Here is a 72,089-nt window from a genome sequence, read left to right as displayed (position 1 = left end):
TACAATGTGATAGCCACGGTACCAAAACAGAGGAGAGGTTTAACCATATAATCACTACAGTAGTGGTTACAATGTGATAGCCACAGTACCAAAACAGAGGAGTGGTCTGACCATATACTCACTACAGTAGTGGTTACAATGTGATAGCCACGGTACCAAAACAGAGGAGAGGTTTAACCATATAATCACTACAGTAGTGGTTACAATGTGATAGCCACAGTACCAAAACAGAGGAGTGGTCTGACCATATACTCACTACAGTAGTGGTTACAATGTGATAGCCACAGTACCAAAACAGAGGAGTGGTCTGACCATATACTCACTACAGTAGTGGTTACAATGTGATAGCCACGGTACCAAAACAGAGGAGAGGTTTGACCTCGTACTTCAATGCTCTTAGTTGTTGCAAAAATGTACTGACTATGCTTTTTACTTTGTGTATCTACGTCATATCACTGAGTCCACCTTAAAAAATATAATATTTGACATTAGTAGTAGCTAGTAGCAAGCCACATCAATGGTCACCTTTGGTAATACATTCGTATCAATATCACTCCACATAAATTAGCTTTATTAAAGAGACTCCTGTGATTACTTTCTTAACAGAATGATGAAACTGTAGGCAAAAACAGCCATCCCAACCAGAAAATAGGCCAGGGGGAGGCGATAGCCGGCACTGCCGAGCTTCCTCACCGGGCCATAGTACCCATAGAACAACACCGAGTACTGGAGGTAGCCCTGTGGATGAAAACATCACAAAGACAAGAATTGTGAATAAACTGGGAGCCAAAACAAGTTGTGACTTGGGTCTTTAAAACACGGTAAAACTTAAAGCATGCAACAAACAAATCCAAAACACTGTTGGGGCACTATTGAGACACTTTCAAGACACTATTGAAACACTATTGAGACACTTTTGAGATGGTATCGAGGCGCTATTGAGACGGTATTGAGGCACTATTGAGACACTTTTGAGATGGTATCGAGGCGCTATTGAGACGGTATTGAGGCGCTATTGAGACACTATTGAACCACTTTAAAAACACTATTGAAACACTATTGAGGCGCTATTGAAGTGCTATTGAGACACTTTTAACACATTACTGAGGGACTACTGAGGGACTGTTGAGCCACTACTGAGGCACTACAAATCCTGATCCAATTCACACATTGTAAGGATTATTATGTGGTTATTATGTGGTATTATGTGGTATTATGTGTTATTACGAGGATATTATGTGTTATTACGTGGTATTATGCCGTTATTATGTGTTATTATGTGGTTGTTGTGTGGTTATTATGTGTTATTATGTGGTACTATGCGGTATTATGTGTTATTATGCGATTATTATGTGGTTTTTACGTGTTATTTTGTGTTATTATGTCGTTATTATGTGGTTATTATGTGGTATTATGTGTTATTATGAGGATAGTATGTGTTATTATGTGGTATTGTGCCGTTATTATGTGTTATTATGTGGTTATTGTGTGTTATTATGTGTTATTATGCAGTTATTATGTGTTACTATGTGGTTATTATGTGGTTATTATGTCTTATTATGTGGTACTATGCGGTATTATGTGTTATTATGCGATTATTATGTGGTTTTTACGTGGTATTTTGTGTTATTATGTGGTTATTATGTGTTATTATGTGTTATTTTGTGTTATTATGTGGTTATTATGTGGTTATTATGTATTATTATGCGGTTGTTGTGTGGTTATTATGTGTTATTATGTGGTACTATGCGGTATTATGTGTTATTATGCGATTATTATGTGGTTTTTACGTGTTATTTTGTGTTATTATGTCGTTATTATGTGGTTATTATGTGGTATTATGTGGTATTATGTGTTATTATGAGGATAGTATGTGTTATTATGTGGTATTGTGCCGTTATTATGTGTTATTATGTGGTTATTGTGTGTTATTATGTGTTATTATGCAGTTATTATGTGTTATTATGTGGTTATTATGTGGTTATTATGTCTTATTATGTGGTACTATGCGGTATTATGTGTTATTATGCGATTATTATGTGGTTTTTACGTGTTATTTTGTGTTATTATGTGGTTATTATGTGTTATTATGTGTTATTTTGTGTTATTATGTGGTTATTATGTGGTTATTATGTATTATTATGCGGTTGTTGTGTGGTTATTATGTGTTATTATGTGGTACTATGCGGTATTATGTGTTATTATGCGATTATTATGTGTTTTTTACGTGTTATTTTGTGTTATTATGTCGTTATTATGTGGTTATTATGTGGTATTATGTGGTATTATGTGTTATTATGAGGATAGTATGTGTTATTATGTGGTATTGTGCCGTTATTATGTGTTATTATGTGGTTATTGTGTGTTATTATGTGTTATTATGCAGTTATTATGTGTTATTATGTGGTTATTATGTGGTTATTATGTCTTATTATGTGGTACTATGCGGTATTATGTGTTATTATGCGATTATTATGTGGTTTATACGTGTTATTTTGTGTTATTATGTGGTTATTATGTGTTATTATGTGTTATTTTGTGTTATTATGTGGTTATTATGTGGTTATTATGTATTATTATGCGGTTGTTGTGTGGTTATTATGTGTTATTATGTGGTACTATGCGGTATTATGTGTTATTATGCGATTATTATGTGGTTTTTACGTGTTATTTTGTGTTATTATGTGGTTATTATGTGGTTATTATGTGTTATTATGTGGTTTTATGTGTTATTTTGTGTTATTATGTGTTATTTTGTGTTATTATGTGTTATTATGTGGTTATTATGTGTTATTTTGTGTTATCATGTGTTATTATGTGGTTATTATGTGTTATTATGTGGTTATTATGTGGTTATTATGTGGTTATTATGTGTTATTATGTGGTTATTATGTGGTTATTATGTGGTTAGTATGTGTTATTATGTGGTTATTATGTGGTTATTATGTGTCATTATGTGGTTATTATGTGGTTAGTATGTGTTATTATGTGTTCTTATGTGGTTATTGTGTGGCTATTATGGGTTAGTATGTGTTATTATGTGTTATTATGTGTTATTATGTGTTATTATGTGGTTATTATGTGGTTATTATGTGTTATTATGTGGTTATTATGTGGTCATTATGTGTTATTATGTGTTATTATGTGGTTAATATGTATTGTTATGTGGTTATTATGTGGTTATTATGTGGTTATTATGTGTTATTATGTGTTATTATGTGGTTATTATGTGTTATTATGTGTTATTATGTGGTTGCTGTTGCTCCTCGGGGGCCTCCGTACTTAATGTCATGCTGATAAGAAGGCTGGCATCATAAACATCACTCACAGTACAAGGAGTTGTTGAAATATAGTTTAGATGAATCGGACTACACAACAAAATGGATGTAATTGAACAGTGATATTGAGGGAACATTAAGAGATCAAACTGCCTTGCCCCAAGAGACCAGATGGTGTCCAGATCTTGGGCTGAGGCCAGGTGCTCCTTGGGAATGGTCTTACTCCGGGTTGTTCCGAACGGCTCTCCGGCCAGGAGCTGAGGGGAGAAATCAGATGGATTATTATGCCAGTACAATGAATGATATGGGGGGAGGAGTGGAGGCAAATGGATTAGAAAGGGACAATGTTACCATTGAATTTGCACACACACACACACACACACACACACACAGAACTACAGGTCACACACACACACAGTTTAACTACCCACTCCATGCCTCAAACACAATAATATTTTCCCTAGATCTTTTATTTTCTCTTTTCTTCCGATCATAATCTACAATGATCTCCAAACAACCATAACATTGATCGGTCTTTATGTATCAAGTAGCAACAGTAAGTTCTGATAAATAACAGGTGGATAATGGAGTAAGACACAACACTTAAAGGTTTGAATATTGACTGAATTATAGTACATAAATCATTCTATAATTAGGTCCAGATTCACCATGACTTCACCATGATGTCACCATGACTTGTCTTCACCATGACGTCACCATGACTTAACCATGACTTAACCATGTCTTCACCATGACGCCACCATGACATCACCACGACTTAACCATGACTTCACCATGACTTCATCCCGATTTCACCATGACTTCACCATAACTTCACCATGACATCACCATGACTTAACCATAACTTCACCATGACTTCACCATGACTTCAATATGACTTCATCACGATTTCACCATGACTTCACCATAACTTAACCATGACTTCACCATGACTTCACCATAACTTAACCATGACTTCACCATGACTTCAATATGATTTCACCATGACTTCACCATGACTTCATCACGATTTCACCATGACTTCACCATAACTTCACCATGACTTCAATATGACTTCACCACGACTTCACCACGACTTCACCATGATTTCAATATGACTTCATCACGATTTCACCATGACTTCACCATGAAGTCACAATGACTTCACCATGTCTTCACCATGACGGTAAAATGTTTTATTGTCAGATACAAGCTAAAAGGGACTTAGTCTACAACCAGTGATCGGATTAAATCCCTACCAAAGTCTTATCTCTGAAAACTTCAGTCTACAAAAGAAAAATCCAATCTGTGAGGTTGGGGTGAATGAAGGAGGGAAAAGGTTGGTTGGAGAATGGATGGAAGGAAGGAGGGATGAAATGGAGGAGATTGGGAGTGAGTGATGTGCCAGCTGATGTCTGGGGAAATTGCCTGTGTCTGCATGTCAGCCGGCTAAATAAATCAGCCCTGCTTTTCCCGACATACCCAGACCAATAACAATGCCCTCTATGCATTATTTGTGACGTCTGGCACCAAAAGTGCTGATTTTTATTGTCATACTTTGCAAGCACATACCGGAATTTACAATATCTGTTAGGTCCTCTCTTGTATCCTCTGCATACAATTGACCATTGTAACATTCAGCTACATTCTACATTTGAAGCAGTCAAATCGTGTTAAATAAAGTTGAAATCCTCTATCGCTGTTTTTAAGTTTTGTTTTATGGAGAATTCAGTTTACTTCCTTTCCCTAATAACTTCATTATTTAGTCATGATAGACACATCTATGGTACACACATCCATGGTACACACATCTATGATACACATATCTATGGTACAAACAGCCCCTGTTCTTCTATTGATTGACACACACACACACACACACACACACACACACACTAGAGGTCGACTGATTATGATTTTTCAACGTCAATACCGATACTGATACCGATTATTGGAGGACCAAAAAGGCAGATACCGATTAATCGGCCTTTTTCAAAATGTATTTATTTATTTGTAATAATGACAATTACAACAATACTGAATGAACACATTTATTTTAACTTAATTTAATACATCAATCAAATCAATTTATCCTCAAATAAATAATGAAACATGTTCAATTTGGTTTAAATAATGCAAAAAGAAGAAAGTAAAAGTGCAATATGTGCCATGTAAAAAAGCTAACGTTTAAGTTCCTTGCTCAGAACATGAGAACATATGAAAGCTGGTGGTTCCTTTTAACATGAGTCTTCAATATTTCAAGGTAAGAAGTTTTAGGTTGATGTTATTATAGGAATTATAGGACTATTTCTCTCTATACGATTTGTATTTCATATACCTTTGACTATTGGATGTTCTTATAGGCACTTTAATATTGCCATAGCTTCTGTCCCTACCCATCGCTCCACAAAAGCTGCGGACCTTGCAGGGCAAGGGGAACAACTACTCCAAGTCTCAGACCGAGTGATGTTTGAAACGCTATTAGCGCACACCCCATTAACTAGCTAGCCATTTCACATCGGTTACACCAGCCTAATATCGGGAGCTGTTAGGCTTGAAGTCATAAACAGCGCAATGCTTGAAGCACAGCGAAGAGCTGCTGGCAAAAAGCACGAAATTGCTGTTTGAATGAATGCTTACGAGCCTGCTGCTGCCTACCACCGCTCAGTCAGTCTGCTCTATCAAATATCAAATCATAGACTTAATTATAACATAATAACACACAGAAATACGAGCCTTAGGTCATTAATATTGTCAAATCCGGAAACTATCATTTGTAAAATAAACGTTTATTATTTCAGTGAAATACGGAACCGTTCGGTATTTTATCTAACGGGTGGCATCCCTTAAATATAAATATTCCGGTTACATTGCACAACCTTCAATGTTATGTCATAATTTCGTAAAATTCGGGCAAATTAGTTCGCAACGAGCCAGGTGGCCCAAACTGTTGCATATACCCTGACTCTGCGTGCAAGGAACACAAGAGAAGTGACACAGTTTCCCTAGTTTAATATTGCCTGATAACATGAATTTCTTTTAACTAAATATGCAGGTTTAAAAATATATACTTCTGTGTATTGATCTCAAGAAAGTCATTGTGTTTATGGTTAGGTACATTCGTGCAATGATTATGATTTTTTCGCAAATGCGCTTTTGTTAAATCATCCCCGTTTGGCGAAGATGGCTGTCTTCGTTAGGAAGAAATAGTCTTCAGAGTTCGCAACGAGCCAGGCAAAAGGCATTGATGTTAATGGTTAGGTACACATTGGTGCAACGACAGTGCTTTTTTCACGAATGCGCTTGTTAAATCACCCGTTTGGTGAAGTAGGCTATGATTCAATGAAAAATTAACATTGATTAAAATTAATTGATTATATGCAACGCAGGACAAGCTAGAAAAACTAGTAATATCATCAACCATGTGTAGTTAACTAGTGATTATGTTAAGATTGATTGTTTTTTATAAGATACGTTTAATGCTATCTAGAACCTTACCTTGGCTCCTTGCTGCACTTGCATAACAGGTAGTCAGCCTGCCACACAGTCTCCTCGTGGAGTGCAATGTAATCGGCCATGATCGGTGTCCAAAAATGCAGAATACCGATTGTTATGAAAACTTGAAATCGGCCCTAATTAATCGGCCACTCTAACACACACACACACACACACACACACACACACACACACACACACACACACACACACACACACATACATACACATACACACAACACACACCTCAGGTATGACTATGAATGCCCCAGTCATGACAGTAAGGACTATGTTGATACCAAACAGCCATCTGAGGAAGATGAAGTAGGAGGCCACCCCTGACCCAAAGTGACCTAAGAGGGAAACAGAGACAGGGGTGTATGGTGAAGTTACCCCAAGACACTGATATTGGGTCAGTTTTGCATTTTCACCACTAATGTTTAAGTTAAGGTTTGGGGTAGGTGGAGCTGATCCTAGATCTGTACTATGGGAAAGGAGACAGACAATCACAAATCATCTCAAACCAAACTGAAATTATTTTAAATTTCAGACATTACATTTATTTATTTAAAATTTTAATTGTCACATGCTTGGTAAACAACAGGTGTAGACTGAAATGCTAACTTACGGGCCCTTCCCAACAATGCACAATACCAAAATAATAATTAAAATAACAATAGAAAAACATGTGTAACACAAGGAGTAAATACAATATAAATATATAAATAACTTGGCTATACACGCGGGTTACCAGTACAGAGTCTATGTGCAGGGCTAGGAGGTAATAACTTGGCTATACACACGGGTTACCAGGTCAGAGTCTATATGCAGGGGTAGGAGGTAATAACTTGGCTATACACGCGGGTTACCAGTACAGAGTCTATGTGCAGGGCTAGGAGGTAATAACTTGGCTATACACACGGGTTACCAGTACAGAGTCTATGTGCAGGGGTAGGAGGTAATAACTTGGCTATACACACGGGTTACCAGGTCAGAGTCTATATGCAGGGGTAGGAGGTAATAACTTGGCTATACACGCGGGTTACCAGTACAGAGTCTATGTGCAGGGGTAGGAGGTAATAACTTGGCTATACACGCGGGTTACCAGTACAGAGTCTATGTGCAGGGGTAGGAGGTAATAACTTGGCTATACACGCGGGTTACCAGTACAGAGTCTATGTGCAGGGGTAGGAGGTAATAACTTGGCTATACACGTGGGTTACCAGTACAGAGTCTATGTGCAGGGCTAGGAGGTAATAACTTGGCTATACACACGGGTTACCAGTACAGAGTCTATGTGCAGGGCTAGGAGGTAATAACTTGGCTATACACGCGGTTTACCAGTACAGAGTCTATGTGCAGGGGTAGGAGGTAATAACTTGGCTATACACGCGGGTTACCAGTACAGAGTCTATGTGCAGGGGTAGGAGGTAATAACTTGGCTATACACGCGGGTTACCAGTACAGAGTCTATGTGCAGGGGTAGGAGGTAATAACTTGGCTATACACGTGGGTTACCAGTACAGAGTCTATGTGCAGGGGTAGGAGGTAATAACTTGGCTATACACAAGGGTTACCAGTACAGAGTCTATGTGCAGGGGTAGGAGGTAATAACTTGGCTATACGCAAGGGTTACCAGTACAGAGTCTATGTGCAGGGGTAGGAGGTAATAACTTGGCTATACACACGGGTTGCCAGTACAGAGTCTATGTGCAGGGGTACGAGGTAATAACTTGGCTATACACACGAGTTACCAGTACAGAGTCTATGTGCAGGGGTAGGAGGTAATAACTTGGCTATACACACTGGTTACCAGTACAGAGTCTATGTGCAGGGGTACGAGGTAATAACTTGGCTATACACACGGGTTACCAGTACAGAGTCTATGTGCAGGGGTAGGAGGTAATAACTTGGCTATACACACTGGTTACCAGTACAGAGTCTATGTGCAGGGGTATGAGGTAATTGAGGAAGATATAGTATGTAGGTATAGGTAGGGATAAAGTGACTAGACAACAGGATAGATAGTAGACAGTAGCAGCAGCGTCTGTGATGAGTGTGGAAGTGTGTGTGTGGCGACAGTGTGCCTGTGTGTCAATACAATTTTACAGTAAAATACACATTACAGTAAAAGGTAATGCACTAATATTTTACTGTAATATAGTCAATATCTTACATGTTCAAGTAAGTAATAAAATATGTTATTAAAAGTTGTTACTTTCTATTTTCTTGATCCTCATCTCCCAGGGAATAAACAGAACCACGATGTTGTACAGCAACCTGGAGACCTTCTTCAGCAGCTGAAAATATATAACCATTTTCTATTAGTGTGTGTGTATATATTTATATATATACTGTATATATTTGTCTGCATGGCTTTTTTGAATGATTGATTTACTGTTATTATCGTGTCTTATTTCAGATGCCCAAACCATTGGACTTAAACAGTCAATTATTTTCAGGGTTTGTGTGCATGTGTGTGTGTTTGTGTTTAAGGAGGAAGAGGTTAAAATCTTTGCTTAATTCTCTCAGAGAAGATCTGTTGATTCAGTAGCCAACACATACAAAGCAACACCAGTCAAGTCCCATCACTTAACATCAAATGAACAGATCCCACTGTACCATAGATACATATTGTATTTAATTAATTTCATGATTTCGTAATAGGGAGGGGTACTTAATTCAAAAGTCAAGATATGATTATTCATATACACATAAGTCCAGTCGTTGAACAAATGGATGTGATTTCTAAATTGTAATTAAGCAGAAGTCAATATATATATATATATAATTAATTATTCCTCATCAATCTACTTTCTAAAAGTCAATTAATTTGAATGGTGCTTCGGTAGCCTTGCCCAATCCCTCCTGAACATTTTAATTAAACCAAACCATAACAACAGGCTATAAATTTGCTTGGCTGCGGTTTGCTGAGGCTGTGTGTGTGCCTATGTGTGTGTGCGTGTGCGTGTGCGTGTGCGCGAGCGTGTGTGTGTGTGTGTGCGTGTGCGTGTGCGTGTGTGTGCGCGTGTGTGTGTGTGCGTGTGTGTGTACATGTGTACGTGTGTGTGTGTGTGTGTGTGTGTGTGTGTGTACAGAGAGAAGCCTACAGGCAGAGGGAGCAGTGTCGAGCTCTAACCTCACGGTCTCGTAAACACAGTGAGAACAGAAAGGCAATGTTAAGTGTATAACTCAGCCTACAGAACAGAGGGAATGGACACAGTAACAATCAGGCTGAAGGCATCAGATTGTTGCACTGCAGTAGAGAAATAGTAAGCTAATTCTCTTAGCTAATTTTCAATTAAATCATATGTGAAAAAGTAGCCTGACACATTGATATGCCTAAAAATGTTAACGTGTTTATATCTGTGTTGAAATTAGAGTTGCATTCAGTTTGTGAAACTAGATGCACATTACTGGCACAGCAGAGTTTGTTTCATTGTTTGAAAACAACAGAACGCTATGAGATGTCAAAACGTAATACTTAACCTGCAATAAAATGTGCTACAACAAGTGAAACTATGACCATGAAGATGCATTTTAAGTGGTACAGTCATTGGGTTGTATAATATGGGTGTGTTTGTGAACCTTCTTGCAGTATGTGTTTTTTTATCAGGACAGGTGTGTGTGTGTGTGTGTGTGTGTGTGTGTGTGTGTGTGTGTGTGTGTGTGTGTGTGTGTGTGTGTGTGTGTGTGTGTGTGTGTGTGTGTGTGTGTGTGTGTGTGTGTGTGTGAACCCACATCAGCCCCAGCAGCCTGGTACCCTCTGGTCCTTGTTAGCCTCCCCTCGTACTTCAGGACAATCTCTCTGGCCTGCCTGGAACAAACACAGGGAGATAACAATGGCTTTTAAACTCTGATCTACAGTCAGTAGAAACACAAACACATCACACTGGAAGAGTGAATATGATTCAATACACTGATCTAGGTAAATCAGATATAGTAAAACATTTTTTACTGACATGTAAATTATGATTCCAGAGATTGATGTAATTTCAGACAAAAATAACTTGCAGCAGGTTAAACCCTTGCACGTTATTTCACAAACTGGTCCTAGTTCAGCTTTACTGTGCGTGGGAGTAGAGTATTCCTACTGTGGTTCTCAACCCATCACTGGTCCTAGTTCAGCTTTACTGTGCGTGGGAGTAGAGTATTCCTACTGTGGTTCTCAACCCATCACTGGTCCTAGTTCAGCTTTACTGTGCGTGGGAGTAGAGTATTCCTACTGTGGTTCTCAACCCATCACTGGTCCTAGTTCAGCTTTACTGTGCGTGGGAGTAGAGTATTCCTACTGTGGTTCTCAACCCATCACTGGGGTAGTTCAGATGTCTGTGGCACTTGCTCTAATCAACGATGCCTACTCTCAACAGGCTTTTCACAGACTCATGTGCTCCTCTGAAATTATACATCTTAAATAAAAATGGTTTAGAGCAGATTAAAAAATATATTTTAGAAAGAGAGGAGGAGACTAAATAAAAAGAGCCAAAGCGGGAAGGGTGGAGACGGACGGTAACGGAATTCTGGTTTCCATGGTTTCGTACTTGTGCCTATATCACCAGACCATTGGGCCTGCACACTCTTTTCATCTTTCAACTTGCTTATGGTACTACTACTAGGATAAAATGTATTGTTGATATCCTGTATGTTATGGTACTACTAAGATAAACTCTATGGTTGATATCCTGTATGTTATGGTACTACTACTAGGATAAACTCTATGGTTGATATCCTGTATGTCATGGTGCTACTAAGATAAACTCTATGGTTGATATCCTGTATGTCATGGTGCTACTAAGATAACTCTATGGTTGATATCCTGTATGTTATGGTACTACTACTAGGATAAACTCTATGGTTGATATCCTGTATGTCATGGTGCTACTAAGATAACTCTATGGTTGATATCCTGTATGTTATGGTACTACTACTAGGATAAACTCTATGGTTGATATCCTGTATGTCATGGTGCTACTAAGATAAACTCTATGGTTGATATCCTGTATGTCATGGTGCTACTAAGATAACTCTATGGTTGATATCCTGTATGTTATGGTACTACTACTAAGATAAACTCTATGGTTGATATCCTGTATGTCATGGTGCTACTAAGATAACTCTATGGTTGATATCCTGTATGTTATGGTACTACTACTAAGATAAACTCTATGGTTGATATCCTGTATGTCATGGTGCTACTAAGATAAACTCTATGGTTGATATCCTGTATGTTATGGTACTACTAAGATAAACTCTATGGTTGATATCCTGTATGTTATGGTACTACTACTAGGATAAACTCTATGGTTGATATCCTGTATGTCATGGTGCTACTAAGATAAACTCTATGGTTGATATCCTGTATGTCATGGTGCTACTAAGATAAACTCTATGGTTGATATCCTGTATGTTATGGTACTACTACTAGGATAAACTCTATGGTTGATATCCTGTATGTCATGGTGCTACTAAGATAAACTCTATGGTTGATATCCTGTATGTCATGGTGCTACTAAGATAACTCTATGGTTGATATCCTGTATGTTATGGAACTACTAAGATAAACTCTATGGTTGATATCCTGTATGTCATGGTGCTACTAAGATAACTCTATGGTTGATATCTTGTATGTTATGGTACTACTACTAAGATAACTCTATGGTTGATAACCTGTATGGTATGGTACTACTACTAAGATAACTCTATGGTTGATAACCTGTATGTTATGGTACTACTAGGATAACTCTATGGTTGATATCCTGTATGTTATGGTACTACTAGGATAAACTCTATGGTTGATAACCTGTATGTTATGGTACTACTACTAAGATAACTCTATGGTTGATAACCTGTATGTTATGGTACTACTACTAAGATAACTCTATGGTTGATATCTTGTATGTTATGGTACTACTACTAAGATAACTCTATGGTTGATAACCTGTATGTTATGGTACTACTACTAAGATAACTCTATGGTTGATATCCTGTATGTTATGGTACTACTACTAGGATAAACTCCATGGTTGATATCATTTATGTTTGTAACGACTGTCTGATTGCTGCATTGGTACAGGTGTCCCTATTAAAAGATATAGCTGTTTAAATACCTAGATAAATAAAATGCACTGGAAATATAAAATATACATATTTAATACCAAAAAAAAGTTGAGTGTGCCATTTCAAAACAAATCAAATGAACTTCGAGATAAACGGGGACAGGAAGTTCACAACAAGCAAAACAGGTGAAAACGGGGGTATGAACCAGTGATTTGCAGTGTAAAATATGAGGTGTTTTTGCAGGGTGTGTAATCAGCAGTATTCACCCAGAGATTACTGAGGACGTAAAACGCAGGCTTGCATCTCATCCGTGTGACGGTCATAAAGCCTAGAGCAGTAATAACAAACCACCCATATAAAACCTGCTATGGCTAGAACCTACTCAGCACATCTCTCTCGCTCTCTCTCGCTCGCTCACTCTCTCGTTCTCCTGAAGTGATGCTCTTTGAGAAAAATACTGTAAACGGCTGTAGTCAAATCACATCTATGTTTGGTTATAAAAAAGAGTGACTTTAGGCTATTTACTGTATTAAAAAATGAATATTGAATTGTGTTTGCCTGACAACGCAACAAAATATTAACATTTAAAAAAGATGTATCTGCTGCTTGGATAGTTCCATCTGAGCCACTGGCTTAATCCCGTTCTTTAACTTTTATTTTTGGTTGAGTTGGAGACGTGGATCTAACTTGTAGACAATTTAATAGGCTATTTACTGTATTTCAATCCATTCAATTCATCCAGAAACCCCAGGCCTGTTGTTCTATTGTCGTTGAGGACTTTGAAAATGCTATACAGGCTTAAATAGCCTCATTGATGATACGTGAGTGATACAGTATGGTCACTTTGCTCTGTTAAACCTTCCCCTTTGGAATGACTTCCATAGCAACGGTGAATCTAAGTGGAGATCTCAACAATCATTGTCACAATAGCACATTGGTAATAGTCAGTGACAAACATCATAGCTAAGCAGGGCTGGGCTTGGTTAAAACCCTGGGAAAGAGACCAAAGGGTAGCTGTAGATAGATCAACTCTCCAGTAGGAAGTGCTGCCCAGACTGTTGTTTGTTTTCTGAAAGTGGATATAACATTGAAGATCTGACATTGTTTTAAAGGTAAAAATTCAACATATTTTATAGAAGGTTATCTATGTTGAAAATTGGTTACCATAATGACATAACCCTATGGTTGAAATTTCACCCTCAAAACACTTTACGAAGATAACGTTTTTCAAATCCAATGTATTTTCTATGTAGATTCCACGTCACAATACAGAACCAGGCAAAGTATTATTGTATTATTGTACAATGTAGAGAATAGCCAAAATAAAGAAAAACCCTTGAATGAGTAGGTATTCTAAAACCTTTGACCGGTAGTGTATATTGACAAATGATGTTGAAACAACGTTGATTCAACCAGTTTGTGTCAAGAGGGACACAACCCATCCCCTTATCCAATTATCAGCTGATGTCAAACACACGTGGGTCTACAAATACAATTCTCTTCCTCAATAGTGAGTAGCAAAAGAATACTATATAAAAAGTCTAAATGACTATGACATCCTGGCATTTAAAGCATACTAAACCTGATCATTTTGACATACTATAAGACTTAAATATTTGCAAACCTAAAATGCTTACTATTTAGGACATAGGTATAGGTATCTGGACAAGGTCCAAATGTCTAATCTGTGTTGTCAGGAGACATCTGGATTCCGATTTGAATTTAACAGCATCCTAAACCCCCAGAACAGGAGACAAACACAAAGGTATCAGGTGTGTCCCTCTACATGCATGGTGTTTGTATAATCAATGTGTGTGTGGGACTAGAGGTTCCGACCCCAGTAAAAATAGGAACCAGGCGAACTAACAGCTGATGAAATAATTACTCCGCTAATTTGGTTTATTTTCTGTGGGAGGAGCCATTAACGTGGCGAGGGAGTGAGGAGCCCGGGAGAGGCAGATGTTAATCGTTATTTACTTCGCCTCATGCTTTACATTCCGATGGCTCCTCCGCCCATTAGCGACAGAGAGTTAGCGCCTTTTCACCATTTATGAGCTCTCAGGTGTTAATGAAGAGCTAGTGTTTACATGTTTCCCCTATCTGGCATGTTAATGGGTTTGGATAACCAGACTGCAGGGGGGAAAACAACAGCGAAGAGGGAACAAAACGTGCACTTGACTATGCATAGGGTTTCTTATACTGTGGTCAAATGCATCTTGTGATAAATCCATTTGTATACCTGTCCTGTCCATCTTAAGGAATTAAACCTAAGGTTGCGTCCCCAATGGCCCCCTCTGCCCTACATAGTGCAATAGTTTTGACCAGAACCCTATATGCCCTGGTAAAAAATTGTGCACTAAATATGGAATAGGGTGCCATTTTGGAGAGTTCTAAGATGCTGTACCTAAATCTCTGCCTTGGTTATTTTGAGCTCCAACACCTGTTACCATGAATTAGTATTATAACTATTGGACCTGTTACCTTGAATTAGTATTATAACTATTGGACCTGTTACCTTGAATTAGAATTATAACTATTGGACCTGTTACCTTGAATTAGTATTATAACTATTGGACCTGTTACCTTGAATTAGAATTAGAACTATTGGACCTGTTACCTTGAATTAGTATTATAATTATTGGACCTGTTACCTTGAATTAGAATTATAACTATTGGACCTGTTACCTTGAATTAGAATTATAACTATTGGACCTGTTACCTTGAATTAGTATTATAACTATTGGACCTGTTACCTTGAATTAGAATTATAACTATTGGACCTGTTACCTTGAATTAGTATTATAACTATTGGACCTGTTACCTTGAATTAGAATTAGAACTATTGGACCTGTTACCTTGAATTAGTATTATAACTATTGGACCTGTTACCTTGAATTAGTATTATAACTATTGGACCTGTTACCTTGAATTAGTATTATAACTATTGGACCTGTTACCTTGGATTAGAATTATAACTATTGGACCTGTTACCTTGAATTAGTATTATAACTATTGGACCTGTTACCTTGAATTAGAATTATAACTTTTATACATTTTACCATGAATTAGTTAGTAGTAGTTATTGGAACATTTTTTCTTGGGTAAGCCCCATTTTCTAATTCATTTGATTATTTTCTTTAATCACAAAAACAATGCAATTTAAAAGGCCTACTGTTCTTCTGCGGAGGTGTTTAATTTATGTATGAATAGCTGGAATGTTTTTTGTCACCTCACTCTCTAGGCTGGAGTACTGTGGTGAAGGACAATACCATAACACAGGCTTGAGTACTGCAGTGGTGGACAATACCATAACACAGGCTTGAGTACTCCGGTGCTGGACAACACCATAACACAGGCTTGAGTACTCCGGTGCTGGACAATACCATAACACAGGCTTGAGTACTCCGGTGCTGGAAAATACCATAACACAGGCTTGAGTACTCCGGTGCTGGACAACACCATAACACAGGCTTGAGTACTCCGGTGCTGGACAATACCATAACACAGGCTTGAGTACTCCGGTGCTGGACAACACCATAACACAGGCTTGAGTACTCCGGTGCTGGACAATACCATAACACAGGCTTGAGTACTCCGGTGCTGGACAATACCATAACACAGGCTTGAGTACTCCGGTGCTGGACAATACCATAACACAGGCTTGAGTACTCCGGTGCTGGACAATACCATAACACAGGCTTGAGTACTCCGGTGCTGGACAACACCATAACACAGGCTTGAGTACTCCGGTGCTGGACAATACCATAACACAGGCTTGAGTACTCCGGTGCTGGACAATACCATAACACAGGCTTGAGTACTCCGGTGCTGGACAATACCATAACACAGGCTTGAGTACTCCGGTGCTGGACAATACCATAACACAGGCTTGAGTACTCCGGTGCTGGACAATACCATAACACAGGCTTGAGTACTCCGGTGCTGGACAACACCATAACACAGGCTTGAGTACTCCGAGGCTGGACAATACCATAACACACAACACCATTTTTTAGGACCACTTTCATTAAGCAATACAGCAGTGTGTGGGCTTTACAGTGTGTGTATGATTTACTTCAGAGATTTGAGTTTGTGTCTCATGGGCTGAGCTCGGGTGTGCATGTTGGTGATGGTGTGTACATGTGTGTCTACTCAATTCAGTATGTGTGCATCTAAGTGCCTTACTTGAGGGCTTTGAGCTTGCGTCTCATAGGCCAGGCTCGGGTGCGTATGTTGGCGATGATCTCCTTCTGAAACTGGATGTTCTGGAACATCTGCTCTGGGTCGTTGCTGTCCGCATGCTCATCCTCCTTGCCCTCCTCATCTGATTGGCTGCAATGGGACAGAAGGAGAGGGGTCAACATGTTATCTTGATGGACAGCTGTGCTCTGCTGTGTGAGTGAAGACAGACTCAAAGAAGCAGGATGTTGATAGTTGCTTTTTTCTTGTAAAGTCAATTTCCTCACAAGCAAGGCAAATGGTAAGAGTTCATAACATGACACACACACACACACATGCCCACCTGCACCAGAAGCAGGCATGCACCAAACACACACACAAAAAGTGAATGTACACAGTCCCTACATTAAAATATCAACGTAATCCACACGGTTTATTTTTCATTTAAAAATGCAGTGAACCTAAAACAAGATTGAATCACTATTTGTTTAAGTCATACACATGAACTTAATTATCAAAGTGAGGATACTGAATGACATGAAAATGTATAGGAGGAATGGTTGGGTAGATAATTTAACTCCTACAATATAAATATTCAGCTTGAGCGGGAGATAATGAAAATCTTAAATACTCAGTCACAGGATGTGTATGACTCCGTCCTCCTGAAGAAAACTCCAGTACCCTGTGCTCTCCAGTCACTCGTCTGGTCAATCTGTCAATTATAGAAGCAGTGTTCCCTGACGACTGGAAATCTGCTGTCATAACACCAATCTTCAAGGCTGGAGATCCAACTGATGTGGCCAAATATAGGCCCATCTGCATTCTCCCAATCATATCCAAGGTGGTAGAAGAGGTGGTGGCCAACCAACTAATAGCCCACCTAAACTCAGGTCACTCTCCTCTCCATCCAATGCAGTTTGGTTTCAGGACACATCATTAAACCGAAATGGCAAACTGCTTATTTGTCAAGGAAATAATGTCCAAATTTGCCAAAGGTTGAGTTGTGACAGCTGTTTTCCTGGATTTAAAGAAAGCATTCGACACAGTGAACCACAATGTGCTGCTATCCAAACTGTCAACCCACAAACTATCAGCACACACAAACAGATGGATGGAATCCTGTCTAACCAAAAGAAAACAATGCACCAAAAATCTAACTTTCAACATCCGCTCACTGCTCTGTCGGGGTCCCTCAAGGATCCATTTTGTGCCCACTTTAATTTAGTATATACATCAATGCAGATGTATGCAGACGATACAGTCTTCTACTGTATGTACATGTCAAGACAAAGCAACAGCCGGCTCTTAAAATTACAACAGCAACGAACAAAATAGCTGACTGGTTGGACTATTCATGTCTAACATTGAACATAACAAAAACTGTCTGCATGTAAATTCCCTCAGACCATCAGCCTGAGGGAATTTCATAAAAATGTAAATTGTAAAACATTTAAAAAGTTATCCTTTTTAGATAAAACTATACAAAATATAATCAGGTCACCAAATAACTATTTTGCTAAGGTCTACAGTAGCCTCAACAGCACTCTGTAGGGTAGCACCATGGTGTAGCCAGAGGACAGCTAGCTTCCGTCCTCCTCTGTGTATATTCACATCAATACAAAACCTAGGAGGCTCATGCTTCTCACCGCCTTCCATAGACTTACACAGAAATTATGACAACTTCCGGATGACGTCCTCCAGCCTATCAGCCTATCAGCCTATTGCAGCATGAACTGACATGCTGTCAGTAATCTTTTACATCAATAGCAGTCAATATTTAATCATCACTTTATTCAGTCTCATCTGAAAGTTATAAATTCTTGGTTATCTTCAAAAACCCTGGCTAAAATGTTGAATCAGCAATACAAAATTTGGTTTAATTATTTATTGACTAAATACTTAAATAATCGCACAGAATTACATCTACACAGAATGGATCATACATTGATTACAAATTATGTCATAAAGAAAACGTCCCTGGTGGACGGAACAGATAAGACAGCTGGTTACACAAAGAGAGGGGGTTGGATTTGAATGAAAGAGCGGGAAGACTGAGTAACAAAGGGAGACGCTATGCTATCGTAAATACAGTATCTTATGCATTCTAAATTACCGCCCATTTGAAAAAGGTAAATTCAATTAATATTTACTCTGAGCTGCGCTTCGGTAGGTTGGTCGTAGATGGTAGGCCAGGTTGTCCTTTGAAGCATGTCTGGTGGTAGAACGGTTACTTTGTGGTATTGTTGTGTGTGTCAGATTGGATACATCATCCGTCCTTTCCTAGCCCACATTTACAGCGGCTGCTGCTAACTCAAAGCCTAGGAGGTATCACCTCTGGAGTGAATAAGAGTTCAAAGTTCACACCAAGTTGCCATACTTTTAAGCTCATGCTATATTCTGGCTGGTATAGTCGAAATTCATCCTTCCAGGGTGTAGGTCGTCACCTTCACATTGAAATTCGATGCCAATTGCGTTAGGTTCTTGCTGATGTTGGCTTCGTTCTGTAGGTGGTCTTTGTCCTTTCAACGGGGGGACTGCCAGTCCGCACGTCCTTGGAACAGGAAGTTACATTTTCGTCCAGGGGGTTATATGGGATTGGGGGAGAGAGCCGTGTTTCATAGTTTACAACCCATGTCTGTTCACTTCGGCGGGGCCTCTGAGTGAGCAGAAGGGTGTTCTTCTGACAAACCGTTCTTTCATTAAGAAGCTAAAAATTACATTTGACCTTTTCACAAATAGTTTCATATTTAAACATTTAAATTGCACAACAATTCCATGTGAATCTGATAACTAGAATGTGTAGATTTTCCAACAGTTTATGTCGTCCTATCATCAGTAATCATGTCTCAGACGCCAACTGAACTGACATCATATTCATTAAATCCCAAAGCATATTTTCAACTGGTTGGATTACGGAAACATGGTTCCGTTTCCCATCTTGTGATGTCACTAGACTCTCACCAGTCACCTTAAATGTGTCTCTCGACCTGTGTGCACCTACGTTGTAAACTTTCATTCATAGGCTAGGTTGTAGCAACCACATGATAGGCATAGGGAAAATTTGAGTATCATGTAGTAGCCTAAACCTATCGCTGTTACATTTAACTGGGTGAATGGAATATGAATGAGAGTCATCCAATATGCTGTAAGAGAAATAAGGCCACGTTCATGAACAAAGAAAACGGCCCTGACCACTGGTCACAACCTGGTCACAAGATAATATCACATCAATGAAAACACTTCAAAAGCTCTAAAAACAAACTCTGAAAGTGCTAGGGAAAAAATGACCACTGCAATATCATTAAGAAATATAACCTACTGAGATTTGACAAGTTCTTATGCCTCTGATGATTAAGATCACTCATGACCTTGCCCCACCTCCTCTTTGTTGCATATTGCAAAGACAATACCAGGAGGACAAGAGCTTCAACCAGAGGAGACTGCTCAGCTCAGTTTAGATCCACTACATTTGTCCAGACAACTTCCTCAGTCGGAGCGTCTGGATTATGGAACCCCCTGCCAACCAGTGTGACAGAGTGCAGTACTTCTGCCAGCTTCAAGACAAACCTGGAGAAGTGGCTAAAGGCAAACCAGCCATGTGGACATGTGTAGGAAAAAGGGACATTTAAACTCTTTTGTAATATTATAACTAGAATGTCTATTGTTGTATGTATGTACAGTACCAGTCAAAACTCATTCTAGGTTGTTTCTTTATTTTTTGTTGTATGTTCTATGTTGTAGATTAATAGTGAAGACATCAAAACTATGAAATAACACATATCATGTAGTAACCAAAAAAAGTGTTAAACAAATCAAAATATATTTCCTATTTCCTATTTTAGATTCTTCAAAGTAGCCACCCTTTGCCTTGATGACAGCTTTGCACATACTTTAGTCATTTTCTCAACCAGTTTCATGAGGAACGCTTTTCAAACAGTCTTGAAGGAGTTCCCACATATGCTGAGCACTTGTTGGCTGCTTTTCCTTCACTCTGAGGTCCAACTAATCCCAAACCATCTCAATTGGTTTGAGATCAGGTGATTGTGGAGGCCAGGTCACCTGATGCAGCACTCCATCGCTCTCCTTCTTGGTCAAATAGCCCTTACACAGTCTGGAGGTATTTTTTTGGTCATTATCCTGTTGAAAAAAAAATGACAGTCCCACTAAGCATAAAACAGATGGGATGGCGTATTGCTGCATAATGCTGTGGTAAACATGCTGGTTAAGTGTGACTTGAATTCTAAATAAATCAGACAGTGTCACCAGCAAAGCACCCCCACACCATCACACCTCCTCCTCCATCCAATACACATGCAGAGATCATCCGTTCACCTACTCTGAGTCTCACAAAGACAGCGATTTGAACCCACATTTCCAATTTGGACTCCACAGACCAAAGGACAGATTTCCACCGGTCTAATGAACATTGCTCGTGTTTCTTGGCCAAAGCAAGTATCTTCTTCTTATTGGGTGTCCTTTAGTAGATGTTTCTTTGCAGCAATTCAACCATGAAGGCCTGATTAACACAGAACACAGTCTCCTCTGAACAGTTGATGTTGAGATGTGTCTGTTACTTGAACTCCGTGAAGCATTTTTTTGGGCTGCAATCTGAGGCTGGTAACTCAAATGAACTTATCCTCTGCAGCAGAGGTAACTCTGGGTCTTCCTTTCTGTGGCAGTCCTCATGAGAGCCAGTTTATCATAGAGCTTGATATTTTTGTGATTGCACTTGAGGAAACAGAAAATTACAGAAATTTCCCAGATTGACTGACCTTCATGTCTTGAAGTACTGATGGACTGTCATTTCTCTTTGCTTATTTGAGCTGTTCTTGCCATAATATGGACTTGGTCTTTTACCAAATGGGGCTATCTTCTGTATAATACCCCTACCTTGTCACAACACAACTGATTGTCTCAAACGCATTAGGAAGGAAAGAAATTCCACAAATTAAAGCAGCTGTTAATTGTAATGAATTCCAGGTGACTACCTCATGAAGCTGGTTGAGAGAATGTGTAAAGCTGTCATCAAGACAAAGGGTGGCTACTTTGAAGAATCTCAAATATAAAATATATTTGGATTTGTTTAACACTTTTCTGGTTACTACAGTACATGATTCCATATGTGTTGATTCATAGTTTTGATATCTTCACTATTATTATACCATGTAGAAAATAGTAAAACCCAGGAATGAGTAGGTGTATCCAAACTTTTGCCTGGTACTGTATATATATTTGAATAGTGTGTTATATTGTAGCATTGTATTGATGTTGATTGTTTTCTGCCCAGGGACTACAGATGAAAATGAGCAATCTAGCTCAATCTGGTGCAATGGCATGTTGTACATGGTCCCCGACAAATACATGAATACATCAGAAATAATACCAGGACCAGAATGACAACAAGCCCTTGGGCTGTATTGGGTTTTATCATCCATATTGTATTATATATGTAATGTTGTCTCCTGCTGGAGCCTTCTACCTTAATTATCAAATACATTCAGTCAATCAATCACTAACCTGTTTGACAACCTGGATGAGGATACATTTATACTACAACAGTTTCCATGTATACATGTAAATTACACTTTTGCAAGTCATAAAAAAGGATGCTTTGGAGTTGAGGTCAAAAACTGAGAAATAATAATGTCCTCTGTCCACACAATGCATATTCATTTGGCACATGGAAAGCATAATTTAATATCAACATGAATAGAATAGTACAAAATGGAATAAAGGGTTCCAATAGGGTTTATCGGCTGTCCCGTAGGAGAACCCTTTTTGATTCCAGGTAGAACCCTTTTGGGTTCCATGTAGAGCCCTCTGTGGAAAGTATTCTAAATGGAATCCAAATGGGTTCTACCTGGAACCAAAAAGGGATCTTCAAAGGGTCGTCCTATGGGGACAGCGGAATAACCCTGTTAGGTTCAAGGTAACACCTTTTTTCTAAGATTGTAGAACTCACCCTGGCTGGTTGTCTTGATAAGATGAGTAAATCCGCCTGGAGTTCTTCCTGACACTCTTGTGTCGCTTCACGGTAGTCAAGGGTCTACTGACCACAGCAGTCTCAGACACGCCACTCATCCTGACCGTAATTCAGCACTCGTGTGTGTTTCTGGGTGTGGGTATATGTATGCAAGCTTAAACGTTCAGCTCTGTCCATCCATCTGTGTGTGTGTTAGGGTCAGACTGTGTATGTGCATGACGAGTGTCCCTGCGTGTGTGTGTTCTCCGTGGTATTTGCTTGACCGCGTGTGTGTGCAGTTCAGTTCAAACTTTCAGAAAGCACTGACTTGACACATCCCCCTGTGCTCTCCTGAGACTCTCTGCAGACTGATTGAGGCAAAGCTGAATGAAGTCTAGGGGCCGTGTGTGTGTGTGTGCGTGTTGGAGCTGAGAGACGGGAGTGGCTGGGGCAACCTGCAGTCGTGGTACCTCATTGGAGCATCAGACAGACCCTTGGCCGCACAAGCCCTGCCTGACTCTTTCTCGGATCCAATCAGAGAAATACTGAACTCTTAAAGGGCTAGTGCATGCAACACACACACCACGCAACACACACACACCACACACACACACCTTCATGGCTGTCATGAGTTGTATATTTGTGGCTCACACAACTATGGTTGGTTTGTGTGTTTTTCTCCAATCAAACTCAAATAATGAATCAATGATAATATCTTCTAACAGTAAAGCCTGTGACTCCATTCATTCAAACCCATAATGCAGTATAGGCCACTGGGAGGGGAGTTTACTTGGTGTTTTTTTTACAATAGCAATTTGCTCATCCATTTGACCCAAGTGAAATTAATACAATCTAAAACCTTTATCAATTCACTTCATGAACTGACTGAATTGAAAAGTGAATTGATCTAACCCTGGTAGATAGTGGATACCGATCATAGTATATGATCATTTAAATAATATAGTGTACATTGTAATTCTTTCGATTTCATTCAGTGTCTTTCCTAAGCAGGTCTAAAATGAAACCCTAAGCATTAAATAAACCTCTGTGGAACCTTTTGCCAGGAACACAGAGAATTCTAATCCGGTTCACATACAGAGGTGCTTTCATAAGCCTTGTGGTGTAGTCAAATCAGATCAAATCACACCTCTTAACACAAATACAAGGAAATGTCTCTTCTCTGAGAAGTGACACCACGGCTAGTTAACAATGATATGATAATGGACCATATGTTCAGTTGGCTCGTGGAATCGTTAGTCTGTCGTTTTAGAATAGAAGGCAGAAGGTTATCGTAGCCCAATCAAGAGGGGACATGTTATTTTTATGCCATTTTTAATTGAGTTCTCTGTGAGTGGACTCCATGGAGCACATCAGACAGGAACGTCTAAGTGGGAGTCGATGGAAAAGTTTTAATTACTGAAAACCTGGAGACTGAATTGTCAGATCGTGGTCTTGCGTGCTTAATAAGACATTTGAGGAAAAGTTCAGGGATGCGTCCCAAATGGCACTATATTCCCTACATAGTGCACTACCTTTGACAAGGTCCTAGAAGGCTCTGGTCAAAAGTAGTGCACTAGAATATAGGGTGGCATTTGGGACATAATCCAGGAAGTAGGGATGTTATGAACAAAATGTTGTTTTAGTTTAAAGTTATTTCCAGTTATTTTAGTGAGGTATTGATGACTGAATTAAGACAGAGTTTGTGAAAAACCCTGGGCCGACTTCTTTAAATCTATGCCTTAATATGTAATAACAAAAGTGATATTTTATTATGTACTGCACTGACTACCCAGGCCTGCAAGCCAAAATGGTTGCAATGACTGGCTAACGCCCTTTGCAGCGCCATGGGTTTTACACCAGTTTTAAAATGATTATTATTTTGTATTTTTTTACTTATTTTGGGTGACAGAAAAACAACATCTTTACCTGGTTATCTGACCAGAAAACCATCTTAAAACCAGAAAATGACGTCAATATGATATCGCATGCCAAATAGGGTGGTGTGAATTGGGGTTATGCTGTGTACGGACTGCAATCTCTCCAGAAAACAGACAGGCCACACTAGGTCATCTTGCTTTGTAGATTTACTATCCCTTTAAGGTGGCTGGGCTGAATAGGAGAGATGTGCATGCTTTCATCTCGTATTCAGACAGACTAGCTATCAAAGAATAGCACCATCATTATCTACAGTAATTACACAGTACTGCTTCACTGGGTTCCTTCACTGTACTGTCTCTCCCCCTACACACTCTTACAATGAACACACACACTCCCACACCCGAGCTCACACACATCCAAGTAATTCAGGCATCAATGGCTATTGTGACTAGTAGAATAGAGCTGTCGGCTGTGCTTCAGTGCTTTGAACACAAGTTTGGATAGTTCACGAGACATTAATTTGATGAAAGGTTAATTAGAAGTTTGTGGGAGCGTATATAAAGGCTTTATCAACATTATCTCACTGTGCCAGTCTCTGGAGACATAGGTTCCGGCTGTAGGGGCTTCTATGGACCTTCCATAATAGGACATCACCACACAACGACTTTTACCTCTGGAGTCTACTTTGAGTTTCAGGATGACTTTGGGATGATATTTGATTATGAGCCGTGGATGAAATCGTGTTAAATACAATAAACCTCTAGTCCTCTACAAAACAGCACTGTGATTTATTTCACGCCAAATGACCAAGATCAAAAGGGCAGTAATCTAAAAGACCATGGGGCAGTTTCCCAGACCCAGATTAGGACTAAAAAGTAGAGTCTCCATTGAAGGTGTTTTCTGATTCAGGACTAGGTTTGTGTCCGAGAAACAGCCCCTCAACAGTCATTACATATTTCAGATATAGACAATCCTCACCCATAAAATATCAATACTATAGCTCTGTTTAACGGGATGAGCGTAGGAACGGATTCTAGAAAGCGTTCATCTGTGGTGCCAGTGATGTCCTTTATAAAAGGCCTATTTTGGTGTAATACATAAGCAGTAGTGTTGGAACATCAACACATTCACAATCACATTACAAAAGGCTCGGTATTGAACCTCATATTCTATTTCACAGATTTAAAATGTTCTATCTTTTCTGTCACCAAAGATGCCACAGTGCTGCTTTCATGATATCCAATTCACAAGAAAATACACTTATGGAGCCAATTATTTTCCTCAGCCTGATGTAATGTCCCTGGATCACAATGATAAAACTAAATGGATAGATGTAACAAGATTGATCTGTGGGGGAAAAAGCCTAGATTTATTACACACACACACACACACACACACACACACACACACACACACACACACACACACACACTCACACACACTTTAGCCTGAATTTAGATGTGTGTGACTGGTTTCTGATAACGTTTATTTTTATATGGCTTTAACACATCATTTAAGGTTGGGGTATAGGGTTCTAGGTTAGTTAAAGTGTTATACTGTACACTATAGGCATGGTATAGGGTATAGCCTACCTTAGAGCATAACTGGATGGATTGGGCTCCTAAAGCGTGTCCTGTATTATAGGGTATAGGTTTAGTGTAGAAGGTATAGGGTGTAGGGCCCTCAAACTCAACTCTGGACCTTGAAGCCAGTTCCACTGCGTTTTTTAGACCTGGGACACCAGGTCGGTGCAATAATTATGAGGTAGAACAGAAAACCAGCAGGCTTCAGACCTCGTAGTTAGTTTATAGCCTACCTTAGAGCATAACAACTGGTTTTGAAGTTCTCTGATCTCAAAGTGAACAAAAAGTAAATCTCCCTTTAGCGGACCACAGCCCCTTGAAATGAAATAGGCCTAACATTATCTGTTGCAAATGGCAGCCTATTCCGTTCATAGTACACTAATTTTAATCAGAGTCCTATGTGCCCTGGTCAAAATTACTGCACTATAAAGGGAAAAAGGTGCCATTTGGGATGCAAGCCATGAAACCCAAAGCTCCAAATGATCTACAGCCTATAAGGCTTTTCCCACTGAGAGTATAATTACAGGGATAACCTCTAACTCTGACCAAGGTCAGACATGTTAGTCTTTAGCCTCCATTACCGCCAGTTCATCTAGAGAGCTGCGGCACAAAGCAAAATGTAATCTCCGCCGAGAGATCGCTTTGCCGAGTCGGGACTTGGTCCAGCGCTATAACTCTGTGAGACAATCAAGCGGGGAGAAATTGAATCATGAAGTTGTAATGATAAAGGAAGCAGCAGCGGCAGCCCCTCTGCTGAATGATAGTGTCCCCTTCCGTAAATCCAATACCAGCTTTTATCTACTTTGTAATGAAGCTGATTCGCAACTAAAGGACCCTGGTGACAGAGTGACGTGGAGGTATGTAGAGAACACACTCCTAGAGAGGAGTATGTCTGGGCCTAGGCTGTTGTGTTAGGTTATGTTGAGAAAAGGTTGCAGATTGGTTGTCTAAAGTAGTCAGTTGATCATCTCGGGCTAAGGCTCTTATTTTATCTTTAACACATTTTTATTCATTTTTAGGCCTAATGTTCAATATTACATTAGGTCTAATAGGCTTGGCAACAGTGGGCTCAGACTGATGAGAGGTGGCTAGGCAACAGGAGACTCAGACTGATTAGAGGTGGCTAGGCAACAGGGGGCTCAGACTGATTAGAGGTGGCTTGGCTACAGGAGGCTCAGACTGATGAAAGGTGGCTAGGCTACAGGAGGCTCAGACTGATGAGAGGTGGCTAGGCTACAGGGGGCTCAGACTGATGAGAGGTGGCTAGGCTACAGGAGGCTCAGACTGATGAGAGGTGGCTAGGCTTCAGGTGGCTCAGACTGATTAGAGATGGCTAGGCTACAGGGGGCTCAGACTGATTAGAGGGGGCTTGGCTAAAAGGGGCTCAGACTGATTAGAGGTGGCTAGGCTACAGGAGGCTCAGACTGATGAGAGGTGGCTAGGCTACAGGAGGCTCAGACTGATGAGAGGTGGCTAGGCTACAGGAGGCTCAGACTGATTAGAGTTGGCTAGGCTACAGGGGGCTCAGACTGATTAGAGGTGGCTAGGCTACAGGAGGCTCAGACTGATAAAAGGTGGCTAGGCTACAGGAGGCTCAGACTGATGAGAGGTGGCTAGGCTACAGGGGGCTCAGACTGATGAGAGGTGGCTAGGCTACAGGAGGCTCAGACTGATGAGCGGTGGCTAGGCTACAGGGGGCTCAGACTGATGAGAGGTGGCAAGGCTACAGGTGGCTCAGACTGATGAGAGGTGGCAAGGCTTCAGGTGGCTCAGACTGATTAGAGATGGCTAGGCTACAGGTGGCTCAGACTGATTAGAGGGGGCTTGGCTAAAAGGGGCTCAGACTGATTAGAGGGGGCTAGGCTACAGGAGGCTCAGACTGATTAGAGCTGGCTAGGCTACAGGAGGCTCAGACTGATTACAGGTGGCTAGGCTACAGGAGGCTCAGACTGATTAGAGGTGGCTAGGCTACAGGAGGCTCAGGCTGATTAGAGTTGGCTAGGCTACAGGGGGCTCAGACTGATTAGAGGTGGCTAGCCTACAGGAGGCTCAGACTGATTAGAGGTGGCTAGGCTACAGGAGGCTCAGACTGATGAAAGGTGGCTAGGCTACAGGAGGCTCAGACTGATGAGAGATGGCTAGGCTACAGGAGGCTCAGACTGATGAGAGGTGGCTAGGCTACAGGGGGCTCAGACTGATGAGAGGTGGCAAGGCTACAGGTGGCTCAGACTGATGAGAGGTGGCTAGGCTTCAGGTGGCTCAGACTGATTAGAGGGGGTTTGGCTAAAAGGGGCTCAGACTGATTAGAGGTGGCTAGGCTACAGGAGGCTCAGACTGATTAGAGGTGGCTAGGCTACAGGAGGCTCAGACTGATTAGAGGTGGCTAGGCTACAGAGGGCTCAGACTGATTAGAGGTGGCTAGGCTACAGGGGGCTCAGACTGATAAGAGGTGGCTAGGCTACATGAAAAAGGCAAGGATACACTTGAGATATGAAAATAACATAATTCAGGATTTAAACTAGTCCCTGTCTACAGTGTTTTCCTAGTCAGGCAGTTCTTTCCTCTCTATTTTAATGACATCGGAAATACCTTAGTCATGACTTCTTCTCACTGGAACTTCCCGCCAATAGTGCTAAATCTGCCGGCCATGATTCACAGCGCGGGAAAGCGATGCCTGAGCGTGTGTTTCACTGGAACATCTATGCAACGGAGAGGAGGCTGAAAGGTAATGAAGATTTGAATCTCCTACGCCAGCAGAAACATCTACAGGGCCTATACGTTCTCTCTCCTCTGCATGAATAGCCTTGATAGAACAAATCATTTTGCAACTGCACTTCTTGTTTTGAATGACATGCTGAATCCCTGTAGCCTTTGAACAATCAATTGCTAATGAATATGAGACATCCACAGGCCTGATCCACAATCAATTATATGCTAATCAAATCAAATCAAATCAAATCAAATTTATTTATATAGCCCTTTGTACATCAGCTGATATCTCAAAGTGCTGTACAGAAACCCAGCCTAAAACCCCAAACAGCAAGCAATGCAGGTGTAGAAGCACGGTGGCTAGGAAAAACTCCCTAGAAAGACCAAAACCTAGGAAGAAACCTAGAGAGGAACCAGGCTATGTGGGGTGGCCAGTCCTCTTCTGGCTGTGCCGGGTGGAGATTATAACATAAATGACCAGCATGGTCGAATAATAATAAGGCAGAACAGTTGAAACTGGAGCAGCAGCACAGTCAGGTGGACTGGGGACAGCAAAGGAGTCATCATGTCAGGTATTCCTGGGGCATGGTCCTAGGGCTCAGGTCCTCCGAGAGAGAGAAAGAAAGAGAGAATTAGAGAGAGCATATGTGGGATGGCCAGTCCTCTTCTGGCTGTGCCGGGTGGAGATTATAACAGAACATGGCCAAGATGTTCAAATGTTCATAAATGACCAGCATGGTCGAATAATAATAAGGCAGAACAGTTGAAACTGGAGCAGCAGCACGGCCAGGTGGACTGGGGACAGCAAGGAGTCATCATGTCAGGTAGTCCTGGGGCATGGTCCTAGGATGGTCCTAATAAAATACATCTATGGTTATTTATAATAGTGCATAAACTTTGAGTCTGCCACTGATGATTGTGCCGATGGAGAAGGGCGACATCTTACGAGTTCCAACCCAACTGTGCTATATAGTGAGTGAGTGTGTTTATCTGAACTTTTTTTTGTACAGAAAGTTTGTACTATTATTGCATAAACTGAGTGTACAAAACATTAGGAACACCTTAATATTGAGTTGCACCCCCTTATCCCCTCAGAACAGCCTCAATTCATCGGGGCAGGGACTCTACAAGATGTTGAAAGCGTTCCACAGGGATGCTGGCCCATGTTGACTCCAATATTGTGTCAGGTTGGCTGGATGTCCTTTGGGTGGTGGACCAATCTTGATACACTCAGGAAACTAATAAAGCCAATGCAACAGCCAGTTTTACAAATGGTGGGCCCACAACATGGATGGGCATTCAGAAAATTCCATTGTGGCTGACATGGTAGGCTACACCTCAGTAAGCATGAGCCAACGTCTTTCGGACGTCTTGTTTTGGTCCGGTCCAGACCCAACGTCTTTTTTTGGTGTTTTACAAAACTGTAGGCTAAACACATAGATAGGCATTCATAACATTCAATTTCAGGCAACACTGTAGGCTAGACCTCGGTAAGCATGGACCGACAGCGATGCCCTTTGGATGTCTTATTTTTGCGTCCAGTCCGGACCGGCGTTGACTTGCACATCCACGGACATTGGATTTTGGTCCGGTCCGTACAAAACCTGAAACAATCATAGACGTCTATGTCTCCTTGATTTGGCCAAAACACAGACGTATAAATTACGCCTTTTCACCCTTCATTCAGAACCTAAATTTAACCTAACTTCAACGTCTGGAAAATATGTATTTTACACGTCTTTTCAACGTTATTTTGCTTATTGGGACTATTCTAGTTTTGCGGTGGCAGCATTTTTGGGTCTTTCCTAGGGCAGCAGAAGGGCAAGGACCCGGCCTGCTTGTAAACAAGGACCGTTTTCATCCTGATCAATTTGATGTTATTTTAATGGGCAGCAAAATGTGCTATTCTTTCAAAAACAAGGACATTTCTAAGTGACGGTAGTGAACGGTAGTGTACCTAGAAAGACTCACAGCTGTATAAACGCTGAAAAGGGTGATTCTAATTGACTCAGGGGTGTGAATGCTTAAATAAATGAGGTATTTCTGTATTTCATTTTCAATACATTTGCAAAGAATTATAATAACATGTTTTCACTTTGTCTTTACGGGGTATTGTGTGTAGATGGGTGAGAATAAATAAATACAGTTGGCGGCAGCTCCAAAATGCAGGAGTTTCAGCCTAGCTCAGTGCTTTCTTTGATGGCGGGGCAAGCCAGCAGGAAATATGGAGTGTTGCGCCGTGATTGGCTCAGTGTTCTGTCACTCATGGGGACACTACGTCACCGCCAAGTCTAAGGCTAGACCTTGACAATTGTAGCCCCTTGGGTGCTGCCATAGAGTTACATTAGAAGTGCCCATCTAAGAAGGCTCCAAGAAGGCAAAAGCATTTCGCTACACTCGCAAAAACATCTGCTAACCATGTGTATGTGTGACAAATAAACATTTGATTTGAAGGTCATTGGCCACAGATAAAATGACGTCAAATCATGTTATATCTACAGTAGCTTTGATTGGACTGATCATGTCAACATCATACTTACAAAATCTTAGCTAGTAGACATCATCATGAATCAAGTCGACAATCTACTGGCAAATCCTTTTTAATCCTTGTCGTATGAAGATAAATAATGATGAGAAATGAAAGATAAAACGTATCGGTGCTCATCGGCCATTGGACAAAAACATTAAACAAATAGTTGGAAATCGCTAATTCAACAATGACTGGTTTGGAAGGAATCAGTGGCTAACTGCAAGCATTGCAAAGCAATCCTTAGCCTGCTATTCAGTAGAGTGGCTGTGGCTGTGTGGTCCCAAGTCTAAGATTAAGGGTCTCTTTTCGTAGTTTCAAATGATAAACATTCAACATTGGCCATGCTGTCAAAAAAGCATGATTTGTGCCGTGCTCAAAACAACTGTTTCCTCGGAACTGAAAAATCTGACTTTAGTGAGTTCAAGACAACTGGGAACACTTGAAAAACAAGCTCTGACTGGGAAAATACGTTTTGAACTTTCATCCAACTCGGAATTGTAAATTGGGAACTCGGGCTTCTTTCTAAAGCTACGACCTGAAGATCACTGACGTCATCATGATTCAACTTTGTTGTTTAGTTCCCAGTTGTCTTGAAAGCACCATAAATCCAGAGAATGCCAGACTTTGATGACAAAGTTTGAAGACAATATTTTCCCACGAAGGCCAGCCCGCGCCACCTTCCTGTTCAAGTGAACACAGCACAACAAGGTGAGTCAAACAATTTATTGTATGCTGCTGCATAAATGATGTAATATGCCAGGGGATATGTGTACTGTAGCTAAGAAAGTAATACTAAGTGTATGTTGTGTAGTTAGTTAGCTGTTAGCAGCCCATGTGCCTCACCCTAATAATTTGGTCTACTTTCACCTACTGTTCTGACTTGGTGGTGCACATGTAGCCTCAATAACCTGTTTTTGTTGAACTGTAATCATCAAATATTGTAAGAGCTTTCATTGTCTGCTTAGATGCCCCCTTTATTTATCATAAGAACGGCCCATGTTCTGAATTCTGTCGCTGTACATTTCAAAAGTGCCGAACAAATAGTTATATTGACTACGTTCATCCTAGCCCGCTCATTATTAATGTCTTAATCACTATTACGGATTGCCTCTTATCCGCTTGTTGTCCCCTTATGCCATAGTTTGTACATCTCAATTGTCAGTAGAAACCACATTTGTTTAAGCAAATCAGCCATATCAGCTTTTTTTAAGCAGTAAATGAGGCTGAATTAACTGTTTTGCTGCCAGACAAGGCTCAGCTGATAGCCAGATGTAACAGTGGTATAGTGCAATTAATCTATTGTGTTGTGGCTTAGCTGGCATGCATCCCACATTTTAATTGTTTTGCCCCAACAACATTTACATGCTAAAATCGCCACTGCTGAAGGCACAGCACATATCTACCACAAATACCTCATATCTTTGCAAATTGATCTGGTACTGGTACTATAGCTCCACTCTTGTGTATTTTATTATATTCCTCGTTACTACTGTATTATCTTTAAACACTGCATCGCTGGGAAGGGCTCATCAGTAAAAGCATTTCACGGTAAAGTCTACACCAGTTCTATTCGGTGCATGTGACAAATAACATGTCATTTTGATTCGATACAGCTTGTCTGTTTCATCAGATGGATTCAAGATTGAAATGTCTTTATTGGCCTATGTTAAACCATATCAGATAAATAAACTAGAACAGCTGAATTTTCTGATTAAAATGTGTGTGCCTGGTTTTTGTCTGTGGAAGAAGTGTAATTTGTTAGATATAAGAGAGGGGTGGGAGGCAAATTCTCCTATGAAAAACATAGTAGTATTGGGAATAAAACTACTCATGCTTAAATCAATTGAATTCCCTCAGTTGGAATCTGAAACAAATGTCATGTGAAAGAAATAGGCCTACAACTAACTATACCAAAAAATACGCCATACAGCAACCACAATGTTATGGTAATTACCATAAGATTTACTTTAAAAGCCTTAACTATCAAGGGAAACATTTCAAACTATTATTTTAAACACAAGTGTAATTTACATAAAGTACACTTTATATCTCCCCCTTAATGCATTCCTCAATTTGAATAAATTTGCAGCTGCCGAATGAGCCATATTATCGTTTAATTGAGCAAATGTTTTTGTGAAAACACCACTAGGTCATAAAAGCTAATAAATAAAATGTGTTGGGGATAATTCTGCTGTGCGTATGGCTGTCTGCAAAGGGTACAAATCAATTAACCATTAAAACGAAGCTGTCAGACTATAGCGGCTGTCATTACTACTGGTATTACATTTCATCTGCTCTGATAATGGTGTCCTAGCTCAGCAAGTCGAGTCTAAACTAATATTACAGACAGCTCACCAGAGCCCTGTTCTATGAATCTGGTTTGAGGAGGTAACGAAGTAACTTCGGTCAACTCTGAGTTCAACTCGGGACACGAAAGTGGCTCCCCTTTTAGCCAGGTACATTTCTATGGCAACGAATCCTTCAGAACTAACCTGCAGGCTAATCTAGGTCGAACTCAATTTATACGTGAATGAAGCGTCTGAGTCGCGAGTTGAGGACCGATTAATCAGATTCTCTCTCTCGCAAAAATTGTGTCATCATCCCTTTCATTTGAGAAAGACGACTGATTAAATATTTGATTAATCTAATGTCTTTTTGTGTTAAAATATAGTAATAATGAAATACCTATCACATTACATATTTAGTAATGACAGAATGCCTATAAAACTTCACGCAAAGTAAAACATTAATTACGTCATTAACGACACATAATACAAAGGCTGCTGAATTTACAAGATACACTTTTCTTTCATTTTGATTTCGCCACAAATGTAGCCTGAGTTGGAACGTGAAGCTAACTGAAGCTGCTTAGCTTTAGAATTACTCAGGGTTTTCTGTCTTGCGTGGCAGTTGAGTCCTCTGGAAGCTGTACACGGCCAATGGCTGGATTCGTAAACAGCCTGATGGCACCTCCTAGTGGATTGATATATATTTGCAGTTTGTGAACCTTACCAGTAGTCAGCGGTGACTAGGTGCACTGAGAGACATGAAAACGAAAAGCATTCATCATTGCACGTTTTTTAGAACTCAAGTAAAATGAACTATTTTTGGACGAGTAGCATATGCACAAAAACCTGCCCATTGTTTTGTCGGACAATCATCTCTGTTTGGCATCAGTCGTCAACGGATGCCTTTCATTAAACCATTGGCTCATTCTTTAATTTCCAGGCACAAAATCCATGTCTGCAGCCTCACCCTCCAAAACAGGATGATATTATGTATGGCCTCTTTTCAGCCCGCTATGTTTCAGCCCGTTATGAGCAAAAATACAAACGCAACATGTAAAGTATTGATCCTAGAAATGTTCCATATGGACAGAAAGATTATTTCTGTGCACAAATGTGTTTACATCCCTGTTTGTGAGCATTTCTCCTTTGCCAAGATAATCCATCCACTTGACAGGTGTGGCAAATCAAGAAGCTGATTAAACTGCATGATCACTACACAGGTGCACCTTGTGCTGGGGACAATTAAAGGCCACTCTAAAATGTGTCACATAAGTTTTGAGGAAGTGTACAATTTCTGTACCATAAGCTGCCTCCAATGTCATTGGAGTTTGGCACAGCAAACAGTACATCCAACTAGCCTAGAATCTCCATATCCGGCTTCTTCACCTGCAGGATCTGAGACCAGCCATCCAGACAGCTGATGAAACTGAGGAGTATTTCTGTCTGTAATAAAGCCCTTTGGTGGGGAAAAACTAATTCTGATTGACTGGGCAGGGGCGCAGCCATGGGTGGGCCTGGGAGGGCATAGGCCCACCCACTGGGGAATTAATTAATTTAAATTGACTGATTTCTTTATATGAATTGTAACTAAGTAAAATCGTTGAAATTGTTGAATGTTGCGTGTATATTGTGTATAGGGTGTATGCTGTATTTGTCCTTGATGGGTCATAATATAGTGGACTAATAAACATGCAGTTACAGTAATGAACATTCCCCCTCAGTTTCAATCAGCATCCCCCCCCCCCCCTCCCCAGAGAGGCTCACTAGCCAGCCGTATGGTAAACTCTGTATTGTAATTGGTTCTACCCCCAGGTGGTCAGGCTCTGCAGCAGCAACAGCTTGGAGAAATGAAGACAAATTGGATGTGAGAGACTTAACCAAACAGAGGAGAAATAGACTGCAGGGAGAATAACCACTCCGTTTAGACTTCTTCTGAAGAGGCTGGTCAGAGTTCAGACAGCTCCCTTGTCTTTAGATTTTCTGTTCTTTTGAGACAGACATGTGGACCAAATGACATCCCAGTCAGCTGTCATTGAAAAAAGAAAAATCAAAGATAGAAAAACTAAAATTCTTTCAATCTTTAATGACACTAGCCTACAGTACATCGTTTTCTAAACGGTTTTGCAATAGCCAACAGTTCAGTAGTATACATTTAGTTGCTTTTTGACATATGTTTGTTTTATGGACAGTGACAGTTGGAAGGTAGAGAGGGAGACCGATAGGTCCCGTGGCGATTTTAACATGTATATCTTGGTGGGGGCAAAAACATTTTTTTTGTTTTGCCCACAAACTGTTAGGGCCTACATAAAGCTGGCCAACCTCAGAGTCCCAACAGCAGTTCCAACACCTTACCACTGCGACATCTGGCTATCAGCTGAGCCTTGTCTGGCAGCCAAACAGTTCATTCAGCCTCATTTATTGCATTTAAAATAACATGCAAAACAGGTAACCCAAAAAGGTGGGGCTGGCCTGAATGACGGGTCGCCATTGGATAAGCCTACAGTAGGTGGGATTCGTGGCCCCGTTGCCTGCAGGTATGTGTGGTCCAGAGTAGGCAGAGCTACCACTAGACCAAACTTCAAGTAATTCACTGTTTTAACATGATAACTAACCACCCTTCATTTGACCACAGTGTGTCTTTAACAATCAAATAAATTAAATCAATTGGTATCAGACAGTAGCCAACATGTCAATCAATCAGCACTAGATGGCAGAAGTGAGCCTTGTCTCTATCTTGTTCTGTGTATTGGAGTGACTCACTATGTCCCAAATGGCACCCAATGGCCTGTGTTGTGCACTACTTTTGACCAAGCCCTGGCGAAAGGAGTGAACTACATAGGAGATAGGGTGCCATTTGGGACGCAAATAGATCTGATGGATATGATTCAAATTTCAATCACATTTATTTATAAAGTCCTTTTTTACATCAGCTGATGTCACAAAGTGCTGTACAGAAACCCAGCCTAAACCCCAAACAGCAAGCATTGCAGATGTAGAAGCACGGTGGCTAGGAAAACTCCCTAGAATGGCCAGAACCTAGGAATTAACCTAGAGAGGAACCAGGCTCTGAAGTGTGGCCGATCCTTTTCTGGCAGTGCCAGGTGTAGATTATAACAGAACATGGCCAAGATGTTCAAATGTTCATAGATGACCAGCAGGGTCTGATACTAATAATCACAGTGGTTGTAGAAGGTGCAACAGGTCAGCACCTCAGGAGTAAATGTCAGTTGGCTTTTCATAGCCAATCATTCAGAGTTTGAGACAGCAGGTGTGGCAGAGAGAGAGTCCAAAACAGCAGGTCCGGGACAAGGTAGCACATCCAGTGAACAGGTCAGGGTTCAATAGCCGCAGGCAGAACAGTTGAAACTGGACAGCAAGGATTCATCAGGCCAGGTAGTCCTGAGGCATGGTCCTAGGGCTCAAGTCCTCTGAGAGAAGAGAGAGAGAAAGAGAGAGAGAGAAAAAGAGAGAGAGAATTAGAGGGAGCATACAGTGCTTATCCCTACTACATGTTCACACAGCTAGTTAAAGGCATTCTGTTGCTGCATGCTGTTTGTTTGATAATGACCTTTTAAGCTTTCTGCCAATATCAGTTATGTCTATGGCCTGGGAAATATTCTTGTTACTTACAACCTCATCCTAATTGTATTAGTGTATTTGTATTTGTGTTAAAATATAGTAATAATGAAATACCTATCACATTACATATTTAGTAATGACAGAATGCCTATAAAACTTCACGCAAAGTAAAACATTAATTACGTCATTAACGACACATAATACAAAGGCTGCTGAATTTACAAGATACACTTTTCTTTCATTTTGATTTCGCCACAAATGTAGCCTGAGTTGGAACGTGAAGCTAACTGAAGCTGCTTAGCTTTAGAATTACTCGGGGTTTTCTGTCTTGCATCGCAGTTGAGTCCTCTGGAAGCTATACACGGCCAATGGCTGGATTCGTAAACAGCCTGATGGCACCTCCTAGTGGATTGATATATATTTGCAGTTTGTGAACCTTCCCAGTAGTCAGCGGTGACTAGGTGCACTGAGAGACATGAAAACGAAAAGCATTCATCATTGCACGTTTTTTAGAACTCAAGTAAAATAAACTATTTTTGGACGAGTAGCATATGCACAAAAACCTGCCCATTGTTTTGTCGGACAATCATCTCTGTTTGGCATCAGTCGTCAACGGATGCCTTTCATTAAACCATTGGTTCATTCTTTAATTTCCAGGCACAAAATCCATGTCTGCAGCCTCACCCTTCAAAACAGGATGATATTATGTATGGCCTCTTTTCAGCCCGCTATGTTTCAGCCCGTTATGAGCAAAAATACAAACGCAACATGTAAAGTATTGATCCTAGAAATGTTCCATATGGACAGAAAGATTATTTCTGTGCACAAATGTGTTTACATCCCTGTTTGTGAGCATTTCTCCTTTGCCAAGATAATCCATCCACTTGACAGGTGTGGCAAATCAAGAAGCTGATTAAACTGCATGATCACTACACAGGTGCACCTTGTGCTGGGGACAATTAAAGGCCACTCTAAAATGTGTCACATAAGTTTTGAGGAAGTGTACAATTTCTGTACCATAAGCTGCCTCCAATGTCATTGGAGTTTGGCACAGCAAACAGTACATCCAACTAGCCTAGAATCTCCATATCCGGCTTCTTCACCTGCAGGATCTGAGACCAGCCATCCAGACAGCGGATGAAACTGAGGAGTATTTCTGTCTGTAATAAAGCCCTTTTGAGGGGAAGAACTCATTCTGATTGACTGGGCAGGGGCGCAGCCATGGGTGGGCCTGGGAGGGCATAGGCCCACCCACTGGGGAATTAATTAATTTAAATTGACTGATTTCTTTATATGAATTGTAACTAAGTAAAATCGTTGAAATTGTTGAATGTTGCGTGTATATTGTGTATAGGGTGTTTGCTGTATTTGTCCTTGATGGGTCATAATATAGTGGACTAATAAACATGCAGTTACAGTAATGAACATTCCCCCTCAGTTTCAATCAGCACCCCCCCCCCCCCCCCCCCCTCCCCAGAGAGGCTCACTAGCCGTATGGTAAACTCTGTATTGTAATTGGTTCTACCCCCAGGTGGTCAGGCTCTGCAGCAGCAACAGCTTGGAGAAATGAAGACAAATTGGATGTGAGAGACTTAACCAAACAGAGGAGAAATAGACTGCAGGGAGAATAACCACTCCGTTTAGACTTCTTCTGAAGAGGCTGGTCAGAGTTCAGACAGCTCCCTTGTCTTTAGATTTTCTGTTCTTTTGAGACAGACATGTGGACCAAATGACATCCCAGTCAGCTGTCATTGAAAAAAGAAAAATCAAAGATAGAAAAACTAAAATTCTTTCAATCTTTAATGACACTAGCCTACAGTACATCGTTTTCTAAACGGTTTTGCAATAGCCAACAGTTCAGTAGTATACATTTAGTTGCTTTTTGACATATGTTTGTTTTATGGACAGTGACAGTTGGAAGGTAGAGAGGGAGACCGATAGGTCCCGTGGCGATTTTAACATGTATATCTTGGTGGGGGCAAAAACATTTTTTTTGTTTTGCCCACAAACTGTTAGGGCCTACATAAAGCTGGCCAACCTCAGAGTCCCAACAGCAGTTCCAACACCTTACCACTGCGACATCTGGCTATCAGCTGAGCCTTGTCTGGCAGCCAAACAGTTCATTCAGCCTCATTTATTGCATTTAAAATAACATGCAAAACAGGTAACCCAAAAAGGTGGGGCTGGCCTGAATGACGGGTCGCCATTGGATAAGCCTACAGTAGGTGGGATTCGTGGCCCCGTTGCCTGCAGGTATGTGTGGTCCAGAGTAGGCAGAGCTACCACTAGACCAAACTTCAAGTAATTCACTGTTTTAACATGATAACTAACCACCCTTCATTTGACCACAGTGTGTCTTTAACAATCAAATAAATTAAATCAATTGGTATCAGACAGTAGCCAACATGTCAATCAATCAGCACTAGATGGCAGAAGTGAGCCTTGTCTCTATCTTGTTCTGTGTATTGGAGTGACTCACTATGTCCCAAATGGCACCCAATGGCCTGTGTTGTGCACTACTTTTGACCAAGCCCTGGCGAAAGGAGTGAACTACATAGGAGATAGGGTGCCATTTGGGACGCAAATAGATCTGATGGATATGATTCAAATTTCAATCACATTTATTTATAAAGTCCTTTTTTACATCAGCTGATGTCACAAAGTGCTGTACAGAAACCCAGCCTAAACCCCAAACAGCAAGCATTGCAGATGTAGAAGCACGGTGGCTAGGAAAACTCCCTAGAATGGCCAGAACCTAGGAATTAACCTAGAGAGGAACCAGGCTCTGAAGTGTGGCCGATCCTTTTCTGGCAGTGCCAGGTGTAGATTATAACAGAACATGGCCAAGATGTTCAAATGTTCATAGATGACCAGCAGGGTCTGATACTAATAATCACAGTGGTTGTAGAAGGTGCAACAGGTCAGCACCTCAGGAGTAAATGTCAGTTGGCTTTTCATAGCCAATCATTCAGAGTTTGAGACAGCAGGTGTGGCAGAGAGAGAGTCCAAAACAGCAGGTCCGGGACAAGGTAGCACATCCAGTGAACAGGTCAGGGTTCAATAGCCGCAGGCAGAACAGTTGAAACTGGACAGCAAGGATTCATCAGGCCAGGTAGTCCTGAGGCATGGTCCTAGGGCTCAAGTCCTCTGAGAGAAGAGAGAGAGAAAGAGAGAGAGAGAAAAAGAGAGAGAGAATTAGAGGGAGCATACAGTGCTTATCCCTACTACATGTTCACACAGCTAGTTAAAGGCATTCTGTTGCTGCATGCTGTTTGTTTGATAATGACCTTTTAAGCTTTCTGCCAATATCAGTTATGTCTATGGCCTGGGAAATATTCTTGTTACTTACAACCTCATCCTAATTGTATTAGCCTACATTAGCTCAACTGTCCCATGGGGGACCCACCGATCCTGAAGAAGTTGAGCTTGTTATGGAGCCTACTACTATAAATTGGGTGGCAGCTTCAAACAGACTGCATTTGCTGCTGCTGCTGTTGCAGTCGAGACAGTTAGCCAGCATAGACATGAAAGGCTCACCCTATTGGAAAGGGAGAGGAGCGCCAGTGAACTCTAGCTGAACTTTGCTAAAGTCGCAACTAGAGCAGGTTATTTTAGAGCGTTCTGCAGAGAGAAAGAGAGAGGTGATGTTACTGGTTTTTCCTGTTGGGTTGGTTTGAGACCTCTATGTTAATTTTTAGGTCCACCAGCTCAGGTTCTGCACTCGTGTATGTAGCTGATACATGCTCTAATTCTCCTCTCCTCCCCTCAGCTCCCCTCTCCTCTCCCCCTCGGCTCCCTCTCCTCTCCTCTCCTGCCAGTCAGCAGAAAACCCAAAACACAGAAACCAAAACTGGTTTCCCCTCCTCCTCAATGTCCCTCCTGCAGATGCACTGTGCAGTCAGTCATCAGACAAACCATTCTCTTTATTTCTGTCTCAGGGATCAAATGGTACAAAAGACCCCGAAAACACATGGCTGGTGTTATTTCCCTCTCTCTCTCTCTCTCTCCTCCTTTTCTCTTATGATGCTTATTGGTCTCTCTACCCCTCTCTCTCTCTCTCTCTCTCTCTCTCTCTCTACATTGGGGAATCAGATCATGTTGCGGGAGATGTTAGGGATAGAAGACAAGAAAATAGGAATGTGCTTCTACATCTGCATTACTTGCTGTTTGTGGTTTTAGGCTGGGTTTCTGTAGTAGCACCTTGTGACATCTGCTGATGTAAAAACAGGTTTTATATATACATTTGATTGATTGATAGGCATGTGAGCAGCAGACTCATGCTGATTAAGTTGCTGTAAGTGTGCGTGCCAGCAACCAAAGCCTTCTGTTCCAACATTAGGGATTAAAGTAAATCCCTGAGCCCAAACGTATCATGTCCTAGCAGAGGGTTTCAGTTTTTAGAGGACTGTCTTAGCAAATTAGGCCCACGGGTAAAGTCTCAACCGTCTGTTGACGGTGTGGTTAATCGTGTTAATCATGCCTAAAAGAAAACGGTGAATATTATCCATTTTGAGCAGAATTGTTTTGGTTTTTGCAGAGAATGCAATTTTGGAGGGAAGCTCAGATGAAAGAGAAAGATCTTCTTTGAACATATGTTTTGTTGTTGAAAGAAACACAGGAGTGTTTTTAGCTGATTTAGCACCTCTGTTCCTCTCTATGTCCCATATAAACACCTTTCATTGTATCCAATAGTTACTACATTTCTGAACAGGAAAGCTTTGACTCCAACCTCAAGGGGAGACTTTCTTTATAGTGGAGATGAATTGTTATCTCATGACTGCTACAGTCTTCCCTACAGTTGTTTTGAAAGCAGTGTGCTCAGCTGCAACACAACCTCCAAGAGGAATACGTTCACATATACATTTCTGCAAACAGCCAAAGACTTTCAAATGAAGAGTTGTTGAAACGCATGCTCTTGCCCTCTAGTCGATTAACTGCAATGTACTGGAATGCCTTGTAAATAAAACTTGCTGACACATCGTAATCTCCTGATTTGCAAAAACAATCTATCTGCATTTCATTATTTTGCTCTCAGGAACAACAAATACACATTTACATTCTCATGTTCTGTCATGTGTTTGAAGCCCACTCATTGGAAGCCCCGTGACACAGAGAACCTGTGTAGTCCTGACTGGCATGGTCCTTTACACTGTGACAGAGAGAGGGGAGAACATAAGGAGAAGAGAAAGAGGTTTCCCCACACTCCACTTCCCCAGTCACCTTTGACCCCTGTAGAAAACCCCCAGGAACCCCCCCCCCTTCCTTACTCCCTGCATCCCTCCCTCCCTTCCTTACTCCCTGCGTCCCTCCCTCACTCCCCCTCCCTACCTGCCTCCAACCCTTTACCATAACCAGGGGAGAGAATCACCTCCCACCTCCCGTCACTTCCCAACAGACATTGGCATTGTCTACACCCCCTCCTCACTTCCGCTATGACTGACTCCCCTTTTGTAACCCATCACCCCCACTCTACCAGCCCTCTGCCCCTGCTCAGACACTTGACCCTTGACCCTGACCATACAATGTCAGACTGTGTGAACCACGTCTGAATAATAAAACAGGCTCTTTGTTGTTCTTCTAACCTGTTGCTCTGGACACACACACACACACACACACACACACACACACACACACACACACACACACACACACACACACACACACACACACACACACACACACACACACACACACACACACACACAGGCAAGGTGGGTTTCCCAGGTCTCTGGCTGCTGCTGGGGTCATTATCACCAGAGAACTGTGGAACTCAAGACATCTCTGACTGGTGTTTATTTACTTTCTCAATTTGGACCTGTCACCGCTGCCTGACGCTGAAACCCCTCTGATGTGTGTGAAACTGAATACAGCGGTCTAATCCTGCCCTGCTACAAAGACTCTTTGTGAAGACCGGAGAAAGAACCTGGGAAGAAATAGCTTTTTTTTTTGTTGATTCGTCCCAAATGGCACCCTAGTGCACTACGCTTGACCAGGGGCCATAGGGTTCTGGTCAAAAGTGCTAAACTATATGAATAGGGTTCTATTTGGGACCCAGACTTCCCTTCTCTTTCCCACATGACTGAAACTCTTACACGAACATCTCAAACGTGACTTTTTCTTACTATTCTTCATCTGTGAAACCTAAAGGGGGAACATGTAGAATATAAATAGTTTCCCTTACGTCCCACCTCACATGATAACCACACCAGAGAAGTTATAAAGAAGAAAGAGGCATGAGCAAGGCCAACTCTGCAATTCACAACGTTATTTAAGATGTAACTTTCTGGCTGTCATGCTATGTCCCCTCACTAGAGGTCACTATGAGATTGATAGCGGTACTGTCATGTTCTGTCCCCCCACTAGAGGTCACTATGAAGTTGATAGAGGTCCTGTTATGTTCTGTCCCCTCACTAGAGGTCATTATCAGATTGATAGAGGTCCTGTTATGTTCTGTCCCCTCACTAGAGGTCACTATGAAGTTGATAGAGGTCCTGTTATGTTATGTCCCCTCACTAGAGGTCACTATGAAGTTGATAGAGGTCCTGTTATGTTCTGTCCCCTCACTAGAGGTCACTATGAAGTTGACAGAGGTCCTGTTATGTTCTGTCCCCTCACTAGAGGTCATTATCAGATTGATAGAGGTCCTGTTATGTTCTGTCCCCTCATTAGAGGTCACTATGAAGTTGACAGAGGTCCTGTTATGTTCTGTCCCCTCACTAGAGATCACTATGAAGTTGACAGAGGTCCTGTTATGTTCTGTCCCCCCACTAGAGGTCATTATCAGATTGATAGAGGTCCTGTTATGTTCTGTCCCCCCACTAGAGGTCATTATCAGATTGATAGAGGTCCTGATATGTTCTGTCCCCCCACTAGAGGTCATTATCAGATTGATACAGATCCTGTTATGTTCTGTCCCCCCACTAGAGGTCATTATCAGATTGATAGAGGTACTGTCTTGCTATGTCCCCCCACTAGAGGTCATTATCAGATTGATAGAGGTCCTGATATGTTCTGTCCCCCCACTAGAGGTCATTATCAGATTGATAGAGGTACTGTCATGCTATGTCCCCCCACTAGAGGTTATTATCAGATTGATAGAGGTCCTGTTATGTTCTGTCCCCCCACTAGAGGTCATTATCAGATTGATATCGGTCCTGATATGTTCTGTCCCCCCACTAGAGGTCATTATCAGATTGATAGAGGTACTGTCATGCTATGTCCCCCCACTAGAGGTCATTATCAGGTTGATACAGATCCTGTTATGTTCTGTCTAACGTAGGCTAATGTCACTAGCATGAGGTTGTAAGTAACAAAACAAAAAAATCCCAGGACAAAGACTTATCTGATATGGGCAGAAAGCTTAAATTCTTGTTAATCTAACTGCACTGTCCAATTTACAGTAGCTATTACAGTGAAAGAATACCATGCAATTGTTTGAGGAGAGTGCACAATTATGAACTTGAAAATGCATTAATAAACCAATTTGGAACATTTGGGCAGTTAATACATAATTTATAACATATATGCAATGGTTCATTGGATCAGTCTAAAACGTTGCACATACACTACTGCAATCTAGTGGCCAAAATCTAAATTGTGCCTGCGCTGGAATAATACACTATGGCCTTTCTCTTGCACTTCAAAGAAGATTGACCAAAAAAATGCGATTGTATTATATTTTACCAGATCTAATGTCTTATATTCTCCTACATTCACATTTCCACAAACTTCAAAGTGTTTCCTTTCAAAAGAATATGCATATCCTGCTTCAGGTCCTGAGATTTAGGCAGTTGGATTTGGGTATGTCATATTAGGCAACATTTTTTAATAAAGGATCTGATCATTAAGAGATTTTAAAGACATATTTCAACTGATGCTTACCAGACAGTACATGCAGAGGCAGACACTCACACATGAAAATGCTAGACAGATGTGTTTCAGATCCTGTATGTTTAACACCTGTGCGTTCTGTCCTCACACAGCCAGACAGAGACGACACAATGTCCTTAGGTAAACCCTATAGTCTCTGTTCTAGTATAATGCACACACGCATGTAAACACACACACACAATGCTAAGTGGCATGAGACAGAGGTGAAAAGGTGGCAGTGTAGTGGTTGTGTGTTGGGCCAATAAATGAAGGTTGCTGGTTTGAATCCCAGAGGTAGCAACAACAAAAAAATATGTAATGTGCCCTTGTTTGAGACACTTAATTGCTCCTGAAAATGGTTCTGGATAAGAGCATCTGCTAAAATGTAAAGATAAAATATCCCCATTCATGTGACACAGGAACTGGACTAAAAAGAACCAGAAGTCTACTTACAATGTGCTGTGTCAAAGAGTAATGTCTGTTTTAGTGTATTCAACCATAAAGGTATTCTGTCTATAGTAATACTGGGTTTAACTTAGATCATTGGGTGATAATTGAAACAAAGATAGAACTAGTGAATGAATGTGTATAGTGTATGTAACATATTGACCCACTTCCACTAGAGAGACTGTACATATGAATGACCAAACAAATACATTAGGAAAAGAAGTGGCTCGACTAGAGCCCCCAGGGTTTGGATAGTCTGTGTGTGTATCTGTGTGTGGGTGTGTGCCTGTGATCCCGCTCAATTGCTTTGATCAGAATTCATTGGTGATGAGGGGGATGCTGAACAACGTAACACACTGCCCCACTTCCACTAGAGAGACTAGTGTAGGAACTTTCAAGGGCCTAGTTACATCTCAGAGCATCACTGGATGGATTGACAGGCGACAGACGGACACAGATGGACACAGACAGACAGACAGACACACAGCTGCCTGCAGCACTGAACATCACTGCCTCCATACCTCAATGATCAAAGAGAATCATAGATGTAACAGTGTGGTCACAGTTAGCTGCTGAGGTCGTTGTTGAGTTGTAACAGTGTGGTCACAACTAGCTGCTGAGGTCGTTGTTGAGTTGTAACAGTGTGGTCACAGCTAACTGCTGAGGTCGTTGTTGACTTGTAACAGTGTGGTCACCACCTGCTGCTGAGGTCGTTGTTGAATTGTAACAGTGTGGTCACAGTTAGCTGCTGAGGTCGTTGTTGAGTTGTAACAGTGTGGTCACAGCTAACTGCTGAGGTCGTTGTTGACTTGTAACAGTGTGGTCACAGCTAGCTGCTGAGGTCGTTGTTGAGTTGTAACACTGTGGTCACAGCTAGCTGCTGAGGTCGTTGTTGAGTTGTAACAGTGTGGTCACAGCTAGCTGCTGAGGTCGTTGTTGACTTGTAACAGTGTGGTCACAGCTAGCTGCTGAGGTCGTTGTTGAGTTGTAACACTGTGGTCACAGCTAGCTGCTGAGGTCGTTGTTGACTTGTAACAGTGTGGTCACAGCTAGGTGCTGAGGTCGTTGTTGAGTTGTAACACTGTGGTCACAGCTAGCTGCTGAGGTCGTTGTTGAGTTGTAACAGTGTGGTCACAGTTAGCTGCTGAGGTCGTTGTTGAGTTGTAACACTGTGGTCACAGCTAGCTGCTGAGGTCGTTGTTGAGTTGTAACAGTGTGGTCACAGTAAGCTGCTGAGGTCGTTGTTGAGTTGTAACAGTGTGGTCATTGTGGTCACAGCTAGTTGCTGAGGTCATTGTGGTCACAGCTAGCTGCTGAGGTCATTGTGGTCACAGCTAGCTGCTGAGGTCATTGTGGTCACAGCTAGCTGCTGAAGTCATTGTGGTCACAGCTAGCTGCTGGGGTCATTGTGGTCACAGCTAGCTGCTGAGGTCATTGTGGTCACAGCTAGCTGCTGAAGTCATTGTGGTCACAGCTAGCTGCTGAAGTCATTGTGGTCACAGCTAGCTGCTGAAGTCATTGTGGTCACAGCTAGCTGCTGAGGTCATTGTGGTCACAGCTAGCTGCTGAAGTCATTGCTGCTGAGGTCATTGTAGAGTTGTAACGGTGTGGTCACAGCCTGTGTCGTGAATGATCGTTACAAAATATAACACTTACAAGAACTTGTGAATTCAATATAGGCTTTTAATACAAACATATCAGAAGCCTAGATGGTCTGCGGAACACACACTTTTCCAGAGCACTGGCTCTGGATTTATACACATACAACATATGAGTCCATCCCACATGCAAATGAAGTTACTTCCCTCAGTCCATCTGCCACCATTATCTTTCAATATGAGCTTCCTGCTTGTTCACGCCCAATAACGCCCATATCTGCTTTCAGTTAAGTTATAATGGTGACAGGACCTCTTCATGTCCCAAAAATAATACATGCCCATCTTATCCTATGGGCCCCTTATGTTTTAGCTTGGTGTGTTCTTTGGTATGTCTGTCCTTATTAGGGCTAGTAGACTATGTGTCTCTTCGTTTCATGTCCTAAAAATATATGCCCTATGTCTATAGTCCATCCGTTGGTCATTTGGCTGACCCCCTCCTTTGTATGTTCCTCTGACCTTGGTATGTCCAGCTGTCCTATGCTCTCATGGCCTTACTTTGGTTTCCTGTCCTATACAATAGACAATGCATTTTACCAGAATGGAAAATGCACTCTAAGTGTATCATCCTCTTGTGGTACAGTATTATGTTTGTCCCTATATGTACAGCTTGCTCCCACACCTGCTGCTGAGGTCGTTGTTGAGATGTAACAGTGTGGTCACCACCTGTTGCTGAGGTCATTGTAGAGTTGTAACAGTGTGGTCACAGCTAGCTGCTGAGGTCATTGTGGTCACAGCTAGCTGCTGAGGTCATTGTGGTCACAGCTAGCTGCTGAGGTCCTTGTGGTCACAGCTAGCTGCTGAGGTCCTTGTGGTCACAGCTAGCTGCTGAGGTCATTGTGGTCACAGCTAGCTGCTGAGGTCATTGTGGTCACAGCTAGCTGCTGAAGTCCTTGTGGTCACAGCTAGCTGCTGAGGTCATTGTGGTCACAGCTAGCTGCTGAGGTCATTGTGGTCACAGCTAGCTGCTGAAGTCATTGTGGTCACAGCTAGCTGCTGAGGTCATTGTGGTCACAGCTAGCTGCTGAGGTCATTGTGGTCACAGCTAGCTGCCGAGGTCATTGTGGTCGCATCTAGCTGCTGAGGTCATTGTGGTCAGGGCGTCTTGGAGTTGGATTGCTGATAGAGGACCAGTTTTGCTATTTGGTTCATGACTAAAAGGATTTCTATGGACAGGCGGGAACTGATGCTAGATCACCTCTCCTGCTCTAGGGTGCTTTTTGAAAATGGGTCTAGTGCAGCGTCTTCACTGCAGGGTTGTCGGTCAATTTCATTTCAACTCAATCAATTCAGGGACTCGATTGAAAAGGATGGCCCATTTTCAATTTGTTATATTTCAAACTGTCTCCTGAATCGACCAAGTGGAAAGAATTGAACCCAACCATGTGTTTCACTTAGACAACAGTAATGATGATCATCTCCAGGTTTTCTATCTATCCGTTTATCAAATAACTCTACCCTGTAACAGGAACAATCAAACACTTCTAACCATCGATAATAGTGCATTCATATTTATTTTACAATGATTTCTCATAGTTTAAAGATAGAGAGAGAGAGAGACAGACAGAGAGAAACAGAGAGACAGTTTATTATCAATTTTGCTTTCACAATGTAAACATATGTTTCCTATGCCATTAAAGAGAGAGAGAGAGAGAGAGAGAGACAGAGAGAGAAGAGAGAGAGAGAGAGAGAGAAAGAGAGAGACAGAGAGAGAGAGAGAGAAAGAGAGAGACAGAGAGAGAGAGAAGAGAGAGAGAGAGAGAGAGAGAGAAAGAGAGAGACAGAGAGAGAGAGAGAGAGAGAGAGAGAGAGAGAGAGAGACAGAGAGAGAGAGAGAGAGAGAGAGAGAGAGAGAGAGAGAGAGAGAAAGAGAGAGACAGAGAGAGAGAGAGAGAGAGAGAGAGAGAGACAGAGAGAGAGAGAGAGAGAGAGAGAGAAAGAGAGAGACAGAGAGAGAGAGAGAGAGAGAGAGACAGAGAATAATAATAATAATTGGCTTAACAGAAGCTGTTTTTTTAAGACTCAAAATAATTATTTGCTGGCAGTAACAACAAGGAATTGATTTATTTCATTGAATTGATTTCCTGCAGAAAGTGTTTTCTCTCAGGGTTGATTGGAACTCATTATAAATGAGCCTTGGGAGCCAAACACTTTCCAGTCTTCCAGGGCCACACATATCTTCATGCTACACACACTACTGCTGCTACCAGACTCTTATTTACTGTTGCTTATACTGCACAATTTAAACACTTCCCCCCCCAACCCCTCCTTCCCCAGAACACATGTAAATATTGTACTATAATTTGTGCCTTCCTGTATTATACTTATGCTAAAATGTTTATTCTATTCTACTGAGACATTTACTTTATGTTTGGAGTCCTATATTTTATTATTTGTTACTGTTGTTGCATTGTTGAGAAGCAACCTGCAAGTAAGCATTTAGTTGGACGGTGTATACCATGTGTATCCTGTACATACTAATAAACAACTTGAAAGGTCAAGTAAGATTATAGTGAGGAATATGTATTCTTCATATCGTCCACACGGTGCTGAAAAACACTGAAAATGGCTTTTGGATATGTAGAATGAATTATATGTATTCATTTTTGTAGGCAACAGTATATTCTATTCTATTTATTTCTATTATATGTGTGTTTGTTTACACTATGCTGTATTTGATTCTATTATTTTGAGAGTCTGAGTCAGACAGGACAAAGGAATCCTGTCTGAATGTCTGGAGGGAAGTTAGAACCATCATCTGCTGTCCCACCGCCACTGGGATGAGATAGCACACCTGTCTCCTAGAGAAAATGTATGCTATTACGTGTGTGTGTGTGTGTGTGTGTGTGTGTGTGTGTGTGTGTGTGTGTGTGTGTGTGTGTGTGTGTGTGTGTGTGTGTGTGTGTGTGTGTGTGTGTGTGTATGCTTTTCGAGGGTTCATTTTAGAAGGAGTGGGTGGATTTGAAATCATCCCTGTTAGATAACGTGTCAAAATGCACAGCTGACAGTGTGAATGATAGACAGCCACACTGGAACCCAAACTGTAATGGGGGTGACTCTTTCTATGTGTGTTTGGTTTTACTATCCTTGTGGGGACAAGAAGTCCTCATATGAATAGCAACACATTGAACATATGGACATGTGGGGACATTTCGCCGGTCCCCACAAGGAAAATGCCTATTTTAGGCTTTGGGGTTAGGTTTAGGTTAAGGGTTAAGGTTAGGAGTTAGGTTAGGTGATATGATAATTTTTTTATGGGAATCAATTGTTTGGTCCCCACAAGGATAGTAAAACAAACGTGTGTGTGTGTGTGTGTGCATGTGTGAGAGAAAGAGAGATACAGCGAGAGAAAGAAAGAGACAAAGGAGGGGAGAAGATAGAGAGAGATAGATTAGAGAGAGACGGAGAGTGATCCCTTGCAGATGCCTAGAGACGGGGAGAGAGAGACGGGGAGAGAGAGACGGGGAGAGAGAGACGGGGAGAGAGAGACGGGGAGAGATAGACGGGGAGAGATAGACGGGGAGAGATAGACGGGGAGTGATAGACGGGACGAGATAGACGGGGAGAGATAGACGGGGAGAGATAGACGGGGAGAGATAGACGGGGAGAGAGAGACGGGGAGAGATAGACGGGGAGAGATAGACGGGGAGAGATAGACGGGAAGAGATAGACGGGGAGAGATAGACGGGAAGAGATAGACGGGAAGAGATAGACGGGAAGAGATAGACGGGAAGAGATAGACGGGAAGAGAGACAGTGAGAGAGAGGCAGTGGGAGAGAGGCAGTGGGAGTTGCAGATGCCTGGAGCATCATCCCTCAATGTAATTGGGTGAAATGATGTCTGTAATTTTAGAGACAGTGTATGGGATGTCTTCACCTCCCTCTTAATTCCTCTTTCCCCCTCAAATTGAGATTCATTCTCCTCTTAGTTCCTCTTTTCCCCCAAATTGAGATTCAGGTCAATCCCCAAACTCTGGCTGTCTGGCATGAGGTGGGTGAGTCATCAGGAGTGTGTGTGTACAGAGCAGCCAGGTCGCTCAAGATCCAAGGTGAAATTCAACGTCCGAAGACGTCAGGAGATTACTTAAAAATCATCCACTAGCTTCAATCGTGAGATGGCTTAAAAATCATCCACTATCTACTCCGCGAACACTGGCTCTAAGGGTCTCGTGTTTAATCCCAGTGCTACGCACTCATTTTTGTTTTCACCCTATCCCAAAGCTTAACCCTTAACTTAACCATGGAAATGTGATGGACTAACATCGGATTCTGCAGTGAGACTGTGGGAGCTTGTTGACACAGAGTCTCTCATCATGCAGTATGTATGGGTGTTGATATCGTTCCTCATCCTTTGTCTAAATGTTTTGCCACTTATGAATGTGTTATTCAATGGTTTCTATGGGCTATAGAAGTAAAGGCCGAATTCAATATTTTACCAAATATTTTTTAAATATATTTTGTTATACCTAAAGGGGTCCTAAAATTGTAAATAAAATAGCTAAAGGGTCCATGGTGTGACCATCTGAAAACAATTCCATATGTGGAATATATAGTTGTTGTTGTGTTTCTGTTGACTTTGCTCTGCAGGGAGAAGATGTGTTGAGTGGGGAGACCCTGTGTCCCTGTGTATCCCTGGGTGTAATGGGGCTATAGAAGAATACGTTCTAAATATAGGATATAATTCACTTCAGATTGCTTGGGTGAGGGACCTCGGCTACACACACACACACACTATAGTAATCCATTGTGCCTGGTGAAGAGGAGAGGTTGATATTTTGACCACTGCTGAATATCCATTGTGAACATCTGACCTCATGACACATTTCATAACAGGCCATTATTGCTACAGTTATTCATATCTTGTAGACGTGCTGTGGATGGGGAGCTGTGAAAGTGTGTCTATATGAGGGATCTAAACTGCTCTTCTAGAAGAAATATCACATCAACATTGTTGTAGTGCAAAACATTTGTGCATAGTGCAAGAAACACGGTAAACCTAATTATAATCTCACAGTGTGATTTAATTTGAAACTGTTCTTCAACAATGTCGGTTATAGGAAGGTGATTATGTAACCTTGAGTTTAGTAAACTGAGCAATACATATTGTAATTAGTCACCTCTTTATATCGCACATTGTTGCAGAACAGTTTCAAAACATGCTGCCAAATGTAAATGATGTTTATGGTCATTTTAGCACTTTGAAAATGTTGCCCTGTGTGTGGAATTGAGATGCATCTAATCCAGTAACATATCAATAATACCATTTTGTTCTTACAGAACTGATTTTCCTGATGTGGTAGACAAAGGTTAAATAAATCAATACAAATAAAAGCACAACATCTTGAAAACATGGAAGAAGTTCAATGTATTTCAAATCACCTTTGGACGTTGAAGCCCAATCATTAATATAAGACAACAGAACCCTTGTGATCAGTCGGACCTTGTTAGTACTACTGTAACACACACACACACACACACACACACACACACACACACACACACACACACACACACACACACACACACACACACACACTCACTCATTAAACTGAGCTAGATCCTGACCTGCGTCTTACCTTTCCTTCATGAAACAGACTTAGAACATCATTAGGAGCCAAGCTGATATGCCAGAGATCTGCACCCCCTAAAGACCAAGTCGGCATCCCAAAGTGCACCCTATTCCCTACATATTGCACTTCTTTTGACCAGGACCCATAGGGCGCATAGGTTCTCGTCAAAAGTAGTGTACTATTTAGGGAACAGTGTGCCATTTGGCATGGAGACCAAGAAGTTCCGTATAGAGACTGAGAGGAAGACAAGGCTGAGAAACAAGGTAAAACTGTCAATTTGAGTGTACTTTGGGATTGGAGATTTGATATTCTAGGTAAATCGTTCTGGAAACTTAAATGATAATGACAATGCAGCAGTAAGATCAGATAGCCCAAGGCATTGTCATTAGGGAGATAAGAACAGACCAAGGCATTGTCATTAGGGAGATAAGAACAGACCAAGGCATTGTCATTAGGGAGATAAGAACAGACCAAGGCATTATAATTAGGGAGATAAGAACAGACCAAGGCATTGTAATTAGGGAGATACGAATAGACCAATGCATTTTAATTAGGGAGATAAGAACAGACCAAGGCATTATAATTAGGGAGATAAGAATAGACCAAGGGTCACTCCCTGACCTTAGTTATCTTTGTTTTCTTTATTATTTTAGTTAGGTCAGGGTGTGACGAGGGTGGTTTGTTAGTGTTTGTATTGTCTAGGGGTTTTTGTAAGTCTAGGTGTTTTTTGTCTGTGGTTGCCTGAATTGGTTCTCAATCAGTGGCAGCTGTTTATCGTTGTCTCTGATTGTGGACCATATTTAGGTAGCCACATTCGTTGGGTAGTTTGTGGGTTCTTAGTCTATGTTTAGTTGCCTGTCTGCACTAGCCATATTAGCTTCACGGTTCCTTTTGTTTATTTGTTAGTTTTGTTCAGTGTTCTTTCTTTAATAAAGAAGTATGTACGCTTACCACACTGTGCCTTGGTCTCCTCCATACAACGACCGTGACACCAAGGTGTTGTAATTAGGAAGATAAGAATAGACCAAGGCTTTGTAATTAGGGAGATAAGAACAGACCAAGGCTTTGTCATTAGGGAGATAAGAATAGACCAAGGCATTGTAATTAGGAAGATAAGAATAGACCAAGGCTTTGTAATTAGGGAGATAAGAACAGACCAAGGCTTTGTAATTAGGGAGATAAGAACAGACCAAGGCTTTGTCATTAGGGAGATAAGAATAGACCAAGGCATTGTAATTAGGAAGATAAGAATAGACCAAGGCATTGTCATTAGGGAGATAAGAACAGACCAAGGCTTTGTAATTAGAGAGATAAGAACAGACCAATGCATTGTAATTAGGGAGATAAAAACAGACCAAGGCATTGTAATTAGGGAGATACGAATAGACCAAGGCATTGTCATTAGGGAGATAAGAACAGACCAAGGCTTTGTAATTAGAGAGATAAGAACAGACCAATGCATTGTAATTAGGGAGATAAGAACAGACCAAGGCATTGTAATTAGGGAGATACGAATAGACCAAGGCATTGTAATTAGGAAGATAAGAACAGACCAAGGCATTGTAATTAGGGAGATAAGAACAGACCAAGGCATTGTAATTAGGGAGATAAGAACAGACAATATAGACCACATTTCAGCATGAGTACATTCTGAAACAAACAAATTGTGCGTGTGGATTGTACTGTGTATGAATCAGTGTGTATATACCGGTATGCTGATTTATATACTGATGCATAAATGGAACAGTACCTTTCTTTTCTTTGTCATTTGATCAATTGTATTGATTTACAATAAGAAAAACAGGTAAGAACATAATTCACAAAGAGTTTAATACAAAAATACCTATACATTTTAAATAAATGAATACTCTACGCAGTACGCAATACAAGAATTAGCTATGCAAAATGGTGATCCTTTGTAGTTGCGTAGCAAAAATACTCAGACGTGTGCACTAGATTCAGCCAAGAGCAGATTTTTGTTGATTGATGATTGGGGGGACCGAAAACATTGGTACAAATTTACCCCAACTAGGCCCTAAAATAAATTTGATTTGAAAATAACAATCATTCCATACCTTGATTACATTGAGACACGATCACATACGTCTCTTTTTTAATTTGTGGGAATACTTGTGAACAGATTTGACACCAAGACAGTCGTGAAGAGGGCACGACAAAGCCTATTCCCCCTCAGATTTGGCATGGGTCCTGAGATCCTCAAAAGGTTCTACAGCTGCAACATCGAGAGCATCCTGACTGGTTGCATCACTGCCTGGTACGGCAATTGCTCGGCCTCCGACGGCAAGGCACTTCAGAGGGTAGTGCGTACGGCCCAGTACATCACTGGGGCAAAGCTGCCTGCCATCCAGGACCTCTACACCAGGCGGTATCAGAGGAAGGCCCTACAAATTGTCAAAGACCCCAGCCACCCAAGTCATAGACTACCGCATGGCAAGCATTACCGGAGTGCCAAGTCTAGGACAAAAAGGCTTCTCAACAGTTTTTACCCCCAAGCCATAAGACTCCCGGACTATTTGCATTCGGCTCTCGCTCCCTGGGGCGTATGACGGAACGGCTGCCGGGTGCCAGGGGTTCCTACTCCAGCTGGAGTTCTACCTGGCAACCGTCCACCCGGCTCCTTCGGGACGCGAGAGAGTGTCCGCCCTCATCTCCTGTCTATCTGGGAAGGCTCTGGAGTGGGCCAACGCTGTATGGGGAGAGGGCGACCACTATGAGGATTTCACCCGCCGCTTCCGGGCGGTTTTTGACCATCCGCCTGAGGGTAGAGCGGTGGGGGAACGCTTGTTTCACCTAAGGCAGGGGATGAGGAGCGCACAGGACTTTGCTTTGGACTTCCGAACCCTGGCCGCCGGCGAGGGATGGAATGACAGGGCCCTGATCGACCACTACCAGTGCAGTCTGCGCGAGGACATCCGTCGGAAGCTGGCCTGCAGGGACACCACCCTTAGATTCGAACAGCTGGTGGACCTGTCCATCCGGCTGGATAACCTGCTAGCCACCCGCGGATGTCCAGATCGGGGTCCGTCAGTTGCATCCCCCAGCACCTCCGCTCCGACACCCATGGAGCTAGAAGGTTCTGCTCTTAGGGAGACTGGAGGGGGGGGGGGGGGTAGGGTCATTCCCTGCACCATCTGTGGCCAGCACTGCCACCACTTCCTCAGGGAGTCGAGGCAGCAGGCAGGGCACTGTCGTGTCACCCCAGGTGAGTAGGCACCAGACTCACCCAGAGCCCCCTGTTGCTCACATGTTTGTGTTTATAGAATTTATATAATTTTTTATTGGAATTTCACAGTTTTCACCCATATTAAGAGATACAACAACAGAGACAAAGCAAAAAAACAGTACTCACTTACACATACAGTGGGGCAAAAAAGCTCTGTTAAAACCAAGAATTTAGGTTCCACACATGGAACATACAGTGTAATTCTGAAATACATAGATCACCACCATTCTAAGAGAATCCTTGCAGCGTAATAGCTGATACCTCAGGTTCTAGGTAATTTAGAAAAGGTTCCCATACTTTGTAGAACTGATCTGTTTTAGAATGCAATGTACATGTTAGATATTCCAGAGGCACCCATTCAAATAGTATCTTATGCCAATCTTTAATAGAAGGAACCTTATCACTAATCCACTGTAAAATGATGTTTTTCCTCGCTGCGAAGGTAAGGATGCTGTAAAGCCTCCTCTTACCCACAGAAGTAACATGCCTACTAGGGAGACCCAATAGTAAGGAAACTGGGTCCAATTCTAGATCAACCCCTAGGATATTTTCAATGCAGAACACCAGACCAGTATCTTTGTATTTGGTACATGACCATAAACATTGTGTTAAGGTGCCTGTATCAGTTTTACATTTAAGACACGAAGGAGAAGAGGAAGTGGGGCTAAAAGCATGTCTGCGATTTGGGGATATATGCAATCTGTGTATTATTCTTAATTGGATTGCTCTAGTACGATTACATATAGATATTGTTTTTGCATATCTCCAAATGTCCTCCCACATCTCTTCATCAATAGTAACAGACAATTCTTTCTCCCACACTTGTTTCACCATCTGTGTGTTGACAGCAGAACGGGACCTTAAAGCATCATAAAACAGACTTACAGACATTTTCCTTTGTGGGGAAAAAAGCATTATTTCAATGACAGACACATCAGGGTTACCAATTAAGGTGGTGCTCTTCAGAATATAATGTCTTACTTGTAGGATGCAGAAAAAGTCCTGCTTTGGGAGTCGATATTTCTCAACCATCTGCTCAAATGACAATAAAATCGTATCAGCAAATTAGTCATTTAGTCTGCGTATGCCCTTATTAAGCCAAAAGTTAAAGTCAGCATCAAGCATTCCTGGACCAAAATCTGGGTTGTTAAGAATTGGGGTAAGAGCAGAGGTTATTTGTGTCCAGCTGGGCGTCTGTATGTTCCGTCTGCTGTCCGCGACCGTTTGATCTATTGGGCCCACACGTCACCCTCCTCTGGTTTTTCGAGCATCAGTCGGACAGTGCGCTGTCTTAGTGGGAAGTACTGGTGGTCCACCTTCGCTAAGGACATGAGGGTTTATGTTTCCTCCTGCTCGGTGTGCACCCAGTGCAAGTCACCTAGACTCCTGCCCAGAGGGAAATTACAACCCCTACCCATTCCACAACAGCTGTGGTCACACCTGTCGGTGGATTACTTGATGGATCTTCCTCTGTCACAGAGAAACGCCACGATCCTGGTCGTTGTGGATCGGTTTTCTAAGTCCTGCCGTCTCCTTCCTTTACCCAGACACCCTATGGCCCTACAGACTGCGGAGGCCCTGTTCACCCTCGTCTTCTGGCACTACAGGGTGCCTGAGGACATTGTTTCTGATTGGGGTCCCCAGTTCATGTCCAGGGTCTGGAGGGCATTCATGGAGCGTCTGGGGGTCTCGGTCAGCCTCACCTCAGGTTTTCACCCAGAGAGTAATGGGCATGTGGAAAGAGTTAACCAGGATGTGGGTAGGTTTCTGCGGTACTATTGCCAGGACCAGCCGGGGGAGTGGCCGTTTTCATCCCCTGGGCAGAGATGGCCCAAAACTCACTCCGCCACTAACCTATCTCCCTTCCAGTGGGTACTAGGTTATCAGCCGGTTCTGGCACCGTGGCATCAGAGCAAGATCGAGGCACCTGCGGTGGATGAATGGTTTAGGCGCTTGGAGGAGACCTGGGATGCCGCCCATGTGCACCGGCAACGGGCCATAAGGCGGCAGAAGGTGAGTGCCCGACCGCCACCGCAGTGAGGCCCCGGTGTCCGCACCGGGGGACCGGGTCTGGCTCTCGACCCGAAACCTGCCCCTCCACCTGCCCTGCCGGAAGCTGTGGGGCCATTCAAAGTCCCGAGGAGACTGAACAAGGTTTGTTACAGGTTACAGCTCCCCCTGATTACTGTATTAACCCCTCGTTAAATGTGTCTCTCCTCAGGCTAGTGGTGGCTGGTCCACTCCAGGAATCTGAGGTGCGGGAGGTTCCTCCGCCCCCTCGTATGCTGTTCGAGCCATCATGGAATCAAGGCGTCGGGCGAGATGCCTTCAGTACCTCATGGAGTGGGAGGGGTACGGTCCAGAGGAGAGATGCTGGGTGCCGGTGGAGGACATCCTGCACCCTTCATTGCTGCGGGAGTTTCACTTCGTCCTCCGGGTCGTCCCTGAGGCCGGTGTCAGCGCGCTGCTGGAGCCGCGTGTCAAGGGGGGAGGGGTAGTATTACAACTTCCACCAGAAGTTGGTCCCTCTCCTTGTTCGGGCGGCGTTCGGCGTCACCGGTTTTCTAGCTGCCACCGATCCACTTTTCATTTTCCATTTATTTTGTCTTAATTGTACACACCTGGTTTCCATTCCCATAATTATATGTTCCTTATTCAACCCTCTGGTTCCCCCATGGTTTTGTGTGTGTTTGTTCGTTGGTCTGCATTTGTGAGCTTGATTATTTTTCCTTGGAATATTTGTTGCTTTGAGTAAAGTTACGTGAATTACTCATCTCTGTGTCCTGCGCCTGACTACGCCTTATCTGCTACACCTAGACGCCTTACACATGGGTGGAATCTTATAAATGTTTATTATAATTTCATAATTAATAAACATGTATTATTATGTTTAACACCGAAAATCCAGTGTTTCTATGTGAAACGGTTATATTTCAGTCTTCTGTGATGTATATAAAGTGTAATATTGGGATGCAAACTCAAAATTGAATAAATGTCAACTTTATATCTGACATGGTCTAGGTGTGTTTTTTAAGCCCATAACCATGTGAGTGAGGTGCATACTTTTGTTTCAAAGTAGATTTGTTTAAGACTACCAATAACTACTCTGTGTGACCCTGATTTAGCCCACTGCAATAAAAGGTTAAGGTTTCCCTCAAAGGATGATCTTTCTATCATAGCCTGATACTGTAGAAATTATCATACTTATTTTATTACTTTACTATTTATTATCTCCATAGCTTCTGTGACATACGAATACAAGAACATTTGCTCTCTCTTAGCCCATGTCTGTATCCCAAATGAGCATAACATTTGACCGTGGTCTGTGGTCAAAAGTTGTGCACTAAATAGGGAATAGGGTGCCTTGTGACTCAGACCATGTCTGTTCTGTATGTTTAAAACACAACATGAGAGAGAGATAGACGTACAGTACAATACCTGACCATTCTGCTGATGAACTGTGAACTCAGCCAACAAATAGAAAACATTGCTCCCCGTGTACAGAAAAACGCCACCTCAGAATGCAGATGTTTCTTTATTCCTAACCTGCATTGAGTAAAAAGTAAAACGTGTAATAATAAAAGTAATAATAGATACACAATGATTAATGATAACTTGTATCATTGGTTCAAGGGGTACCAGTACTAGGTTGATGTACAAGGGTATGAGGTAATAACTTGGCTATATACAAAGGGTACCAGTACTGAGTTGATGTGCAGGGGTATGAGGTAATAACTTGGCTATATACAAGAGGTACCAGTACTGAGTTGATGTGCAGGGGTATGAGGTAATAACTTGGCTATATACAAAAGGTACCAGTACTGAGTTGATGTGCAGGGGTATGAGGTAATAACTTGGCTATATACAAGAGGTACCAGTACTGAGTTGATGTGCAGGGGTATGAGGTAATAACTTGGCTATATACAAGAGGTACCAGTACTGAGTTGATGTGCAGGGGTATGAGGTAATAACTTGGCTATATACAAGAGGTACCAGTACTGAGTTGATGTGCAGGGGTATGAGGTAATAACTTGGCTATATACAAGAGGTACCAGTACTGAGTTGATGTGCAGGGGTATGAGGTAATAACTTGACTATATAAAAGAGGTACCCGTACTGAGTTGATGTGCAGGGGTATGAGGTAATAACTTGGCTATATACAAGAGGTACCAGTACTGAGTTGTTGTGCAGGGGTATGAGGTAATAACTTGGCTATATACAAGAGGTACCAGTACTGAGTTGATGTGCATGGGTATGAGGTAATAACTTGGCTATATACATAAGGTACCAGTACTGAGTTGATGTGCAGGGGTATGAGGTAATAACTTGGCTATATACAAGAGGTACCAGTACTGAGTTGATGTGCAGGGGTATGAGGTAATAACTTGGCTATATACAAGAGGTACCAGTACTGAGTTGATGTGCAGGGGTATGAGGTAATAACTTGGCTATATACAAGAGGTACCAGTACTGAGTTGTTGTGCAGGGGTATGAGGTAATAACTTGGCTATATACAAGAGGTACCAGTACTGAGTTGATGTGCAGGGGTATGAGGTAATAACTTGGCTATATACATAAGGTACCAGTACTGAGTTGATGTGCAGGGGTATGAGGTAATAACTTGGCTATATACAAGGGGTACCAGTACTAGGTTGATGTGCAGGGGTATGAGGTAATAACTTGGCTATATACAAGAGGTACCAGTACTGAGTTGATGTGCAGGGGTATGAGGTAATAACTTGGCTATATACAAAACGTACCAGTACTGAGTTGATGTGCAGGGGTATGAGGTAATAACTTGGCTATATACAAGAGGTACCAGTACTGAGTTGATGTGCAGGGGTATGAGGTAATAACTTGGCTATATACAAGAGGTACCAGTACTGAGTTGATGTACAAGGGTATGAGGTAATAACTTGGCTATATACATAAGGTACCAGTACTGAGTTGATGTGCAGGGGTATGAGGTAATAACTTGGCTATATACAAGGGGTACCAGTACTAGGTTGATGTGCAGGGGTATGAGGTAATAACTTGGCTATATACAAGAGGTACCAGTACTGAGTTGATGTGCAGGGGTATGAGGTAATAACTTGGCTATATACAAAACGTACCAGTACTGAGTTGATGTGCAGGGGTATGAGGTAATAACTTGGCTATATACAAGAGGTACCAGTACTGAGTTGATGTGCAGGGGTATGAGGTAATAACTTGGCTATATACAAAATATACCAGTACTGAGTTGATGTGCAGGGGTATGAGGTAATAACTTGGCTATATACAAAACGTACCAGTACTGAGTTGATGTGCAGGGGTATGAGGTAATAACTTGGCTATATACAAGAGGTACCAGTACTGAGTTGATGTGCAGGGGTATGAGGTAATAACTTGACTAAATACAAGAGGTACCAGTACTGAGTTGATGTACAAGGGTATGAGGTAATAACTTGGCTATATACAAGAGGTACCAGTGCTGAGTTGATGTGCAGGGGTATGAGGTAATAACTTGGCTATATACAAGAGGTACCAGTACTGAGTTGATGTGCAGGGGTATGAGGTAATAACTTGACTATATACAAGAGGTACCAGTACTAGGTTGATGTACAGGGGTATGAGGTAATAACTTGGCTATATACAAGAGGTACCAGTACTAGGTTGATGTGCAGGGGTATGAGGTAATAACTTGGCTATATACAAGAGGTACCAGTACTGAGTTGATGTGCAGGGGTATGAGGTAATAACTTGACTATATAAAAGAGGTACCCGTACTGAGTTGATGTGCAGGGGTATGAGGTAATAACTTGGCTATATACAAGAGGTACCAGTACTGAGTTGATGTGCAGGGGTATGAGGTAATAACTTGGCTATATACAAAAGGTACCAGTACTGAGTTGATGTGCAGGGGTATGAGGTAATAACTTGGCTATATACAAGAGGTACTAGTTTGATGTGCAGGGGTATGATGTAATAACTTGGCTATAAACAAAAGGTACCAGTACTGAGTTGATGTGCAGGGGTATGAGGTAATAACTTGGCTATATACAATAGGTACCAGTACTAGTTTGATGTGCAGGGGTATGAGGTAATAACTTGGCTATATACAAGAGGTACCAGTACTGAGTTGATGTGCAGGGGTATGAGGTAATAACTTGACTACATTCAAAAGGTACCAGTACTGAGTTGATGTGCAGGGGTAATAGGTATTGAGGTAGATAGGTACATATAACTATAAAGGGACAGATAATAAACAGTAGCAGCAGCGTATGTGATGCGTCAAAATAATATTGTGCAAAAAGGGTCTTACGGCTTGAGGGTAGAAGCTGTTCAGAGTCCTGTTGGTTCCAGACTTGGTGCATCGGTACCACTTGACATGCAGTAACAGAGAGAACAGTCTATGACTTGGGTGGCTGGCAATTTTAGGGCCTTCCTCTGAAACTGCCTGCTATAGAGATCCTGGATGGCAGGGAGCATTGCCCCAGTGATGTACTGGGCCGTACGTACTACCCTATGTAGCACTTTGCTGTCAGATGCCAAGCAGTTGCCATAATATATATATTTCTTAGGGATAGGCCCCTTTTTTCTCAATTTCCGCCTGAATGACGTGCCCAAAGTAAACTGCCTGTAGCTCAGGCCCTGAAACCAGGATATGCATATAACTGGTACCATTGGAAAGAAAACACTGGGGTTTGTGGAAATGTTTAAATAATGTAGGAGAATAACAATAGATATGGTAGAAGAAAATCAAAAGAAAGGTCATATTGAAAATTAGCTCTCTGGATGCAATTCCTATGGCTTCCACAGGGTGTCAGCAGTCTATGTTCAAGGTTTCAGGCTTGTAACTTCAAAAACCAATAAGAAATATCAGTTTTAGTACAGGGACACAGTCTTGGAAATTCATGTTTGCGCGTGCCATGAAGACAGGACACACCTGCTACAATCGGTTTCCTATTGAACATACTTCTTTCCCGAAATACATATTATAGTTTGATTACATTTTAGGGTGTCTGAAGAGTAAATATAAATGTATTTTGACTTGTTGAAACAGTTTACGGGATTTTTTTTAAGTACGTGAATATTTAATCGTTATTTGTGATTGTATGAAACCTGTACCGGTGGAAAAATATTTTGATGTGAGGCGCCGTCCTCAAACAATCGCATGGCATGTTTTCGCTGTAATAGCTACTGTAAATCGGACAGTGAAGTTAGATTAAAAATAATTTAAGCTTTCAGCTGATATAAGACACTTATATGTACCTAAATGTTTAATATCCATAAGTTGTATGAGTATTTATTTGAATTGCGCATCCTCCAGTCCCTCTAGTGGGACGCCTATCCCAAACAGGGTGATGCAGCCAGTCAAGATACTCTCAATGGTTCAGTTGTTGAACTTTTTGAGGATCTGAGGACCCATGACAGTCTTTACAACTGAGTTTGTTTGTTTGGACCATGATGGATCCTTAGTGATGTGGACACCAAGGAACTTGAAGCTTTCAACCTGCTCCTGTCAATGTGAATGGGGGCGTGCTCGACTCTCTGCTTCCTGTAGTCCACGATCAGCTCCTTTGTCTTGCTGACGTTGAGGGAGATGTTGTCCTGGCACCACACTGCCAGTTCTTTGACCTGCTCCCTATACGCTGAATCATCGTTGGCGGTGATCAGGTCTACCACCCTCGTGTCGTCGGCAAACTTAATGATGGTGTTAGGAGTCGTGGTTGAACAGGACATACAGGAGGGCACTAAGCATACAACCCTGAGGGGCCCGGTGTTAAGGGTTACTGTGGTGAATGTGTTGTTGCCTACCCTCACCCCCTGGGGGCGTCCTGTCAGGAAGTTAAGGATCCAGTTGCAGAGGGAGGTATTCAGTCTCAGGGTCCTTAGCTTAGTGATGAGCTTAGAGAGTACTATGGTTTTGAACGCTGAACTGTAGTCAATGAACAGCATTCTCACGTAGGTGTTCCTTATGCCCAAGTGGGAAAGCGCAGTACGGACTGCAACAGAGATTTCATCATCTGTGGATCTGTTGGGGCGGTATACAAATTGAAGTGGGTCCAGGGTGTCTGGGATGATGGTGTTGGTATGAGCCATGACCAGCCTTTAAAATCATTTCATTGCTACATATGCAAGTGCTATGGAGCGAAAGTCATTTAGGTTACCTTGCCATTCTTGGGCACAGGGACTTTGGTGGTCTGCTTGAAACATGTAGGTACTACATACTGGGTCAGGAAGAGTTTGAAAAAGGACACCTAACTCAATAAAGTAAGCCTATATAGTCTGCTTGTGTTTGTGTGTGTGTGTGTAAGTGCGTGCGTGCGTACATGCGTTTGTGCTACAATTGTTTGTGTGTGTGCACACCTACATCGAGGTTAGTCTATATTTAACCTGTATATTTTCCCAGCTGTTTCCATGGTACTTCATCACAGCTAATGACTGTTGACTCCTATCACCACCTCACTCCATCACAGCACAAGTAGACCAGTGGAGGAAAAGCCAGATCTGTTGACGTCAGGTGACAACAGCATGAATCATTCATTCATTAAAAGAGATCATTCTGGGAATAGACTTTAGAGGGCGATGAGTTTCTTTGAAAGCTTTGTAGGGAACATTGTATTCTCATACCTCTATTAAAGGCCCAATCCTTCATTTGAAAGGAAGGAAATCCATAACTTTTTCAATTTAACTTGCAAGACAACAAACAGATCGATAGTATGTTATTCAAATCAATGGTATACTATACATAAATGTTCAAATGACAAAAAATGGCTGTAAATATCACAGATTTCATCTTTAAATAACTGGCGTGAACTGATCTTCTCTGTTGAACCATGCCTTAGCTGGAACTGATTGTGCCCAGTGGCTGGGATTGGGACTGCTGCTGCAAATGCTACTGGAAATGCTGCTAGGAATGGTCGGATGAACTGCAATGACCCGAGGGTCTCAATTCTAGATTGTCTACTTGGACTCATCTCTGAGTAAGAAGAGCAGCAGTGAAGACTATGAAAAATACAGGGTGTTTTATATATTTGATATCATTGCACTATTTCGCACCAGCCATTACCATGAGCCTGTCCTCCCCAATTAAGGTGCCACCAACCTCCTGTGCTGTTATTATTCAAGCCTTCATGAGTAGAAGCAGAGACTGATGTGAACTCTTTCCTGTAAGAATGTTCATTTTGCAAAGCATAATTTTGATCTAACAGTTCCATGCCACATGGTTGAAAAGATGTACGGTTTCTAGCTTATGAATGTGCATCTTGCATAGATAGTGCATACATAAAATAGTGTTGGGAGCTTTGGATAGAGGATGCTGCTTGTTGTCATTGTTGTGGTTGTGTGAAGCAAATAGAATATCATAATAGTGGATTTATCCTGCTAAGACTGTGTGGGCTAATCAATGCAGAGCTGATTGGAAAACATAAAACAATGATGTCTGCCACATGGTACTGTAATCCAGTCTAAGCAGTCTTGTTTTGCAGGATAAATAAAAATAACTAGATTATATTTATATGTTTTTAGTTTAAATTTGCAAAACTTGCAGATTCATTTAACAATCTGTAAACGTGACTTTTATGAGAATGTTTCTCCTTGTCATTTCACAGGAACGTTTGTGTTCATCAGAAACCAGTAGTTTACAGACGACTGAGAATAAAGAAAATAGGGAATATAGGGGCCCTTGTTAAAAGTAGTGCACTAAATAGGAAGTAGGGTGACATTTGGGAGGCAGACTAAGACACCTCCAGTGATTTTCCTTATAGAAGAGCCAGCATGTCCAAGCCTGCCAGCAGTTCTGTCACTACTCGTGTGCAGATGAGTTTCTCCTTAAGATTGAGAGTCAGACTTAAAATGTGCATCACATTCAAGCATATGTAGAAATACAGTATAAATTGTTGAATTAGTGCCGTCAGGTCCAACCAAAACTTGACTTCTACTTTTAACCCAACCCCTCTGAATCAGAGAGGTGCCAGTGGGCTGCTACCTTGGGGACCCGGGGAGAACATAGTGAAATGGGGGATTGACAAGGTGGACTCAGATCACCCAATAGTTGTGTATATTAAAAATATGTTTTAGGGAGATATATAGTAAAACCTATTTAGTTTATATCTACAGTATTTATAAGCTGCATTATGTAGCTTTGTGTGTGACCTGAATTCCAAAATAAATGTTAGTTGTAGATTTGCCATTCTGATTGAAAGCAAGTGATAGATCTGTTCTATGTGCACTATTTCTGTTCTACCTGCGCTTCCCCTCCTTAAGTTTTGTTTTTGCTTGTTGAAAATATATTTCTTAGTGGTTTAAATTGTACAATGATTCTCTACACTAAACATGGCTTGTTTTGTACATAAACTGAAATGAGGCTAACATTTTAGAATTTTAGCAACCAAATAATAGCGGAGCAATTTCTATATAATATGCCTTTAAATATAATTGGGGTTTCGGCATACTCAGTTTGTAGTTTATTTTGAATATGATTTTAGTGCGCTGTTGTACCATGCCTTAGTATCGGCTTCCCCAGCAACTAATGACACCAAGCCAAAGATGAATTCCTCTCCTTTCCCCCCCAGGTGCGCAACTTCCTCTACACTGTACAAGCTCAGCCTGACTTCACTCTGGATGTCCGCTTTGTCCACCAGGCTGAGGAGATCGCAGATGCAATAGAAAATAAGGCAGTTCATTTATCTGAGAAGATGCTGCTTGGCTATGGCAACCATGTGATAACCAGCATCGATGCAGGTGCCTCCTTAGTCCTCTTGCACTATCTCAGTGCCAATTACGTGTCCACGACAGACAAGTTCTCTGTCAAGGCATTGGCAGGTCTAAACTTCTTTGATAAACTCAAGTTTGACATTGACAGCAAGGCTGCACAAGAGACATCTGACTCACTCAGTTATCAGGGCAACATCACCTACTTCATGGTGGGGCACCCTTCTACCCGGGCATCACTCTGCAGAAATAGCAGGAGAGCACCATGAACAGCCTGGTAGGCATCAACTAGTAGTAGCACTGCACTACTTCCTCTACTGGTTGACCTTGCCTGATCCTCCTGAACCAACAGTAGGCAAACTGTCCCTGTTTGTGAGTGAAGCCATACATCGCCATTATACCATCAACACCTGCCCGGCTGCGTCAACCCAGACTCCACGAACTTCAACTTCCAAGCCAATGTGGAAGACAACTGCTGCGAGGGTCCGACCCAATCTGCCAGAACCTGGCTCAGATGAACCCCGACATCGGCTCTTACTAATGTCGTGATCCCCACACACCCACTCTGTTGCGTGGTGAGGTATTACATCAGTACTATAACAAGATTGAGTGGTACGACATTTGCAATGAGTGTAACTGTTTTTTGGGGATGTTTTGCGATAAAAGCTGCGACAGAGTGTGTGTAGACTTCTTCCATGTCCGCTCCGCTCGCATTGACAGCTATTGGTGCTCCACCAATGAGGTGACCCCAGAGTTCTCAGGATATCTCTTTGGGGGCCTCTATAGCCCATCCCTACTGAACCCTCTGACCAAAACCAAGAGCTGTCCCACGAACTACTTGCAGATTAATTTTCTGTCCAACGGCCTAATTATCTGCCTGAGCAAAGCACTTTGAGAACATGACTTTAAATAGAACCATGAGTAAACCTGTAGGAAACTTTATGCTGAAGTGCTGAAATTCCCACAGAAGAAAGTTGTTTAATTTTCTCTGAACTATTTTACAACATTCCCAATGTCAAACCAGTTGGAGAATGTTTCTAGGACATTACCAAAAATGTAATTAAATGTAACCATTTGTGAACGTTTAGGACATTTTATGTTGAAGTAATGAAAAATCAAGATAATGTTGATATTTTTATGTTCCTTAAATGTGGTGAGAATGTTCCAACGCCAATCAACCATCATGCACCATTCCCAGAATGTTGTGGGAAGGTTGTATGCACAGAACGTTATGTGCTAGCTGGGATTGGAGTAAAACAAGATTATGTATTTGGAGTTCTGATGGGGTATGACAGTTGGACTAAGCTCATGAGGCATTTATAAGTTATATTCTTCCAGAATCAAATCGGTACATTTCATTATTTTGCAAGTCCAGAAATGTGTATGTAGCAACTGCAAATTTGTGTTGCAAATTATGAGGAATAACCAATCATGATGATGTATCACTACAGCATGTGGCTGTACATGGAATACATTTTTTATTGGTCACATACACATATTTAGAAGATGTTATTGTGGGTGTAGCGAAATGCTTGCATCAAAGATTGTAATGGTAAAACGCTTGATATCACTTTGCCTAATTGCATTTATTGACTACTATGTTGGCATAACCTTTATTTATTGACTAATATGTTGTCATAACCTTTATTTATTGACTAATATGTTGGCATAACCTTTATTTATTGACTAATATGTTGGCATAACCTTTATTTATTGACTAATATGTTGGCATAACCTTTATTTACCACATTTTGATGGTTGTTAAAAGCAGAATTTTCACAACATTGCTGTTATCAACACACTCGTCGTCACTCCCGTTTAACTTTAAATCACTATAGCATAGTAGGCATCAAGTCACTTGCCTACGATGTTGCATACAACACTGCATACAACGTTTTGAAAGGTCTATCATTTTCATCAAACTCTATCAAAGTTAACTTAAATAACCACTATAGATGTCGTCCATTGCACAATTTACGGGCATGCCCAATTTAGAGATATTATTTTAACATTGTGATATTGCGTTCAAAATGGATAACTTAAAATAACATGATATGGCAATGATGGTGATGGCATGATGGTAATTAAATAATCTAATGAAAAACATGTTTATTTATTAGTCTAGAGGTTATAAGTATTTAGGCATATAATGCCTTGTGAAATTGTCATAAGTGCAAGAGATACTCATACTGTTATATGTAGGTCTAGATTTTTTATGGATTGATGAAATATCAAAACATTATTTTAACAACACAAATGCAGCTGCATGTGATGAAGGAACCACTGACTCACTGCATTGTTCTGTCATCAAGACACCTGCTGGTAACTCTTCAGTGGTTAGGACAGCTCATGTGGTGTCCTAAATCTGTCGGTTAGGAGTGACTCTTAAGACTAAAGAGTAGGAGTAAAATGTCTATTGTCAGCACATACGACCAATGTTCTTCTCTGAAACGTTTTGTGGATACAGGCTCAGGAAGCTAAACCAGCATATGAAATACAGTGTATAAATGCAAAAATGCCTCATGCTCAGATACCTGAACACACTTAAAATGAACAAGATTAGAGGATAGAGAGTTTGTTTGACGCTGAGAACAGAATGTATATGTTTTTAAATTACATTCATAGAATGTTCTTTGAACATCATGACTTTAAATAGAACCATGAGGAAACCAGTAGAAAACCTTATGCTGAAGTACTGAAATTCCTACCTAAGAAACATATGGTTCTCAGAACGTTATGTGCTAGCTGGGTATCCTGCACCATTCCCAGAACATTGAGGGAGGTTGTATGCAATATAACCATAGGACAACCATGCTCTCACCAAGCTCTAAGAAACATATGGTTCTCAGAACATTATGTGCTTGCTGGGTAACTGAATCACTCACACATTTTGTGTCTGCCCTCATAGCTGCTCCAGCAGTCATCTTTTCATTGTTTATTGATCTCAATTGACAAAGTTCCATCATTGTCCAAAAAGTATATTAGAGACAGATTTAAATTTACTGGAGGGAGGGGCTGGTCCAACTCAAGGCTGTCCAACTCATGACCCTCCCCTTGTTCTGTAAAGTAAATGTAACACCCTCCCCCCTAATATAATTACCTCAAAATAATTTTACACCCAAAATAACTAACTGTGTTTATAAACGTGGATATTGACTTTGCCACTTCAGCATGCTTTTGTGGCACAGTAGATGCCACGCAGAGCTACGGGCCAGAAGGTTCGCCGACCTCCACAGACAAGCTCACTCTCCCTGCCTGTTTCATTACTCCACTATGACAGCTGGTTGCAGACAATGATCAGACAGGGGAAATCAGATTTTCAACATTTTGATGCCATATTAATAATTATATAAAATATAGGCACAAAAAAAAACTGCCAACAAGCTTTCAGTGCCAATGTAACGTTCTTCGTCGGGTGAAAGACAGGAGGACCAAAATGCAGCGTGATGATTATCCATTTTAATGGACAACGAATAAAAAACAATAAACCAATAAAATGAACGAAGACGAAACAGTCCCGTAACGTAAACACAGGAACACTGGAAACAGGAACAATCACCCACACCCCACAATACAAAACAGGCTACCTAAATACGGTTCCCAATCAGAGACAACGATTAACACCTGCCTATGATTGAGAACCATATCAGGCCAAACACATCGAAACATCGAAACAGACAAGCTAGACGTACAACATAGAATGCCCACTCATATCACACCCTGACCAACCATAACATAGAAACAAACAACGCAAACTATGGTCAGAATGTGACAGCCAATGCTCAACACAACCAATAAACAAAACATACTGACTTCGGGCACTTGAATATGATGGTTTGCGTTTTCAACCCCACAATAAACATGCTATGCCAATCTCAACAAACAGAAAATACATCCTCCCCTACATTGTAGGCTTAGCCAGTATCAAAGGTTTGGCAATCTCCAAATGTCATTAAACTGTTTGGTGTTTTGTAACAGATGTCTCGTTCCATTCATCAGCTGTACAGTTTGATTTTATTTGTCAGTCAAAAAAATACATACAGTGCATTCAGAAAGTACTCAGACCCCTTGACTTTACAGCCATATTCTGAAATGGATAAAAACAAAAAAATGTCCTTCATAAATCTACACACAATACCGCATAATGAGAAAGCAAAAACAGGTTTTTAGAATTGTTTGCAAAATTATACAAAATAAAAAACAGAAATACCTTATTTACATAAGTATTCAGACCCTTTGCTATGAGACTTGAAATTGAGCTCAGCTGCATCCTGTTTCCAATGATCATCATTGAGATGTTTCTACAACTTGATTGGAGTCCACACCTGTGGTAAATTCAATTGATTGGACATGATTTGGAAAGGCACACACCTGTCTATATAAGGTCCCACAGTTGACAGTGCATGTCAGAGCAGAAACCAAGCCATGATGTTTGGTTAAGAGTGTCTGCTGTATGACAATGTAAAAATGAAATACTTTTGACCAGGGCCATCTGAAATGATTCCCTATTCCTTGTATGGTGTATTACATTTTAACCAGAGCCACCTCAAATTACACCCTATTCCCTATAGATGGGTGGGTGGTTCAGCAACAAATCAGATGCGTGTGCAACTTTGGGGCAAAACAACTGACAACGCCAAAGGATGTAAACTATATTTAGTTTCCAAATACTTATTGAAAGCATAAATACACTTGCACAACAAGCACTTGATGTCTCTCAAATTCATTGTTACAGTTGTTGGTTAGTTATATTAGTATTGACATGAAATCAGTCAAAAAAACACCTCACAACAAGACATTGTATCAAGAACAAGATTAAACAAGTCACCTACGATTCCCCACACGGCAGCTTCTTGTCATTGTTGCTAGTTATCTGGCCATCCAGAATCACAGCAACACACAGACTTCTGTCCCATTGAAGCGTGCTCGTTGTCAGCTAACCCATCTCTCTGTGGAGAAAGAAAATGTGATCCAAGTTCCAATATTTGCATAACCTTTGTGATTGAAGGATAGCTATAGGAGTTATCGAATCAGGATAAAATTATCTCTTCTCCTCAAGCTCATTAATG

General features: G+C 41.5%; 1 protein-coding gene and 1 pseudogene across 1 annotated transcript in view; one reads left to right on the top strand and one right to left on the bottom strand.

The window, feature by feature from the left end:
• Window positions 1–23,090, bottom strand: part of LOC149983131 (transmembrane channel-like protein 3) — a 32,257-nt gene extending 9,167 nt beyond the window's left edge. The window contains exons 1-6 of the mRNA XM_090239463.1: window positions 22,972–23,090; window positions 17,016–17,162; window positions 10,511–10,590; window positions 7,020–7,126; window positions 3,437–3,535; window positions 596–738 (exon numbers count right to left, since the gene is read on the bottom strand). Coding sequence (XP_090095589.1) covers window positions 596–738; window positions 3,437–3,535; window positions 7,020–7,126; window positions 10,511–10,590; window positions 17,016–17,162; window positions 22,972–23,090 — 695 coding nt within the window. The remainder of the gene's footprint in view (window positions 1–595; window positions 739–3,436; window positions 3,536–7,019; window positions 7,127–10,510; window positions 10,591–17,015; window positions 17,163–22,971) is intronic.
• Window positions 23,091–53,284: 30,194 nt separating this feature from the next.
• LOC118944426 (macrophage-expressed gene 1 protein-like) lies at window positions 53,285–67,915 on the top strand (annotated as a pseudogene).
• Window positions 67,916–72,089: the final 4,174 nt, after the last annotated feature.

This window comes from Oncorhynchus mykiss, chromosome 6 (assembly GCF_057628025.1).
Source record: "Oncorhynchus mykiss isolate SJ-2025 chromosome 6, ASM5762802v1, whole genome shotgun sequence".
Taxonomy (NCBI): Eukaryota; Metazoa; Chordata; class Actinopteri; order Salmoniformes; family Salmonidae; genus Oncorhynchus; species Oncorhynchus mykiss.
The sequence above is the reverse complement of the archived record's forward strand: the minus strand, read 5'-3'. Positions and strand labels throughout refer to the sequence as shown.